The sequence below is a fragment of the Salvia splendens genome, chromosome 12 (assembly GCF_004379255.2).
Source record: "Salvia splendens isolate huo1 chromosome 12, SspV2, whole genome shotgun sequence".
In the NCBI taxonomy this organism is placed as follows: domain Eukaryota; kingdom Viridiplantae; phylum Streptophyta; class Magnoliopsida; order Lamiales; family Lamiaceae; genus Salvia; species Salvia splendens.
Window position 1 is genome coordinate 14,369,520 of NC_056043.1, and position 72,089 is coordinate 14,441,608.

At 40.1% G+C, this 72,089-nt stretch overlaps 1 protein-coding gene across 7 annotated transcripts; it reads left to right on the plus strand.

Annotated features, from left to right (window-relative positions):
* The first annotated feature begins 34,181 nt into the window (after positions 1 to 34,181).
* LOC121759247 (xanthoxin dehydrogenase-like) lies at positions 34,182 to 41,261 on the plus strand. Of its 7 annotated transcripts, none has more exons than XM_042154771.1 (4): positions 34,186 to 34,335; positions 38,324 to 38,399; positions 39,617 to 39,676; positions 40,233 to 41,261. In XM_042154771.1, exons 3-4 carry the CDS (start codon positions 39,627 to 39,629, stop codon positions 41,029 to 41,031), a joined length of 849 nt encoding a protein of 282 aa, XP_042010705.1. In that variant the 5' UTR covers positions 34,186 to 34,335; positions 38,324 to 38,399; positions 39,617 to 39,626; the 3' UTR covers positions 41,032 to 41,261. The 7 variants fall into 7 exon arrangements, with proteins under 7 accessions (XP_042010707.1, XP_042010705.1, XP_042010701.1 ...); XM_042154767.1 differs by lacking the exon at positions 34,186 to 34,335 and adding an exon at positions 37,080 to 37,486 and having other exon boundaries at positions 37,579 to 38,399; XM_042154770.1 differs by lacking the exon at positions 34,186 to 34,335 and adding an exon at positions 37,080 to 37,486 and having other exon boundaries at positions 38,318 to 38,399.
* Positions 41,262 to 72,089: the final 30,828 nt, after the last annotated feature.

Sequence of the window (72,089 nt, forward strand, 5' to 3'; positions counted from 1 at the left end):
AGATCTGGAGTTCCAAAACCTTGTTGCAGCGGTGCAACGTGAAGCCGACGAGGCGGAAGATGCGGCGGAGGCCGCGGCTGAGGCGCCGGCGGCAGTCCCTCGGCCATTCTATCATCGGCGATTTTTTGATCATGATCATACCGGGGCTGACCGCCGGTTGATGGAGGACTACTTCAACGAGAACGTCCGTTATCCGGCAGAAATTTTCCGTCGGCGATTCAGAATGTCGCAACGTCTCTTCGTCCATATAGCGACGTGTTTGGCGCAGCGGTTCAGGTGCTTCAACTTGCGATATGATGCCTCCGGCCGACCCGGCTTATCGACATACCAGAAGTGTACCATGGCAATTAGACAGCTTGCATATGCCGGGCCCGCTGACATGTTCGACGAATACCTACAGATGGGCGAAACGACTGCCCTACAGACGTTGAGGCAGTTTTGCAGGGGCATTAAGGATATCTTCAAAGGGGAGTATCTACGGAAGCCATCGGCTGATGATTGCCAACGTCTGATGGATATGCACGGGACTGTACATCATTTTCCAGGGATGTTGGGGAGCATCGATTGCATGCACTGGGAGTGGAGGAACTGCCCGGTGGCTTGGAAGGGGCAATTCACTTCTGGTTTCAAAGGCCGACATCCGACGATGATTCTTGAAGCAATTGCTGATTACCGCTTGCGAATCTGGCACGCGTATTTTGGGGTCGCTGGATCGAACAACGACATCAACGTTCTACGATCGTCCCACCTGTTCAATGACGAGAGCCGGGGTGAGGGTCCGCAAGTTAGGTTCATGGCCAACGGCACTCAGTACAACATGGGGTACTATTTGGCCGATGGGATATACCCTCGCTGGCCCGTGTTTGTGAAGACTATCCGACAACCCGTTGGACCGAAGCAAACATACTTCGCGAAAAAATAAGAGGGTGCTAGGAAGGATGTGGAGCGAGCTTTTGGTGTACTCCAAACGCGATGGGCAATTATACGGTGCCCGGCTCGACAATGGCACGAAAATGATGTCGCAGACATCATGACTGCATGTATCATATTGCACAATATGATAATAGATGACGAAGGATTTGCTGCAGAGCGGTGGACACCAGAAGATGGTGCTAGTTCGAGCTCGGGTACTGCCATGGAGCCCCTGCAGATGGGTGTACCACGTAGTAATGAATACTTGATCCAGCGGTACACCGACATGCGGAGCCAAATATCGCATTCATCACTGCAGGCTGATATGATTGAAGAGGTCTGGAACCGTAGAAGTAGCGCCGCAGAGTGATTTTAAACTAGATCACTTTCGTTGTATAATTTTCCTATTTCAATATAATAAAACGAAATTATTGTTACATTTTTTTTAGGTTGTGAATTTTTTTTGTTTACAATCCAAATTATTTTATTTTAATTAAATTTATAAATATCATAAATTTAAAGACTAATAAAATTTATTAGACATAAATTAAAAAATATTATAACAAAAGCAAACAAATTAATTTTATTTTTTGGAGAGGGCCACATTTCGTGGCCCTATTGTTTTTATACATTTCGTGGCATTTACCATTGTGAAGGCCACAAGAGAGCCACGAATGGTGGCCGGGCCACATTTGGTGGCCTTTGAAGGCCACCATTATGGACACTCTAAAATCTCCAAACGCCCAAAAATCAAAAAACGGGTTGTCGATTACACCTTATGCAACAAAAAAAGTGAATGTTAGGCACATAAGTTTTTAACTTTTAACTAAAGCAATATCAATGGCAGTAGGCTAGAGTGGAAATAAGAAATTCGTTGTGGTTTATTTTGGAGATGGTGGAAATAAGAAATTTGTCGTGGTTTATTTTAGAGCATCTCCAAAATGGTGGAAATAAGAATAGTTCAGCTATAATCTAGCCACAAACTCCTTCTGTCATATCATCAGCACTAAAACTCCATCTGACATATCATCAGGACAAGCAACTGGACAAGCAATAGCACAGCCATAGTCCAGCCACAATAAACAAAATTATTAAAAACAAATAATTAACAATCACACAAAATACGAAATTAAATTTACGGAAAATTCAATAATAATATTAAAATTTTAAAAAGTACATTAATTAAAAAAAGTACATTAACAAAAAAAATTACATTAATTTAAAAAAAACTCCTACTCCACGCACGACCCCCCCCTCCGCCTCACGCCTCGCCGTCGTCGCCGTCGTCGCCATCGTCGCCATTGTCGCCGCTATCCGGGACCCCCAAATCTGCGGCATCTGAGCCCGCGTCTGAGCCCCCCACCTGTGCCGCGGCGGCAGTCAAATCGGCTCGCATACTCACGAGCAGTGCGTGAAAAAAACTCTTCTCCTCGGGGTCAGTGGCATTCTTCCAGTCAGATATGACATTGTACATCTGAGCCCGCGTTTGTTGACGCGCCAAGAAGACGAGGTCGGCTGTCGGGCTGCCAACAGTGGGGGATGGCAACTGGACCTCCTTGGACCTCTGGCGAGCCCGTTGCGCCCGCCTTTGACCAACCGGGCGAGTGCGGCGAGTAAACGAGGGAGGGGACGGGGTCTCCTGAGCATCTTCGGGGAGGTCGTGGGAACCGTAGCTGCTACCACCGGCGTAATCACCGGTATAGTTCAGGCGCTGCTTCTTCGGCCAGCCAGCATCGACTCCTGCCCGAAACTTCTCGGAGTCCATTAGCACCAGGTAGAAGTTCCAGTAGGTGAACTCCTTGTAAAGCCCGGGCACGGGGAACTCTTTCTCCGCCATCCTCCTGCAGTTCTCGTCAGTTTGGCCACTGGACTGCATTCGGAGGGCGTTGGTGTACAAGCCCGAAAATCGGGAGACCCCTTGCCGGATTCGGTCCCACCCCTTCCGACACTCATCCCCACTGCGTGGCCTTCCCTCCGGGCAAAATGCCTTGTAGGCTGCTAATATCTTAGCCCACAAGTTGACGATCCTCTGATTGTTCGAGACGAGGGGATCATCACAAACACTCACCCACGCCTTGGGCAACACGACGTTCTCCATGTCCGTCCACTTCCTCCGTGCTGAGCTGTTGTCACCAGCTGGCTGCGACGACTCGCCGACCACCCTCTTCCCCTTCTTCTTCTTGGGCGCGCCCCGACCCCGCCCTACTCCCCTTGTTTGAACGGGAGTGTCCGTATCCCCGAGATCTATCCCCAACTCCTCTAGGGAGAAAGTCTCAATCCCAGTGAACTGCATCTCCGCTGGGGTCGATGTGTGCGAAGAAGCAGTAACAAAATCAAAACTGGGGCGATAGACGTTGTCCCCCCTCGGCATCCCCTGCATCCCCGGGTACCTTGGCGTCATCTGCATCCCGGGTGTCTACCTCGGCATCATCGGCATAGGGGGTTGCATCCCCGGTCCCCCCTGCCCGCCCGGACCCCCCGGCATCCCGGCATACCACCCCGGGCATCATCTGCTGCCAAGGGTAGTAGTACCCGGGCATCGGACCCCATCCACCTTCCGTGAGTACCGTCAGAGTTTGAGACCCGCTCGTCCCTGGAGTAGGCTCGTTGTTGTGCTCTATTTCGCGTTGTTGATCTTGTACAGAGATTAAGATAGAGAGAAAACTCGTAAAAACAAGTGGTGCAAATGAAAATGACGTGCAGATTGCGTATATATAGTGTTTCGAAAATTAAAAAAAAATCCCGCTCGCGATTGCTCGCCTGCAATGGCGGCCAGGAGATCGGCGAGCGCATCACCGAGCGCTCGGGAATCGATGTGCGCTCGCCGTTTTTCTCGCCGGCTGCAGTGGTTCGGCGAGCGCCAAGAATCGGCTAGATGGTGCGCTCGCCGTTATTGGAGATGCTCTTAAGAATTCCGAAAATTCAGAAGAAGAGAGTATGAGAAATTGTTGTGGATTTTACATCTTGCTGCAATTTTTGAGATTTCTGAAACATTAGGAGAAGAAAGAACTCAAATGCAGATGTGTTGTGTAATTTCAATTTGCAGAAAAAAAATACTTCTAATGAAGAGAGAACTGCTGGTAAGCAAGAAATCCAGAGATGAGATGGGCCGTGAAATCCAAATATGAGATGAGATGTGCCCCGTTAAATCCAAATATGAGATGAGATGTGCCGTGAAATTGTTGTAGCGAAAAAAAGTAGAGATAGTTGAGATAGAGGGAGAGAGGATTGTGATGGCTGAACAAGTGCTACAATATAGAAAAACGAAGAGGAAAAAATTGAGAATACGAGCATCCACGATGGAAAGGATGTCCCGGCAGACTAGCACTGGGACTAGCCAAAATTACCTCTTGTCACGTTACTAGGACATCCCAATGTACAATAGTGGACAAGCACTAGGACTAGCACTAGGACATCCCAACAAACAAAATCAAAAATTCACAAATACTGTACGGAATTCAAATTTCGACAAGAATATCAGGAAAATGCAACCATTTTATATAATTTTTAAAAAACATACATAATTAAAAAAAAATACATAGTTCACGAAAAAAATGAAGTGTAACGAACCATATATATAGAGTTTTGAAAATAAAAATTGACAAAACCGCTAGTCAGTCCGCTCGTCCGTCGGGAGCCCACAATAGCGGACTAGCAAACGGACTAGCGCGTTATCCAACAGACAAGAGGTTGTCCGTCGGGCTCGTCCGTCATCCGCTAGCCGATCGTAGTAGTGGACTAGCGGCTAGTCCGCACGCTAGTCCAATATGATGGATGATATAAAGAGAAAACATGAGAGGTGACTCATTTTTTGTCCCTCAGCATATCATTTCTATAATTATAATAACATAAATGCCATTGAAATTATTGTAAAATCAATTGTAATTTTAATGCATAAAGTGAAAGGTTTTTTTAGTTTTAAATTTAGGGAAGTTAAAAAAATTGTTTTTAATCCTATCATAAGTGGGGTACGTGAAAAGGTTTGAAATGTAACTATTAATATGACTATTGGAATCATTGCTTTTTACCAATTGATGCAAGTTCGCTTTGTCAAAAATAAAATAAACTAATTTTGTCAAAAATAAAATAAATTAATTTTATGGGATGTGCTAAAATGAAAAAGAGAAACTCTTCTTTAAAGATGGATAGAGCATAATTTAGGAGGGTTCAAAACTTTAGTTGCAACAGTAATGTACGAAAAATATTTCTATTTTATTAAATTAAGCAAGATAATTTGGTGTTGGTATTTCTTCGACAATTGATAATGATAAAAAAAAATACTTTGATTTATATAAACTTGTGTAGGAAGCGAGATTTTTCAGCGTGTTGCTATTTAATTCTATCCTCTCATTTTAAGTTTCTAGATCCACCACTATTTAATTATACCCTCACAATTGTTTAATTCTACCCTCTCATTGGTATTATGTTCTTATACTTTAATTTAGTTTAGATCATTCCTAGAATAATATGCAACAATTATCATTTATGAAGATATTTAAAATCATACCTATGAGATGGCTTAATCCATATGTAAAATTGGGAGGAGAAATTCGAACTATCAATAAAAAAAGTAATACTACTATTTCTTTTTTTTTTTCTTTTTTTTTTGCAAATGTTAGGGCATCCACAATGCTGCGGATGTCCCTCCGCCCTTCCCGACGGACTTCCCAAAAATCCCTCCTGGCACGTCATAAGGACCTCCCACTGCACTGCCACGTCATAAGGACAACCCACTGCACAATGACGGACACCACCAAGGACTTCCTGCGCGGACTTCCCGCAATAAAAAAAATTCACAAATTCACAAATATGCAATTTACGGAATTAAAATTTCGATACGAATACGGGAAAAATACAACAACTTCATTAAAAACAAAAAAAAACATACATAACCATCTAAAAAAAATACATAATTTTGAAACAAGAAAAATACAACCCCCTAGCTTCGACAACCTCCCGCGACGACCGCGCCCCTCCCGTGTCCGCAAGCGACGGGCGTGTCCGCCCCTCTCCGCCCCAATGTTGGACGTCCAGCGCGCCCTTCCCCGAAGCCTCTCCGACGTCCGCCGGGAAGGGCGGCATTGCGGATGCTCTTAGTACTACAGATTGGTCATACGATACATCCGTCCATGCATCAATATTTGTCTACAGTCATATAATGGGTAAATGGTCAATTAAATCTAATATTTTCAGATATTTATTTAAAAATATATTCATTTTTCAGAATAAAATGTTGTGCGAAATTTCGGCTATCAAAAATATTGGTGTGTCTGCTAAAATTATACGTCGGTTATTCAAATTAAATGTTGATTATACAAAATACATTGATTACTCAACTGATGTGTAATTTCGGCAGTCACGTCAATATTTGATTGTTGAAATGTTTTGCTTGACAATTTATTCCTAAAATAAAATGATTGATATTAAGTGATAATTATCTAAACGATATTGGACATCTTCGAGTGAACTTTCTAAACGATAAGACAAATTCAACTATATATTTACCCTATAATATTTACAATATACATAAATCTTAAGAGTGAACTTTCTAACAATAAGAAAAAATTAACTATTTACCCTATAATATTTATAAGGTATATAAATCTTAAGTCCCTGCAGGCCATGATAAAAATAATTCCGAATTTATTGTTCCCAAAAATAAATAGAGATCTACCTTACGGCAAAGAGTCAAATCAAAGGGACAATATGAGTCGGTATTTTAAGTTGGTTTGGGATGGAAGAAATAATTTGTTGTATTAATACACATAACATTGAATTTATACATGGGAGTATAAAATTTGGTAGGAAGGCAGTGTTTTAAAAACCGGACCGGACCGGATCGGCTGGTTCGACCGGTCCGACCGCGAACCGGTAAGTAGTCCGGTCCGGTTTACCTATTTAGACCAGTGTGAGGTTGAGCCACCGAGAACCGTTTGAACAGGCCGGTTGGACCGGTCAAGCCGGAAATCGGTTTTTGCTTTTTGTGTTCAAAATTTTAAAAACTTGTTGTTGGAAGGGCTTGAACTCATGACCTCCACTCCAATTAACAAGAGCTTAATCACTCCACCACAAGCCCAACATGGAAAAATAAGAACATTAAACAATGTTATACATAAAATATTATTATTTTTATTTAAACCAATTAATAATTCATTTATTTTATATTTTTTTATGTAATTATTTATTATGATACATATAAGTATCATCTTCTAAATTTTATCTATACTTTCCTAGTTACTATATTATTACTATCTTTATATTATACTCCCTCCGTCCCATGTTACTTGCACTGTTGTTTTTCGGCTCGTCACAAATCCTTACACTATTTATAGTTTAAGTTAGAATTAATGAATTCAATTAATATGTTAGTTTAAGTTAAGAGCTCCTTTATTAAGTGATGTCTCATTACACTTAAAATTCTAATTTAATTACACTAAAAAATCAATACCAAATTTACGGCCTAAAATGAAAAGTGCAAACAACATGGGACGGAGGGAGTAAGATTCGATTTTTTCAATATATTTATTTATTATAGTTTATTATTTACTAAATATATATTTTTATAGCATATATTTAATTTATGTAGCCTAACTATTGATATTAAAGTATTCTTTTGTTTAAACTAACTAATAATTTGTATTCGATTATTCCACCACATACATTTTTTTTGAATTAATATAAATTTTGTTTATTTTTATATGTAAAATATTTAATTTTTATTCACACTATCTAATAATTTGTATATTTTATTATATTCACTAAATTTTAATGTTTTATATTTGTATATATACTAATTATTTGTAAGATTGAATGTTTTTGTGATACATTATTGATCATATTTTATTATTTATTATATTGGACACTATATTTTACATTATAAATTGAATTATACATATTTGTAACAGTAAAACGGTTCGACCAGTGATTAAACCGGTCCGACCGGTTGAACCATGAACCAGTAGCTTCACCGGTTCACTTACCGGCCCGTTTTTTAAAACATTGGTAGGAAGTCTGATGCATTGAAATTTTAGGCCGGAAGTGAAAATAAAGGTAGCGCCAACATTGACAGCTCAGTATATTTGAAATTGCCGCAATCTCCATACTCAATAAATTTTCCATTTATTTATTTAATTCATTGTCAAGACTTATTTTGACCTTTAACTCCCTCACTCCTTAGTTTTTTTTATACTCAATAAATTTTCCATTTATTTAGAGTATCCACTATGGTGCGGACGCGGCGATAGCCGCGTGTGGGGGCGGTGGGCGAGCGGGTTATAGTGCGGAAGTTGTCCGCCCATGGGTCGGACGCGGATTGGGGGCGAGGAGACGGCGGACGACGGATAGGCGGGCTTGGGGCGAGGACGCGCCGGGGAGGAATTAGCCGCGCCTATAAGCGCGGCGACCATAGTGTTGGACATCCGCCGCGGCCAAGACATTTTCGTTTTTTATTTTTTATTTACCTCTATAAATATCACTCCCCACCACCTATTTTTCACCATTTTCACAAAATCCATCCATTCACTATCTACACAACCACTCTCTAAAAATGCACCGAGGAGACGAATATTTACCCGTTTGCAATACAACGAATATTCGGCCCTAATTACCTCGTTTTCTAATTATTTACACTACGATTATTTTAATTATACCTAAATGAAACTAAAATATTTTAAAATGAAAATTGATTATAAAATTTGAGGGCTATTGCAAGTGTCCACTATAGTGGAAGAAATAGAATTTTGGAGCTGTGGACAACTAAACTGGGGCTATGGACAAAAATTGGGGCGGGGCTATTGGGGGTGTCCGCCTGATAGTGGACACCCTTAGTTAATTCATTGTCAAGACTCATTTTGACCTTTAAATCCCTCACTCCTTAGTTTTTTTTAAGGAGGAAATTACAACTGATGTCAAAAGGCTCGAACTCGACACCTCATGTAATAATGTCTAAGCTCCTTGCCGCTAGGATAAAGCCTTTGGACTCCCTCACTCCTTAGGTTAACTACATGTTTTTTCGAAAACAAGTCTTGAAACAAATCTCAATAAAATACGGAGTATCAATTAATTCCGTTCTATACACATACAATAATAACAGAATGAAATATTCCATATTCATACGCAATCAATTCATTGACTTCTCAAGCAAAAGAACGACGGCTATATTATATACGAACTCACGTGAATTCACCATATTCAAAACCAACTTAAATTAATTATCCACTAATTATCCCAACTACACACGTTCACGATTCATCAAATTTGAAGTCATAATAATATGCTTGAAACATGTTTTAAAAACAGCCGATTAATACATAAAGTATAGTTTGATAAGTTTCTGTGGTTACTCATATATATATTCATAAAACTCGTAACATACAATTCAACAAATTTGAATTCATAATATATTTGACCATATTAAAACAATCGATTCAATTAACAGTAATTTATCAAAAAAATACATTCAAACAATATGATTTTCAATAATACGAAAATACATGAGTTCTCAACCATGCTCTGATACCACATGTTGGAAATTATTTAACATCATATATTCAATAATACATAATTGAATATAAATAAAGCAAGATCTTCGAACATCATGTATTTCACGTATTAACCATAAACATGATGGATCGAAAACTTACCTTGACGATCCATAGCGGAAGCGATTGGGGAAGACGGAGAGAACTTCCTCGGACTTTCTTTGGCTTAGTGGCGCAACTCCAACTCCAAGGATTTGTTTCTCTCTCTTTCCCTCGTTTATGTGTTCTCTGTAATGTGTGTGATTTGATGGGATCACTACACTTGTATTTATAGGCAGAGAGAGGACAAACCTTAATCGTAAAACATTAAAGCCCTTTCCATCAAAATGGCTATTTAATTAGGACGTCTCTTTTTGACCAAGTAATACCAAAATCATATTAAATAATTGAACATAATAATTTGATATGATTTTGTTAGCCAATAATATATCAAACCATAATTATATATATGCGTCCATTTCTTCCCTTAATAATCACAGGAATAATATACTATTCCTTTCACTTAATGACTATAATCAAACGCATACATATACTTATAATTATGTTAATATATTCTCCATTTTCCTTATTGGTATAGGAACATATATTTAGTCAAACTTAATGACTAATTAGGAAACGTCCTACTTAAATCAATATATTCAACTGATAGCTAATTAATTAGAGAAAAATGTGTCTAATACCAAGTTAATGCATTACATCAAAAATCCAATTCTATTTAGGATTCTATAAAATGTCACATATGTGAGACATAAACTTACATTCTCCCAATTGGCGAACATGTGGTACACAAAGTTTTCGATTCTCCCACTTGTCACACGTGACAGAGCCACAGTAAAATAGACATAATAAACATAAGGCGCGCATAATATTGGACTTTATAAATACTTTCATCATTGGCAAACATAAGTATTATATTAGAGAGACTACTAGCGCGGGTCATGGCGGGCGTATATCATTTAATCGACATAGTTCCTTCCATGTACCACATCACCAATAATCGCACTAATTTAATCTATAAGTGACACAACGTCCATAATTGTCTTATTTCAAGACTTCCTGCATTAATACTAAAAACGTATATATGCATATCAATAATAAGTTTGTGCAGGAAAAATAGAAACAACTTTATTGAATTCAAACTATCCATAATTTAAGTGTCTGAACCAACATGGAAACATAAAGATTAGACGTTTCCATACCCAAGACCCATTCTGTTAACTTATTCCACAAATGTCTTTAGGCGGTAACGCCTTAGTCAATGGATCAGCTACTATAAGCTGTGTGCTTATATATTTTATAGATATTCTTTGTTCCCAAAACTTTATCTTTCACGACAAGAAACTTTAATTTCATATGTTTAACTCCTTTGAATAATTGTCATTCTTACAGAAAGATACAATTGCACTATTATCACAATACAATTTCAAGGACGTGGATATTGAGGAGACACTACCAAGGCCTGAAGCAAAATTTTGCAATCACTAATTCTTCAAAGCAAGCCATAAATTCAGCTTTAATGGTGGATGTTGAATTAGAACTTTGCTTTACACTTTTCCATGATATGGCTCTTTCGGCCATAAGAAAAATGTAACCAAAAGTTGATTTTCTAAAGTCAAAACATAAATCATAATCTGAATCGAAATATCTAATCACTTCTAATTGATCAGATTTCCTAACTGTAAGCATATAATCTTTTGCGCCCTTTAAGTATCTCATTATCATTTTTGCAGCTCTCCAATGTTTAATGTCAGGGTTACTTTGGTAACGACCTAGCATTTCGAGCACAAAGCTAATGTCTGATAGTACAGACTTGTGCATACATCAAACTTCCCACAATAGATGCATAAGGAATATTTTCCATCTCTTTAGGTTCTAATTCAGGTTTTGGACATTGATTCAAACTGAATTTGTCACTTTACGAATTGGAACAACACTTGGAGAACATGCACTCATGCCATATCTCTCTAAAAGATTCGATCGCTTTTATGAGACAATCCAAAAGTCCACGTGATTGATCACAAGATATTTCTATCCTATGACGTAAGATGTCTCACACATATCTTTTATGTTGGAATTTTTAGAGAGATAATTTTAGTGTCATGTAGTAATCCAATGTCACTACTAGCAAGCAATATATCATCAACATACAGAACCAAAAATATGAACTTGCTCCCACTAACCTTGAGGTATATGCACCGATCAACGGTGTTTTCTTCAAAACCAAAAGCAGTAATAGTGTCATGGAATTTAAAATACCATCGTCGAGAAGTCTGTTTCAGTCCATAAATTGATGTCTTAAGTTTGTAGACTAAATTTTCATTCCCTTTCTTAGTGAAGTCTTCAGGTTGTTTCATGTAGACTTCTTCTTACAAATCGTCATTTAGAAAAACAGTTTTTCACATCCATTTGATGTAGTTCCAAGTCGAAATGGGCTACAAGTGCCAAAATGATTCTAAGTGAGTTCTTCTTTGGTACATTAGTGAAAGTCTCTTTATAATCAATGCTATCTTTCTGAGTATAACCTTTGGAAACAAGTCTGGCTTTAAATCGTTCGATTAAACCATTCATGTCGAATTTGGTCTCGAAGACCCATTTACACCTAATACATTTGTGTCTATCAGGTAATTCGACAAGGTTCCAAACTTTATTATAATCCATAGATTTTAACTCTTCTATCATGGCATCAGTCCATTTATTAGAATTATTACGCTTAATGGCTAGTGAAAATGAAACTGGATCGTTAGGCATACCTATATCGCATTTAGATTCTTCGAATATATCACATAGTCATCAGAAATGGCCAACCTTCATTTTCATAGAAAACGCCTTAATGGTACTTCTGTAGATGCTTCTTCCACACCTATGTTCAATGACTTTGGCATCATCATTAAGTGGTTGGTCATTCAAATATTGTTAGGCTGTTCAAAATATTTGGCACACTTAATTCTTGAGAAAATGAGGGAAGAAGGTTATACCCTTATTTCATTAATGACCGCATTACGAGTGTTAGAACTCCCACTGATCTCACCGTTCTCAAAGAATCATATATTCCCAGTTTCCAAAATTCTCATGCTATCATTAGGACAATAAAACCTATACCCTTTAGATTTATCTAGTAACCCATAAAATAACTACTAATGGTCTAAAATCAATTTTTCTTTTCTTGCGAAGAGTATACTCTAGTTTCCGCTGGACAACCCCAAACATGAAGGTGTTGCAAACTGGGTTTCTACCTGTCCAAAGTTCATAAGAAAGTCTTTGGTACAACCTTACTAAAAACTCAGTTTAATACATAAATAGCGGTTCTAAGATCATAAATTCACAACGTTATGGGTAAGTTAGAATTATCATACTTCTAACCATTTCCATGAGAGTTCGGTTTCGTCTCTCAGCAACATCATTCTGCTGAGGCGTACTTGGCATAGTATATTAAGCATAAATGCCATGCTTTTCTAAGTATTTGGCAAAAGGTTCATGTAATTGACTTATTTTAGTGGTACGACCATAAAATTCACCACCTATATCAGATCGAATAATTTTCACCTTTCTATTTAATTGCCTTTCAACCTCAGTCATAAAATGTTCAACTGTGCCTGAGATTTTTCTTGCAATAAATAAATCCATAACGCGAAAAAATCATTAATAAAGGTGATAAAATATTTTTCTCCACCAAAAGTCGAAACACCAAAAGGTCTGCAAATATCTGTATGTATAAATTTAAGGAGCTCATTGCTTCTTGTGGCATTTATAGTATTGTGTTTGGTTTGTTTACAATTAATACAATCCTCACAAACGGTAATGCTTGTAAAGTCTAAATTCGAATGAATATTATCCTTTATAAGCCTCTTAATTCTTTCACTAGAAATATGATCTAGTTCCTTTATGCCATAAGAATGATAAATTCGAGTGAATATTATCCTTTAGATGCTCCTTCGGTTGCAATGTGAGCATGAGATGCACGCTCAAAGAAGTTAGTTCCATTAAGTTGGGGAACGATTGAGGTAAACATACTAGTAGAAAAAAAATATGTTTTTACATTATAGGAGCAATTAAGAGAAGAATGCTCACATATAAAAGCTTTGAATAATAACACAAACATTAATTTGAAAACCCATATCATGAGGTAATTATGAAAACTCCTTTGGGTAGTCTTCATACAATGATAAAAAATCATGCTTTTAATATCCATATCTTAGTTCGACAATTGAGTAATAATAAATTGGCGTTACCTTTGGGTAATCGACACCAATTTAAATTATTAACTCCGTTAGTGTTCATTATGTCGCAAAGACTATTTCCTTTGGGAATCTAGACCTTTTATGACAAACAAACAATTTAGATAATGAATAGCCACAACAAGCATTATGATTAATTGCATACATAGATTTTCATATTAACTTGATTATAAACTTTTCTTATTTTACCTCACTTTGGTGATTGTAAAATAAACATTATATAATCAATAATGTATAATGATTAATTGTTTAAGCAGATTTTCAATTAATTTGATTATAAACTTCTATTATTTTACCTCACTTTGGTGATTGTAAAATAAACATAATATAATCATAAATGTATAGTGATTAATTGCTTAAACAAATTTTCATATGAATTTAATTATAGACTTTACTTATTTTGCCTCACTTTGGTGATTGCAAAATAAACATAATATAATCATGATTGTATACATTAAAACATAAATTGAATTATGTAATCATTTATTCCACCGTCTCGATAGATTCATAATCATGAAACATTTAATTAAAATCTAAATTCACCCATACATACATACATACAAACTCAATTTATATACAGTATATACATAGTCTATATACCCAAATTAATTCCATATACATAAATAGAATCAATTTGGAGACAATATATTTCAAACATGGAAATCATTAATTCTGGGTATAGAGCATACAAATATGTATTGACAATTCATCAATTAAAAATATCCATAATCAAAACTATGGAAACAAGATTACGGTTTATGGAATTAAATATAACATACTCCAAATCAATTCAATTCAATTCAATAGCAATTCTTAAAAATATATGCACAGTTATGTATACAAAATAAATTTATTAAAACATAAATTGAATCATGTAATCCTTCGTTCCATAAAATATATGCATAAATATGGAAACTACATGTTTTTTCGAAACAAGTCTTGAAACAAATCTCAATAAAATACGGAGTATCAATTAATTCCGTTCTATACACATACAATAATAACAGAATGAAATATTCCATATTCATACGCAATCAATTCATTGACTTCTCAAGCAAAAGAACGACGGCTATATTATATACGAACTCACGTGAATTCACCATATTCAAAACCAACTTAAATTAATTATCCACTAATTATCCCAACTACACACGTTCACGATTCATCAAATTTGAAGTCATAATAATATGCTTGAAACATGTTTTAAAAACAGCCGATTAATACATAAAGTATAGTTTGATAAGTTTCTGTGGTTACTCATATATATATTCATAAAACTCGTAACATACAATTCAACAAATTTGAATTCATAATATATTTGACCATATTAAAACAATCGATTCAATTAACAGTAATTTATCAAAAAAATACATTCAAACAATATGATTTTCAATAATACGAAAATATATGAGTTCTCAACCATGCTCTGATACCACATGTTGGAAATTATTTAACATCATATATTCAATAATACATAATTGAATATAAATAAAGCAAGATCTTCGAACATCATGTATTTCACGTATTAACCATAAACATGATGGATCGAAAACTTACCTTGACGATCCATAGCGGAAGCGATTGGGGAAGACAGAGAGAACTTCCTAGGACTTTCTTTGGCTTAGTGGCGCAACTCCAACTCCAAGGATTTGTTTCTCTCTCTTTCTCTCGTTTATGTGTTCTCTGTAATGTGTGTGATTTGATGAGATCACTACACTTGTATTTATAGGCAGAGAGAGGACAAACCCTAATCGTAAAACATTAAAGCCCTTTCCATCACAGTGGCTATTTAATTAGGACGTTTCTTTTTGACCAAGTAATACCAAAATCATATTAAATAATTGAACATAATAATTTGATTTGATTTTGTTAGCCAATAATATATCAAACCATAATTATATATATGCGTCCATTTCTTCCCTTAATAATCACAGGAATAAAATACTATTCCTTTCACTTAATGACTATAATCAAACGCATACATATACTTATAATTATGTTAATATATTCTCCATTTTCCTTATTAGTATAGGAACATATATTTAGTCAAACTTAATGACTAATTAGGAAACGTCCTACTTAAATCAATATATTCAATTGATAGCTAATTAATTAGAGAAAGATGTGTCTAATACCAAGTTAATGCATTACATCAAAAATCCAATTCTATTTAGGATTCTATCAAATGTCACATATGTGACACATAAACTTACAATTATATCAAGCGAGAAGGTTTGAGGATTTTGAAGAGATAAGTTATGGACATTTTTAAAAAGACTAAAGTCCCAAAATGGTCCCTAACATTTGGCGTTTTTTTTATTTTGGTCCAAAACATTATTTTTTGAATTATTCGGTCCCTCACATTTGAAATCGGACCACATTTAGTCCTAAATTGACGGAATGTAACCGTCAACGCCATTTTAATCAATTTTGACCTGATTAAGTTTTATAAAAATTTGATTTTTTTTCTTTTTGAAATAAATGCAAATTTGGTTAAAAATTGATTTAATAAAATAAATATTAAACACTCTTCGTCTCTCTCTCTCATTTCCGTTCATCTTCTTCGTCTCTCTCTCTCTCATTTCCATTCATCTTCTTCGTCTGAGGCAGGCAATAACCGCGAGAAACCCTAGTTCTCGGAAGAACATCAAGTAACCCCAACTCCCCAACCATGGACCGTTCGAACCGAAGCAGAGAGACCGGTGAGAGTGGCGGTGGACGTGACCTCCGATTCCAGTACGAATTTTGCCATTGCAAGAATCGGGCTTCGCTGAGAATCATCAACACCAATGGAAAACCAACAAGGGGGAAGCTATACTTTGTTTGTGAGAGAAAAGACTGTCGTTTTTTCAAGTGGTGTGAGCCAATCGACGAAGACGACGCCGTGACATCTGCAATGCCGCTGCCGAAGACCGAAAGTGAGAGTCTTAGTTTGATTTTGTCATCAATCGAGGAGAATAATAGGGCAATAGAGAAATTACGTAGTGTTGTGATGTATGGATTTTGTTTCTTTGTTGTGGTGTTTGTTTGTATATTAGGTTTCAAGTAATGAAATTCTGTTTCCAATGGTGAATCAAATCTGGAATCTTTATCAAATTGCGTTTCTTGGTGTATGTTGTACTCCAGAATTGTATGAATTACACTCCAAAATTGCGTTTCTTGGTGTTTGAAGGGCAAGAATGTCTCGGGTGCACGATGCTCCCTGAGGATTCCAGAACTAACACCCGGTAGGGTGATTTCGCTCCAATAAAACACCCGGCCGGGTGAAATTTGTAAAGCATGCGGAGTCCAGAAGCTTCGCCCGGTCGGGCGATTTCATGTTGCGAAACGCCCGGTCGGGTGTTATTCGTAAGGCATGCGGAGTCTAGAAGCTTCGCCCGGTCGGGCAATTTTCATTAAGATTTCGCCCGGTCGGGCGTTTAGAACTCCAACTACAAATTGGCAGTTACTGGAGCAGTTCGGCTGGAAAGAAGAAAAGATGGGAGACGGTTCAGAAGAGTTGGGAGAGTTTTGGAGGACGAAAATTGAGAGCAAAAGGTTGGATTTTGGAAAGAAAATTGAGGAGAGAAGGAGACGCAACTGGAGAACAAGGATTGTCACCAAATTGAGATATCATCAAACAATTCATCTTCTCCGAATTCGCTCCATGGTTTCAAGGATTTTCATCTCCATTATCTTTGTTCTTGGTTTGATCATGTTAGGCTAAGAATATTGTGTTGCTCCAAACATGTTGTAGCCAAATAAATTTCATGATTTATCCTATGTTCGTTTCTATTTCGTGATCGTCTTTGCTACTTGAACATTGAATGAAGTTATCTCTCAAGGTGCATCTTTTGTGAATAAGGCTGGGGATGCAGTGAGCAACGCCGGCAGAAGAAGCGCAGTCAACGCGGGAAAACTGTAAGTACAGTTCACCTAACTAAATGGCTGGAACATTTTCTCTAATTTATCATCCAATACATAATGAAATTTTAAGATTGGGATATAACAAGTATATTCAACATGAAGTTAGCAATTCAGAATGAAATTTTCAGATTGGGATATAACAAGTATCAACATACAATTCATTTCCCTTGCAATCTGTCCATATTCAATATACATTAACCAAAAGGAGAATCAGCAAAAGCAACCACCAGTTTATAAAGTGAAACCACCATAACCTACAACAAGTAGGGAATAAACCACCACAATGGGCACTGCCCAAACCAAAATCAACCAAGTCAGCCAAAATCTAAGAATTTCAGGTGGTAACAAAAGAGTGTTGAGGGGGTAACACAATTGTGGTTGTTACAAAAACACATTAGCATAGTTTCAGTTCTTCTTCAGCGTTGATGAAATAGCATGGTTGTCACCCGCGGCCGAGGAGGGCTGATCCATAAACATATCGGCAACAACAGTTTGGCATCGTAGCCTATTGTGACCGGGTTGATGACACAATGTGCATTTTTGTACTCCTTCACCTCGCTGCCGCTTCTTCCCTACAAAACAGGTTGTTAACAATCAATATTAGTAAGGTTTATGTATTTTTAGGGTGTATAACATGGAAGACAATTATACCTTTTGTGCGTTTTTGGCTGCTCGAAGCAGCTGGCTCACGGTGGGGACATTTTCTTTTGTTGTGACCGACAACTCCACAAAGCCGACATTTGTAATCCATCATCAACCCTTTCCGTGACATCTTTAGGCCTCCATTAATGTCATCTCTAACTTGCACTATGCGGGCTACCCGAGCCTTCTCTTTTGTCATTTCTCGAGCCTCTTGCACGCTCTTTTGTCTAGCTCCCTTCAGACGTCCCGGCAGCTTGGTCAGCTCGGGTGGAATAACGCTCGGATGGGCCGTCTTTGTCCATAGTTGCGGTCCTTGGACTGGATAGATAATGGCTTCATACACCATTTCGAAGGTTTCCTACTTTGAGACAAAGTCGTCAACATTCTCCGAAGTCATCTCAATCGCTGCAATGGCATGTTGACACGGTAATCCAGTTAACATCCAGCGCCTGCAGCTACAAGTGCGGTCCCGCTGGTCGACAACAAATTGGTTCTACAAGTAGCATATTGACTTGATAAATCCACTCCCCGGCCTCTCTCACCATGCATTCTCCAATCTTCTCCTTCGTCTTCTCAAGCTTCTTTCTGATTTTTGGGCCCAAAAGCATCCTCCAACCATGCCCCCATCTTCCTCCTTGTGGTAAACCTATCCATGAGATACATCCTAATACACTCGAGCATCCCATACAACGGCTTCTCCCGAGCAAATAGTAAGACCTTGTTGTAACATTCAGAAATGTTATTAACAAGGATGTCACATTTTGCTTCAAACCCAAAGAAGGCTCGACTCCAATTCTCCTTCGTTGTGTGATCTGCCAACGACTTGTATGCTTGCTCATTCTCTTCCTTCAATTCATTCATCTCCTTCTCGAAGCCATGAATATTAGTTGCTCGAGATGCCTCCCAAATCAAGTCCTTCAAAATAATTGAAGGAAACTATTTCTTGAAATTGTTGTGCATATGCCAAACACACATCCGGTGTTCGGCATGCGGGCAACACTTTCTCATGCCATTGATTAGCCCCTGCCATTAACAAAAAAGAATTGTTAGCACCTGATACTGATTATTTTCTGGTTCAATCACAGAAAACAACCTTATGCTTAAACTTAGGAACCTTTAAGCATACTATGTTAGCATAATGTACCTTTTGTCTGTCCGAGATGAACGTCCACTTGCTAGAGTCCGTAATTTCCAAATTGTGCACCAACAGCCCGAGGAACCAATTCCATGTGTCAGTATTTTCAATTTGAACCACGACAAAAGCTATGGGAAAAATCTGATCATTCGGATCCAATCCGATGGCTGTCAAAACAAGTCCCTTGGCTTGCCCCTTCAAATGACACCCGTCTAGGCCTATCAAGCGTCTGCAATGGCGTTTAAAAGAAGTTTTACATGCTTCGTATGCAATGTAAATGGCCTCAAACCTGTCATTTCCATCCTCAAGCCGCTGCGTTGCTAAGACAATCGTGCTCCCTGGATTAGTCCTCAGAATTTCAGCCTTGTAGTCATGTAGGCGCTTGTACTGCTTCACCAAGTCGACTTCTATCAGCCTCCGTGCATGTTGTATAGCTCTCTTGGCCTTTCCTGGAGAAATTGTGATCTTCATGTCACAGTGCACCTTTTCTATAAATTGACCAACAGTCATTCCAGGGATGACTCGAATATCTTCCTTGTATTTCTTAGCGAGATACCGTGCATTGGCACATCCATGGTTATATGAAGCCCCGCCACACTTATGTTTGTTGTGGAGACGGGAAACCTGCCAAAACCCATGGGCAGGCCTATGAGCCAGTGCCACGAGCCACGGGCATTCGCTATCCTTCTTGCTTCTTAGCACCCCTCGACAGTGAGCTATGCAACGAATGTTGTCATTTTTTTTCAACCTCAGCTTCTTCCCCAACAATACTCCTTGGTGACGAATTAAGTCTTTGAAGTCTGCCTTGGAATTAAAACGCAACCCGATTTCCCATCTCGGGTCGTTGAGATCAGTGTCAGCCTTATATTTTCTAGTCAAACGCCTTGTATCGTCATCATGCTCTTGCTCTTCTTCATCTTCGGATCCCAAACTTGGTGAGTCACTAGAAGTTGATCACTGTCACTAGTATCATCAGTATGGTGCCTTGACATTACATCCACGACCCTTTTCCACCCTTCCACTTGGGCAGCCATAATATTATCTTCATCCTTATCACTAAGGTCGTAGTCGCTGTCAACAAATGGAGGCACCTCCACATTGACCTCCTCAACAACATCAACCTTGCTCTTCCCCTTTCAGCCGCATTTAGCCTTTCATCTCCCTTGTCAGTGGACTTTCCATCATCAACATTAGCCTCTCCATGGTCTTGTGTGAGGTCGTAGTCACTGTCAACATATGGAGGCACCTCCACATTGACCTCCTCACCAACATCAACCTTGCTCTTCCCCTTATCAGCCGCATTTAGCCTTGCATTTCCCTTGTTAGTCGACTTTCCAAATCCTCCATGGTCTTGAGTTACTTGACTGACCACTACCCCAGTTGTTTCCACAACATAGAGGTCAACTATCCCTGCTTTTACTCCAATTTCAGCCATCTCCATGGAGGATTTATTGTAAAACAAGCAGACCAAGCCTTCTTTTAAATTCATCCCAGTCTTCAAGTAAAAGTACTCCAACACACTTACACCTAGACCAAGCTTCTTCTCAACAAACTCATCTACTTCAAGTTTCGACCATTTGTCTGGGTCACATCTGTGCATGTCCTCAGTCATCTCATCCACGTACTGTTTTCCACGGCTTTCACGGCTTTCATCCATATATCCGGAATAGTGCACTTTTGTTGTGAAGGTACCATCTTCAATAAGAAGAAAATGAGAATCATATCAGTCCTAAACATCTAATTTAAACAATCAAATATGTATGTTAACAAGTGTGGTCCCCACTACCTAGATTGTTCCCCAACACCAGACCATAAGCATTTAACATTCGAAGCAAAAAACACATCCCCAACCTTGGTCCCCACCAACACATCCCCCCACACACATATTTGGTCCCTACCAACACATTCCCCAACCTTGGTCTCCACATGCTCAGCACACTCAGTGTGAAAATCCTAATCGAGACAAAACCCTAATCGCGTAATAAGTGAAAATCGAGACAAATCAATTCATAATAAGACAAAATCGAGACAAATCAATTCCTAATAAGACAAAATCGAGACAAGTAGAGGAAAAATCGACACAAAAATTTGGGACTACTTTCGAAACGAGAATACACATGCAGTAACGCTTACCTTCTTGATTTTCACTCGGCGCTGGTTAACTATGCAACGCCTTCCTCCTCCTCTCAAACGTGTATTTATTATCACGAGGATCGCCGAAGCAACGGTGATACGATTCATACACGTACCAACTCATTGCGAACTACTTTGGAATCGCCGGTGAAAATCGGGTTGAACCGCCGGCGAAATATAGGGTTCCAAGTGTCGATTGGAATTTGTGCAGAAAGAACCCTAATCTGTTCGAATGTTGAGAAGAGTTTAGGGAAGGAAGAGTTGCGTCAAAATGGATGAAGGCTGCGTCGTTCGCATTTCAGTAGAACTATGTTTTATTTTTATTTTTTTATTTGCAGGTTGAATATTTTAACTTATTTTACATTTTACATTTTTAAGTTTTAGGTTAATTAGGTTAATTATGTATTAGCCCTAAATAAAACATAGTTATAAATCATAATCCGGTCAAAATTGATTTAAATTGCGTTGATCGTCAAATTTTAACCATTCCGTCAATTTAGGACTAAATGTGGTCCCATTTCAAATGTGAGGGACCGAATAATTCAAAAGATAATGTTTTGGACCAAAATAAAAAAAACGCCAAATGTTAGGGATCATTTTGGGACTTTAGTCTTTTAAAAATGGGGGCATAAACTAACCCAAATCTATAACATAAGAATACAATTTGGAGTAAATAAATTAATAAAATATTATGTCCCTTCACAATAAAAATTGTTTTATTTTTCTATTTTGAGTTTGTCTACTAAAATTAATTTCAATCTATTTTGGTATTTTTTTTACAGGTGCATTTAATTTTTCTATTTTGAGTCACTCTTTTCCTCAACTTCTTTTTCACTTACCAAATTTGCATTAACTCTTAACATTAACATGCACAACCAAGACTATTTTTTATAGACCGAAATAGTATTAGATTCTTCAGTTTATGCTTCATTTCCAACTAGATTGAATAAACAAAATCAAACATATATGTTAAATAAATACTAGTGATTAATTCTCGTTATGGTGTTTGGAACTTGAAAATAAATACTAGTAATTAATTTCGTGACCAAAAAGTTAAATAAACAAAATGTGTGTTCACTAGAAACTTCAGTATAAATTATTGGTAAATTTTACATCCTAGAAATAAATTGAAATTAATATAAAACAGATATTTGGCATTATTGATTTTGGTAGTTACAAAATTAAAAAAGTTTATTCATTCTTTTCTGATGAAAATTTGTCCCACTTGAGTTATTTCCATTTGAATTAACATCTACTTGTTGTCTTGACAAGAGATATAACCATCGCATCTATTTGTACCAATATTGACTTGGACTTTGACTTGGACTTGGACTTGGACTTGAATTAACAATTATTGTACATTTGCATAATAGGCATTGATGTGCTTAGAGCATCCGCAATAGGAGCATCGACCGATCGCTGTGTGGTCGGTGCCCCCATCGGCGGTTATTGCGGGTGGAAGGCCGACGGACGGCACTTGGCGGTCGCTGGAGGAGCAGGCATAGCCGGCCAGAGATGGGTTCTCTATTGTGGGTGCCGATCTAATTTTCAATTTTAGTTTCTAAAAGAACAAACATATTTTTGATGTTTTTTTCTCCGGTTTATTTCATTTTTGTTGTTTTCTCCTACAAATAAAATGAATTGTAGTATAGAGATGGGCTGAGATAAGATGGGAGGGCGGAAGATGGGCTGTGAGATAGGCTGATAATGTGGCCGGAGGAAACGGAATGTTAAAACGCAGCTAAAGCATGGAACGCTACCTTGTATGTATTATTTTTCTGTATTAGTGTTTTTATTCTTTCTCTTGTATTGATGTTTTTATTTGAAATTTAAAAATAATACTAAAAAATGTAATATAAAAAAATATTAGGCACTTTGTAATTAAATTTGAAAGGAATGGATTGATAAAATACGGGGGAGTGCTATATTGCTAACTCAATACTTAATTGCTAACTATAACTAAATAATAGCCATTAGATATTCAAATTAAGTGCCTAGATCATTAGCTACAGAATGTCAATACGATCAATAAAAAAACGTCAATAAGGGTATTAAGGTCAATTTACAACAAATTAGTTGTAACTAACTTTTGAAAAATATCTCATAACTTTAAAACGCATATAACTTTCTCGATTTAAATTATTTTTCGCACAACATATATCAAATTAAAGATAATTTCATATGCACTAGATATATCCTGAATTAAGTATCCCCATTTTGAGAGTTGAGTTGGTTTCCATGTTCATGAGTGTATCTCCACCTGTTTGTTGTGTTCTATTAGTGCATGGATACACTGATATTGCTTATGAAATGACCATCTAGATTTGTATCAATTTATTGCAGGTCATACGGATTCTAATGAGATCTCACTTGCATACGTTCCAATGTCAAAATTTGAAAAAAAATTCAAAAATTTCCAATTTTTTCATACAACAACAAATGTCAACATGATATATAAAATATATCAATATAATACATGAAAAATGTCAATATAAGCAATGTGTTAACATTCTCAAAGCATTGTGTTCATATTTTGAAACACTAGATTGACATTTTCATCCAAAATCCTAACTTAGTAGTTTTTTTAATCTTTTTCGATTTAATTAATAAAAATGAAAATTACACGTGGCAAATTCTAGACCACAAGTTTTCTAAAATCATATGGTCTTAAATTAGTTGTAGTTAGCAATTAAATGATGAGTTAGCAATTGATCACTCCCCTAAAATACGGAGTATAAAACACGTGTGAAATAATGGACTGCACATTTGGGCTTGCAAATTAAATCAGCTGTGCTGGTTTATTATTGATGGCCCGTTTACAATTAGTATTGACCCAATTCGGATTTGGCCCAATACTTAAATGGTTGTCCCGATGGCTGCCACGTGTGCCACCTCACGCGGATCATGGCGATGGACCGTCGGATTTAGGGTGTGTTTGTTTGGAGTCTATATACTCCCTGCGCCTCTTGACTCCCTCAGTTTGTTCATGTTGCTCTCTCTCTTTCTGTGATTTTTTCTCCAACCATCTTCTCTCTCTCTGAAATGTCTTCAGATCTTCTTCTCCGGTGGCTCCTTTCTCTGTTTTAGTGAGGATCGAGTGTAATCTCTCAACTTCTGTGTTGATTTGGAGATCTGTGTTAGATTTGTACGGTTGAGTTTGATTCTGTTTCTTTCTGGAGGATTCTTCGGTTGATTTCATAGATCCGTGGGTTTTGAGGGTTCTTGAGGCTTGAGGCAGTAGTTGTGAGTCGTTGAATGCGTGGGGTGGCTTTCGTGTTGTAGTAATCGAGAAACCCTAGCTCGGGGTCCGATTGTTTCACTGTGCTCCCTTGAGATTTGTTGGACAAGATAGAGGAGGTCCTTGGCTCTGTGTAGTTGTGTGTGCGACCTGAGCCATATCCTTATCTTTGTGTTTCAATATTTCGGTTCTTGTTTACTTTTGTTGCTTAGATCCGAGAGGATCTAGTTTCTTTTATTACTAACTTGGGTACTATTGTGCAGGTGATTTCCAGAGGTGTAATCCGGTGCTATTGCGGTCGGTTTTAGACTCGACAATAGATTAGGGTTTTCTGTAAATCTTGTACTTGTAACAAGTTTGTTTCGGTGTAATACTTGGTTTTGTAACTGGCTTGTTCTTACTGAGGTTAGCCATCTCAGTGGTGTTCCAACAACAAAAAGAGGTCCCGGTAATTAGTGAATCCTAAGTGATCTAATCCCTACAACACGCTTGCTATATATAGTTAAAAAAATAAGATATGTAATGGCGAATGAAAGAAAATTGAAAATATAAAACACATTGCCGGACATAGAAACTATTATAAATCCTTTGTCCGTCATTAGGATTCTCATTTTTTAGCGGTATGAATTTTAAGAAAGTTAGAAATGTTAAGAAAGTTGGTGAAAAAAATTTGTGGAATATGAGTCTCACTTGTATATATTAGTTTTAAATAAAAAATGTGAGTGAAATGAGTTTGTGGAATGTTAGACCCCCATTATCACTTACAGTAATAATTAATCTTATTCGTGGACGGACTAAAATGAAAAAATGAGAATTCTACTCATGGACAGAGGGAGTATTATTTATTACTATCTACTAATACTACTTTAGTAATAATTTCCAAATGATGTTGATAAAAAATGAAATCAATATAAGTATTTAAAAATATACATTATGTTCTTATTTAAGATTTTAGATAAATAAGAAAATTCCCATGATTATACTATATTAGTAAAATTTTAAGTTTATACTCCCTCTGTCCCACAAGAATATGCACTCTTTCCTTTTTAGTCTGTCCAACAAGAATATGCACTCTCTAATTTTAGAAATTCTTTTCTCTCTAATTAGGTTTTTTACTAACAATACTTTAATAGCTTTTTCTCTCTACATCTTTCTTACTTTGCCAATTTTACATTAAAACTCGTGCTAAATCCAAAATGCATATTCTTTTGGAACAGTTGGAGTACTATTTATAATCTCTCAATAAGCATTAACTGTGACGAAATGACCAGACTCGGATTTTAAAAGTGTAAATGAAAGTAGAAGAAAAAAGTCAGTCAAATGCGAGTTCTATTATTATATATTAACATTGTAGTAAAATGTGAGTTAAATAAGTTAGTGAAATGCAGCATGATCTATTACCACAATAGTAGTAAAACTAAGTGTGACAAGTAAAAACATACGGATTGAAAAGGAAATTAGTGAAAAACAATAATCCATCTATCCCTCAAAATTTGTCACTTATTTTCATTTTCATCCGTCCCTAAAAATTTATCACCCTTCACTTGGTAAATCCAGTTTCCAGCCTCTCACGCCATGCACTCGCATGTCTTCTATTTCAGTTTCTCAATTTTCTTCCTTTTCTTCGGACCAAAACAATCTTCATCTTCTATCCTTGCACCAAACTTCCTTCTAATTGTGAATCTATCCATCATGTACATCCTGATAAACTTCAGCATCCCAAGCAATGGTTTCTCACGAGCAAATAACAATACTATATTTAAGCATTCTGAAATGTTGTTCACTAGGATATCACATTTTCCGTGAAATCTAAAGAAAGCATGACTCTTGTTCTTCTTGTTGGTGTGTTCAATCAACCACTTATATGCTCCCTCATTTGTGTCCTTTAATTTCTTCCATTGCTTTCTCAAAGCTATGAATATTACTCAGATCTTGCTGCCTCCCAAATCATATCTTTTAATGTACTGTAAGGGAACTGCTTTTTAAAGTTGTTGATCATATGCCATACACACATTCGGTGTCCCCATCCACACAACAGTTCTTAATTGCATTGATAATTCCCTACGAAAGAAAAATTAGAATATTTGTCAATATATTCCTAATATAAAATGAACTATAAATAATACTAGTATCTTTTGCTTATCTGAGATAAAGGTCCACTTGCTGGAATCAGTAATCTCTAAATCTTTTATCAAAAGTTTCATAAACAAACTCCATGTATCTGTATTCTCAATTTGCACGACAGCAAATGCAATGGGAAATATTTGGTCATTTGGATCTAAACCAATGGCGATCAAAAGAATACCCCTTGCTTGTCGCTTGAGATGACACCCATCAAGGCCGATAATGCGTCTTCTTACAAGCTTCATATGCTATATGAATAGCCTTAAATTTCTGATTTCCGTCATCTAGTGGTCGGGTAGCCAACACTACAGTACTACCTGGGCTTGCCCTTAACAATTCTGCCTTGTAGTCATGCAATCTTTTGTATTGTTGTATCAAATCAGCCTTCAATGAAAGAATATGCTTGTCTGATAGCACGTTCCGCTTTTCCCGAACCGATTGTGATTTTCATGTCTTGATGCACCTTTTCAATGAATTGACCAATGCTCATCAATGCGAATGTCTTCCTTATATTTCCTACTAAGATATTTGGCATTAGCACATCTATGGTTCGAAGAAGAGCCACCACAAATGTGTTTGTTCTGGAGACGTGAGACCTGCCAGTAACCATATGCAATCCTATATCTTATTGATACATACAATGGACATGCAACTTTGTTCTTATGTTGAAGCACATATTTGCAAATGGCGATGCAATGAGCATTATCGTTTTTCTTAAAACGTAAATTTTTACCCATCTTCATACCTTGATGTCGGATCAGCTCAATGAAATCTTGCTTTGAAGTAAATCGCAAACCAATTTCCCACTTTAAATCATTGAGATCAGTCCTCGGCTTGTATGTTTGAGTTTTAACTCTTTCTTCACCTTCTAAATCTTCATCAGAACTCGGTGAATTACTAGGAATGTACTCACTTGAACTTGAATCGCCTACAAGTTCATCATCTTTCCTTGTTTCCATTTCACTTACAATCTTTTTCCAAGATTCTACCTGACCATTCATTACTTCATCTTCGTCATCATCAGTCAGATCATAATCACTATCCACAAATGAAGGTTTTCCACTAGTATCCTTCATCGTACTCGTAGATGGCATCTTCCCCTTCACTTGTTTTTCATACTCCTCTTCACCACTAGTCATACCCTCCTGATCATGATCCACTATTAGATCAATTTCCTCTTCAATATCAGGCACTTCGACTTCAGTTTCCTTATTAACATCAGCAACTTCCTCTTAGGTTACTTGGCTAACTAGCATGTTGCCTTCCACAACTTCTTCACTAGCATGGACTTGGTATTCAACATCAATGGCCGGTTCAAGTTCATTCACAGCTTATAAATCAATCACTCCTGTTTGTAGTCCTATTTCTGCCATCTCCATGGAAGATTGGTTGTTGAATAAGCGCGTCAACCCTTCAACCATATTCATTCCTGATTTTACAAAGTAATACTCCAACCAAGTAACATCAAGTCCTTCTTTTTAAAACATGACATCAACTTCCAACTTGGACCATTTATTTGGATCACAATTGCTCATATATTCAACTAAACCACCAATATACTTCTTCCTAGGTGATTTGCTTATCAAACCATCATAGTGTACTCTGATTGTGAATGTGCCATCTGCATAACACACTGAATCAGTCCCACACATTATTAAACATATTCAAATTAGTGCTAAGCATATAAGTGCAATGTTCAAATTAGTCCCTTTCAACCATTCACAAAAAAGGTCAGACCAACATATGTGGACCACACTCCTTTTTGACCCATCCCCCAAAATTCAACCATTATTCCACAAAAGAAAAATCAACTCTTGCTTCCCCAAAAATGCAATGACTTGTTTATAAGTTTCACTTTTACGATGGAAGAGAAACAAAAACTTATTAGACAGTAATATAAAAAGTCAATTTACAATACGAACAAAACCCTACTAAATTGAACCAACCTATGTTCAGCGGCTGTGGAGGATTTTCCGGTGGTGCAGGATTTAGTGGCAATGGCAGTGGCAGCGGAGGAGGCGGAGGTTTCAACGGTAGAGGAGGCGGAGGATTCAGCGATAGACGAGAAGGTTCGACACTGCCATCCTTCTTCTTTCGTCTATCATATCCTTTGATGTCTCGTTCACCGCCACTACCATGGTAGAAACAACTCTCCATAATCCTACTTCTCGCCGCTGCAGTAAGCGTAGGACCGCCACTGCTGCAATTTTTTTGGTGGAGAAGATTGTTAACTTGAATTACTTAGGGTAAAATTGGGGAAAATAGGATATTAGGTGAAGAAAGGATTCCCGTAAAACACATCTGTGAGCTGTCTTATATGCTTAGCACTAATTTGAATATGCTTAGCACTAATTTGAACATATTTAAATTAGAATAACAATTATTTATTTTAATTAAGTTAATAATTTAGGATTCCCGACATATCCAATTGTGGGATTTAATTTGTTTAACTAATAATTATATTTTTTTAAATTAGACAGCGTTGCGGGCTCCATCTCATCCCCAGCCCGTCCCCATCCCGTCCCGTAACTCGTCTCGGAGAGACACTCGGTGAGTTGTCTCGCCACGCGCGTTGGCGATGTGGCGAGCTGTGGTTCGTCCGTGACGCCCACTCGCTGGCCCGCGAGTGGGCGTCGTTTATTTCTGTTAGAAATGCATTTTTTATTGTTTTTTTAAAAAATTCAGAAAAAAATCGAAAAATAAAAAAAATCCCAAAATTATACTAGCCGTTCATAGCCGTTTTTACAAATTTTTTTATTTTTTATTTTATTTTTTTAAGCCCCCAATCACTTCTATAAATATCAACTCATTCCCACAAATTAATCCACCAAAAAAAACTCTCTATTCTCAGTCAAACACTCTCAAACACTCTACATTCTTCATCTCAAAACATTATTCTTCTCCCAAATTTAATCCATTCATGGATCCATTTGAGCAAATGCGTCGAATAATGGAAGAATCGCTAGAATAAGATCGACGTAGGGAGGCAGAGGAAGCCGTGCCGCCCCAAAGGTGATCCCGGACTTACATCCATCGTAACCAGGAGGAAGTCGCCGCAAGGTTGGTACGCGACTACTTCTGTGAGAACCGGGTATGGGGAGAGACCTACTTCCGTCGCCGTTTCCGCATGCGGAAACGGCTATTTACCCACATCGCAAATACGTTGGCAGCTCGGTAAGAGTTCTTCCAAGAAGGGTTCGACGTCGTTGGCCATCCCAGTCACACGACGCTGCAGAAATGTACTGCAGCAATCCGTTAGCTTGCTACTGGACAAACGGTGGATGTGTTCGACGAATATCTGCACATTGGGGAAAGCACAGGGAGAATGTCTCTGATAAACTTCTGTAAAGGCATCCGGGCAGCCTTCACCGACGAATTTCTCCGGAGGCCAAGCACGGCAGATTGTCAGTTTTTGCTCCGACTTCACGAAGAAGTGCACGGATTCCTCGGGATGCTTGGCAGCGTCGATTGCATGCATTGGCAATGGAAGAATTGCCCTGTGGCATGGAGGGGTCATACACGAGCGGCTACAAAGGCACCCACCCCACCGTTATACTCGAGGTCATTGCCGACTACCGGCTATAGATTTGGTATGCGTATTTCGGGGTCCCCCGATCGAACAACGACGTCAACGTGCTCAACCAATCCGACCTCTTCACCAAAGTTTTGAATGGTAAAGCGCCGGCCATCAACTTCATCGCTAACAACCGGCAGTATAAAATGGGGTACTATCTTGCCGACGACATCTACCCGAAGTGGCCAACCTTCGTGAAGACGTTCAACAGGCCGGTGAACGAAAAACACGCTCTTTTTGCGCAGAAGCAAGAGGCTGCTCGCAAGGATGTGGAGAGAGCGTTAGGGGTTCTCCAAGCTCGATTCAACATTATCAAAGCCCCAGCTCGTACGTGGTTTATGGAGAATATGGTAGACATCATGTATACGTGCATAATCTTGCACAACATGATTGTCACCGAAGAAGGACCTGAGGCGGGAAATTGGTTCGACCCTGAAACCCCGGGAAGCTCTACCGCAAGTAGTCCGCCTCGCAGTGGAGTGCATCCGTCTGTGCAAGATCGGTTGTCTATTCGGGCAAGGACACGTGATTCTACCGCCCACGCCCAACTCCAAGATGATCTAATGGAGCACATTTGGGCAAACTTTGGCAACCAGTAGAGTGCGCGGAAGAAATTAAATTATGTATTTTTAATATTTTTTTATGATTTTAATTATGTGTTTTTTTTATTTTTTGAATTTTAAGTTGTAATTTTATTTTATTTAATGAAGTGTGTATTTATTAATTAAATTTGTTGGAAATAAAAATAAAAAATGAAATTGAATGAATAGTTAAGGGATGAGATGGTTAAGAGACGGTTAAGAGATGGAGGGTTGCAGGTGCTGTCTCTTAGTTAAAAGATGGAGTGAAATGTACAGTGTGGCCCATGAATAGTTAAGAGATGAGACGGTTAAGAGACGGATAAGAGACAGCGTTGCAGATGGCCTAACAGACTTAATGTAAGGGACCAAAAAGTTTAAAGGAAAAAAAATGTGTTCATACATTAGTTATGAATATTAAAACCTATTCCCTCCGTCCCACTCAAGATGACCACATTCTTGAGTGGCACGAGATTTTAGGAAGTATTTTTAGGTAGAATAAAGTAGAGAAGAAAAACGAAGTTGAATATTTTAATGAGGAAAGATGAGAGAGGATGTTATTTCCAAAATTGGAAAGTGACCATCTTAATTGGGACAAATAAAAAAGGAACGATGATCATCTTAAATGGGACGGAGGGATTACATGTTTATAAGCAAAAAAAACTACAAATAAAGACTATATAGCATGCGTTTATTGTGCGTGACTTGATTACACACTTTTCCATGTTACCAATGCATGCATTTATTGAGTTTCCTTTTTTTTATCGCTTTCTACGTGCATTTAATTCCTTTATACATGCACATTTATATAACTTTGTAAATATCCAATCAAATTACAAATTGTAGTGTGTTTACAAATTGTAGTGTGTGTTACTGTGTATATGCATGTATGATTATTTGGCACACTTTATATCCATAACTGAAGCTATTTCACATTATTCCCTAATCAATAGCGTTTCTATAGCTACTGATCAACAATCGAATCATTGGACTACTACATTTCACATAACATTTATTAAAAATAAATACATTTTTACACTCTACGGAGGGGACGGATATGCTATTTTAAGTTCAATTCAAGGAAAAGTTTAGGCTTTCTGAACGGCCAGAGGGGGCAACCCCCAATCCGCCATTGGGATGAGATGCACAAAACTTTCTGCAGTTAGATGCATATGTTACACATATAGAGGAGAAGACAGTTTACAGAGAGGGGAAATGATATGGAGGGAAAAAATAAATTTGATCACTTTTTGTTGCCTTTTTCATATTGAGAAATGCATTGAGAAGTGGAAAATGAAGAAAGAGAAGTAGAATCATTGACGGATGGAGATGGCACGACCTCGGTGGTGCCGCGGCTCCCTACTGCTGTGGACGAGGGCGGCCGGGGCGGTGGGAGTTGGACGTCCATGTGCCGCGTTCGCGGCGAGGCAACGGTGGTGGGACGGCGCCGCTGCGCTGACCACGACGTCCTATTGCATGCCGAAGAAAGCCGCGGCAGTGTTCGGCGCCGAAATCATTATTTTCATTACATTCCATTCTATTAATTTTTATCCAATTAATTTTGTTCCAATCCAATTAAAATATACCTGGGTTTAGGGTGGGGTGGACTATTGCTCGGACTATGCATAGTTCGGGCTATAGTTCGCCAAATCTTCGCTCCATACACTCACTCTATGTATAGTCTGGACTATAGTCTGCTATTGTGGGAACCTAGACTATAGACCGGACTATAGTTTTCCAATTTTTTATTCATTTTTTTTGTTTTTATTCCTTTTTTCTACTCTATAAATATATCATATTTTATCTTCATTTATCACGCCTTCCAATCTCTTTCTCTAACTCACTTCCCATTGAAAAAATTTGGTCATGTAACTGTTGAAATCCTATTTTTTAGCATTGGGCGTTGTACTTTTTCAACTTTCTAATAAAATGAATTTTTTCATATTGTGATTTTAAATTTATGTATATTGGAATTCTTTTTTTTTGGATTATAACTAGAGGATCATTCTTCTTTTTAATTATATACTATATATATAATGATTTTTTTAAGTATTTACAATTTATATTCATCAGGCGAAAATTCTTTGGCCCGTGAATAGCACGGGTGCTAACACTTGGTGAGTTAAAATTTTTATTTACGGAGATTAAGAAATTGTATTAAAAATAGGAGAGAGCAATAAAGTACTCCATCTATCCTACAATAGGAGTCACTGTTATTATGGGCACGAGTTTTAAGAAATGTAAAGAATTGTGGTTTGGAAAAGTTCGTGGATATGAGACCCACTTTTTTATTTTAGTTTTATAATAAAATATGAGTGAAATGTGAGACCTACTTACCATTATGGTAAAAATGAAGGGTGACTGTTACTGTAGAGCTGACCAAATGGCAAAGTGTGACTCTTACTGTGTGACAGATGGAGTATGAAAGATAAAGAGATGTAGAATAGGTGATGAAATAAAGTAATAGTGATTGGATGTTTAATTTTTTGTCAAAAAAAGGAAATGACTCAACTTAGTTGGGACATCCCAAAATGGAATACGACTCAACTTAGTTGGAACTGAGGAAGTAATATTTTGAAATTTTTAACACCGACTTATTTATAATTCTGGATCCGTCACTAATAGTGGCTATAAATTCTCTCACTCCCTAAGTTGGTTTCATATTCTGCAGTCGTTACAAATTACAATAGTTTTTTCCTTAAGTATATTTCTCGAATTATAGTGTATGGTTTTATTGTTATGTGTGCTTGCAATTTTTTTGAGAATATTCAAAAGATTTTAATCACGGGCTAATTTTAATAAATATATTTTTTATTTACTCTGCATCATGCATTATAATTTGAAATATTATATACTCCATATTAAAGAAAATACAATGGGTAGTGAATCCCACAGATGAAATACTAATAGTTAGTAAAATATAAGTCTATTTTTATACTCCATTATAATAGAATAAGTTAGTTTAATATATAACGTATTTATAACATTTATTTTAAAAAGTAAAGTAAAGTAAAAGTCTATAGACGAGGGGTAATTTAATTGCGATTCATGACTAATAAAATAGAAAAAACGTTTAAATAAAATTGGCCACAATTATTAAAAGCGAATATGTACTAACTACTCTATGAAAGTGAAATAGCGATGGAATCCTACTGGACAGGATTGAAAATGGAAGGAAAAAACAAAAATGGTACTAACATTCCACAACACAGCTCAAATCAACTCTGGTAGTCTTAAAGGCTCGAAAAAATCATGCGTATTTATACATAATCGAATCACCTTACTATAAGCAAAGCAACAATAGTCTCATCTCTTAAGGTATGTCTCTTCTCCTCTTTCCGTTCAATCTATAGCTTGATTTATATTTTGGCGAAATGTTTGGAATTTTTATTTTGGCGAAATGGTTGGAGTTTTACGATGAAAGTGTGTGCATTAGGTTTCTCTAATGGGTGGTTGTAGCGTTTTTTGTGGCAAGGGCTGAATAGTAGAAGAGCGGCGGGATTGGAGGTGGCTGGTGCCACGGTGGAGCTAGGATTTCGTTAGATCTAGATTTGAATTCCCAAGTCAAATCATCGCTGAGACGACTGAGGAATTTTGTCGATTGGAATGAGACTGAATTTGGTGTTTGGGGATTTGGGGGAAAACTGGCTAATCACGACTTTAGTTTTTTGTGCAATTTTATTTGACTGAATCACTAATTTTCCTTTTAGAATTTACTTGTGGTATTAGATCACTTACAATACTTTATCATTTATAGTATCAATATTACTATTTTTTTTGCTTTTGGTTTTACAAAACCCGTATCTTTTTTTTTAAAAAAGAAAGAGATTAAAAAAAATTATTATATTTTTAGAATTTTTAAAAGTATTTTGAATATTTTTTTTTCAATTGCCATTTGATTAATTGTTATTGTTTATGAACCGGTGAGTTTGATTGCCAAATGTTTTACAGGTTGTCCTACATAGACCGAGGATGCGCCCTAGCAAAATAAATAAGGTCTAAGGCCATCCACAACGCTGTTCCTATACCGTTCCTTAAACCACTATTTGAGGGCCCCACTGTACTTTTTTACTCCATTCCTTAACTAAGGAACGGAACCTGCAACCCTTCGTTCCTTAACCGTTCCTTAACCGTTTCTTAAATTACTATTCATTCAATTTCATTTTTTTTATTTCCAACCCAATTCAATTTAAATAAACACACTTTAATAAAAAACAAACACACTTTATTAAAAAACACACAACATTAAAAAAAATTAAACTTAAACTTAAAAAAAATAAAAAAAGCACACAATTAAAATCCTAAAAACATAAAAAACACAAAAATAAAAAACACACAATTAAACGTGGGAAAATAAAAAAACTACTCCGCCGGCGAATCATCCTCCGGAGGCGGTCGAGGTTGAGGGGGAGTCAGAAGGCCAAGTTGTGCTGCCATATACACAATTCCGTTCCACCAGGCCGTGAATTGGGCGTACGAGAAGCGGGAAGTGTCCGCCATTGTGGCGGTCATGTACGCCACCGTAAGTGTGTCCGAGCCTCCCCGCGAGCCCGATCCCGAGGCCGACTGGCTTGATTCGCCTCGGCCCTTCCTCGCTCTAGCCGTCTTCGCCGCCTTCGTCCCTTGCGGCCGACGGCGCCCACGGCTGGATCCCCCGTATTCGTCGGGCGTTGGATCCCCAGTACCCCCAAACACCTGCGGTGTACCCTCGCTGGCCTCACCGGTGTCACCAGACGAGTAGTGGCCGCTCGCAGTGTGCTTCGTGCGCTTTGAGGTTGAGCCCGAGCTCGAGCGGACACCGCCGGCCCACCTTTCCTCGTCCTTGACGAGCTGCCAAATATCAACATATTTGAACTGTAGACCGGTGTCCTGGTAGAAGACGCGCAAAGCCGCCCTCAGAATGTCGGCGCCCGCAGCTCCGCTTTGGTAGTTCGCCGCTTCGGCCGAGTAGATGCCGCAAAATTTTTTGACCTGTGCGTCGACTCGGCCAAAGTGAGCACGGAGCATTGTATATTTGCGCTTCCGGGCCCCTTTCGGCTTAGTCTGGTGGTAGACATCACTGACCTTTTCCCAGAAGCACTTGGCGGCTTGTTGGTTCCCGACGATGGGATCGTACGAGACGGTGAGCCAGGCGGTGTACACCGCCTTAGTTTCTTCGTTGTTGTACGGATGCCGGTCCAGATCCTCCTCCTCCTCCTCCTCCTCGGGTGCCTCAGACGCAGCCCTAGAGCTTCCACCGCCTCGGCTTCCTCCCTGGGTGGGTTCTACGGGGATATCCTCCCGAATCTGGGACAAACCCTGAGAAAGCCGCGAGCCGGGTGGTCGAGCGTAGGCATCCACATCGAAAGTGGGTGGTTGGTACCCACCCGGCGTCGCCGACCCCTGGGTGCCCGGCGTCGACGACCCGGAACCACCTAGTGTGTTGTACATGGTCTCCCAATCGCCGAACGCGTTGAGATCCCACCCACCGGAGCCACCACCGCCGTAATTCCCGTCGCCGGACATTTTGTGAAGGAGATTGAAATAGAAAATTGGAGAGGAATTGATGTTGGTTTAGGAAGAGTAGATGTGTAGTTGTGTGTGAAATGTAATAAATTAGGTGTATTTATAGAATAAGAAAATAAAAATAAAAAAATTAAAAAAAGTTAAAAAAACGGTAATATGACCGTTTAAAAAAAAAAAATTTTATAAAAATATATTTAAAAAAAAAAATTAATTATTGCGTCATCGCTGACGTGTCCCACTCGCGGGCCGGCGAGTGGGAAGCACGCACGAAGCGGGGAGCGCCACGTCGCCCGAGCGCGTGGCGGCACAAGCCGTGCCGCGTTCCGTGCCGTCGGCACGCGGAACGGAATGGGAACGGAATGGGAGCGGAACGGTGCGCCGCAACGCGTTCCGCGGCGAAACCGTTCCGGCGGAACGGCACGCGGAACGCCGGCGGCACGCGTTGCGGGTGCCCTAAGTGCTCGTTTTTTATTTATCGGTGAAATTAGTAGTTTTAGAAACTTGAAGTGAAATTAGAAAATCTTAGGGCAATTGTTTAATGCTTTTTTTGTGTTGTTTTATGTGTGCTAATGTTAAAGTTAATTGATTAACTAGGATTAGAAAATAGATTTACATGTTAATGTGGTAAATTTATTTTTGTTGAATTATGTGCAGTTATAGGAAAAGAAAATATCTAGTTTACCTTTTCCTAGAACCCACCACACACACACACACACACACACACTTATGCTATACACTCTCTTAACACACTTTACACCTACTAAACACACACACATTCAAATTCCAAAACCTTCATGCGAACCCAACAACTGTCAGACCGCCGTCGACTACTCCTTCGGCAGCACCGTGGTCGCCGGTCGCGGCCCTCCCCTCCCTCTTCGTGACTTTCTCCTCTAGCCTCCATTAAAGTAGAAATTGAGCTTGAAGCTTTGTCCCCCCAAACCCAAATTACTTGGGATTTAAGGTAGTATAAACGAAATTTTCTCTTTAATAATTTAAACGAAATTTTCTCTTTAATAATTTGATATCCTAATTTAGCATTTATGGGTTTGGCAGGAAGAAAATTGTTACTGGTTGGAGATGTGATTTTCTTGCTATTTTGGTCATTTTTTATATCTAGATTTGGGAATTTATATTATTTCATTTGTTTCACCTATTAAATTGCTTGCTTTGAAGTTGAATTATATGAATTTTGTGCTTGATTTGGAACTTTCATTTACTTTAGTGTATGATTGAATCCCTAGAAATAAGTGGGTGCTTAAGTTTGAATTTAGTTGATGCAATTGACTTTATATTTTGGAGATTTGTATGTGTTGGATTTTTATTGGATGATTGATTACATGACTATGTTTAGAGATGTTTAATTAGCTAAATATATGAATTGATGTGTTTTTTTTCCAAGCATGTCTAGCATATTTTGTGAATTTATTAGATTTAAAATAGGCATACTGTGAATAGTTGCCGAGAATAGTGAAGGTGATTTTGTTATTTTCATTTGAGTAGTCTACTTTTGTAAGATGATTATGAACTTGAGATATGCTATAAAGAATGATGTAGGGAAGATGTACTAGTTTTCTTGGAATTGTTTAAAACCGTTTCGTATCGTTTTTCTGATTTATTTCAGTATATTGTATGAGTAGTAAGTGTGGTGGCTGTTGTACTTGATGATTTGAGTAGTTTGTTATGCTTTAACTGGTTTTATGATTAAGAATAGAAGCTTTAGATGTTCTAAAGTTAGAATGACAAGATTAAAGTTTAAGTTCGAAAGTTTATAAACTAAGTTAAAGTGCTTAAGTGCTAGGAGTGGCGCATCCAAGGCACAAGGATGGACAACCAAACCAAGTTTAAGGAGTTTATTTGGAATTGCGTCTTGCCAGGTGGGGTTTACTTTATCTGTAAGCGTAGTGGTTACATGGTTATAATCATTGTTGTGTCGTGCGTCATTCATATGAGTCATTCATATGAGCTTATGTGCCCACGAGGGGTCAGATCCACGAGGGATCATATGGGTCGCTGACTGCCCACCAATAGCCCACGAGGGGTCAGGTCCACGAGGGACCGAGACTAGTCTCATATAGATGTCAGCAAAGTTGAGATGGTTCATTATGTTATGATTCATTACACAATTGGTTATAACTGCTTGCACCGTATTCCCCACTGAGTGTGCTTGCATACTCACACCCCATTATTTAATGTTATTCAGGTTAAGTAGTCAGTGACGAGGCAGCGGTCAATGTGGTCCAGGGTCTCTTAACCCAATATTTGACTATTATCCATTTTGGGATTATTGGGTACATACGAACAGTTTTCGAAACTTGAACAACTCGAATAGTTTGACGTTATTATATTTTGAAAACGTGCGTCTGATGATGGTGATTTTGTATTGGTTGTGACCCAAAGATATGACTTTTGATTACATAAGCTGTATTTAGGGGATGTGACATGAATAGGAAGAATACTTTGATTTTAGTTGACTTATTCGTTGAAGAATATACTAATATGATGACATGGCCTTGTTGTAGAGTCAATGTTTTATTTTTTTAAAAAAATTGTCATTGATATTTTCTCCTTCCAAATTATTAAACTGCTTTTGCTTCCACTTGATTCTCATTAAATTTTTTTTATATATACTTTAAAGTAAAAGAAATTAGTATATTATTAGAATTTTAGAATTTTGGTAGCGTCCCCCGTTTTAAAGAGTTCGGGGCATTACAGGTTTGGTCCAAATAAAGTAATTTGGTTGATTTGGTAAAAAAGGTTCCAAGTGAACACTCAAGTTTTCAACCTACCAGTTATTTCATTCAACATTCAACTTACTAGGTGGATTTGCTTATGAGCATGGATATAGTCATTTTTGTTTGTGTTATTTGGATGAGCAAACCTATAGATGCTAGATCTATAGGGATTACTTCCCACAAGGGCTAAGAGTGGAGATTTAGACTAGTCTTGAATAAACATGCTGTGAGAGTGTGAGTTGTTGGTCTTGAAATTGAATGCGTTTATCTTGAATTATGCATTGATACTTTGGTTTATACTTGCATATAATGTTTTCCCGCCTGCTATGTTTTATATGTATACTCATTATTGTTTTCAGATTGGGGAGCATGGCTACAGGCACTGCAAATGTCGATTCACTGCAGTCTCTCCCTTCAAGGTTGGTGATAACATGTTTGTATCATATATTACTTATAACCACATTTTAAGTGATTCATTGCAAATTCCATTTCTTCTTTTTTCTGATAATGTCATGACAAATAAGTTATTATATACTGATGCCAAAGTGTTATGTATACTTGTTATTATTAGTTGTCATCGTATTATCTTATTTTAATAAAAGTAGTACTATGTTTTTTGTTACACTCCTAATATTTGGAGATATGACATTTAGATTGCTTACTGGTCTCTAGTGTAATTTAACTGATTTTTTAGAAGGATTCAATTGTATATTATTTGCCTTCTCAATTACTGCCTTTGCTTCTACTCCGTGAACACTTTTCTGATGCTATTTTCCAGAAATAGGAAGAAGAAAATTGGGAAAATGTTTAACATGAAATTTAAGGTCAATCTCTTTTTTGCCTATATGTTGTTCTTCTTCATTGTTTAATTCATTCAAGACAGTGTGCTAGAGTAATTATTATTATAGCAAGCCTAATATGTTTACTGATTTTGTAATCTTTGGAATTTGACAGTAAGTATACATATGATTTCAGATTACTAGGACGAGTTGCTCTTGTTACCGGAGGTTCTGCAGGAATCGGGGAGAGCATTGTGCTGCTGTTTCATAAACATGGTGCAAAAGTTTGTATAGCCGATCTTCAAGACGACCAAGGCCAGCGTCTCATTGAAACCCTAGGTGGCAGCTCAGATGTCGTCTTTATCCACTGTGATGTGACAAATGAAGATGATGTCAGGCGTGCTGTGGACTTCACTGTTGACAAGTTCGGTACCCTTGACATAATGGTGAACAATGCCGGGGTGTCAGGCGCGCCATGCCCAGATATCCGCGACTTTGAGCTCTCTGATTTTGACAAGGTGTTCGATGTGAATGTGAGAGGTGCTTTCATTGGAATGAAGCATGCAGCTCGCATAATGATTCCAGCGAAGAAAGGGTCAATAATATCGGTTGCCAGTGTGTCGAGCGCCTTGGGTGGCATCGGGCCCCACGCATACACAGGGTCCAAGCATGCTGTTTTGGGGCTCACCAAGAATGTGGCGGCGGAGCTGGGAAAACATGGCATACGCATAAACTGTGTGTCGCCATATGCTGTTGCGACGGGGTTGGCACTAGCTCACTTGCCTGAGGAGCTGAGGACTGAGGACACATTGGCTAATTTTCGTAGCTTTGTGGCGAGCAACGCAAACTTGCAAGGTTTGGAATTGACTGCGGAGGATGTGGCTAATGCTGTGGTTTTCTTGGCTAGTGATGAGGCAAGGTATGTGAGCGGCATCAATCTCATGGTCGATGGCGGCTTCACATCTACTAACCATGCCCTTCAAGTATTCCGCTGAATCTCATTTATACTCCCTCCGTCCAGCAATAGCAGTCCCATTTCTAATGAGCACGGATTTTAAGAAGGGTTGGAGTGTGTAATAAATGATGTATGATAGTGGAATTTGGGACCCACCTCAATTGTGTTGAATTTTTTCCTTCATCTTAAGTGTAAAACAACAAGCTGCCAACCTTTTTTTTTATGTTGCTCAAACGTTATTTATGTCATTAATTACAATGACATTTTTAATGTTCCTATTTTTAAAATGTTCAATCACATAAATAAAAACGGAAAAGAAAAAGATTGCTCAAAATGTAAAAAATGCCTTCCAAAACTAATTCAATAAGATTAGTTCAAAATATATGGAGGGATATGAATATTTCAACTCTCCATCTACAAATTTTTTGAGGGGAATTTGAACTTAAAAATGAGAGTTCCAAAATGCTATAAATACATCAACTTCCGGCATTTAAGAGTCCTTCTAGTACCAACCCCAAAACTCAAAATCTCCAAAATAAAAATCCAAAACAGCAGTAGTTACAAATCCCTCAGAAAAATTTCATCATAGGGATGGAAAATGGGCAGAGAACAACTCTATACTTGAGCAGCAACATTAAGAACAATGTGGTGCAGTTCTTACTCAAGCACAGCCATGATGGAGTGCTTGCATAGGGCTGACAAATCGTGCGGATTGGGTCGTTATCGGGTCAACCTGATAATGACCCAACCCAATAAGGCCTAACCTGAACCCGACCTGCTAAGGAAACTGTAAATCCGAACACGAACCCGACCTGCTACTTTCAAATCCGAACACGACCTGCACCCGACACGAACCCGTTATCGACACGATATAATATGGGTTGACACGACACGATAACAACCCGAACCTGATATTACACGATTAAAACCTAATATTACACGATTAAACCTTAATTTCTAACCTAATTTACATAATTAAAATTCGTTTTATACTATTTAAACCTAATTTATAAGAAATTAAAAAATTAAAGTAATATATATTTTTTTAAATAATAATAAAAATAATAATATTATTTCTTAATGGGTTACCCGTATCCGACCCGCATCCGACCCGAACCCAACCCGAAATTATCGGGTTCTTAATGGGTCAACCCGATAAGGACACGAATCCAATAAGACTTGACCCCAACCCAATAATTTCGTGCGGATTCGTGTCAGATTATCGTGTCGTGTCGAAAATTGCCAGCCCTATGCTTGCATAAGAGGCTGTAATGGAGGCAACAAATACATTTAGCATCAGTAGGGCAGAGCCACAAGCCTTCAAACCTGAAAAGGGGTGGCTAATACACATATGATACGCACCACAAACAATTTCCAACACCACATCAAACAACCAACACATCACCATGAAGGCCCTCAGAAAACTTTCATCATAGGATAGCAACACAAGCCTCCAAACCTGCATAGGGGTGGCTAATACACATAGGACATGCACCACAGACAATTTCCAACACCACATCAGCCAGCCAACAACACCAACAAGCAAAGATTGAACATTAGCCAACCAACAACACAAATCAACATCAATATCAACAATACAACATCTTGAAGGCCATCAGATAATAATATTAGCATAAGAAAGGACAAATTCTAGCAAGAAATTTCATTTAATCAGACAAAGAGCAAAAATTTCATCATAGGGCAGCAACACAAGCCTCCAAACCTGAATAGGGGTGGCTAATAAACATAGGACAAACATCAAAGACAATTTCCAACACCATATCAACCAACCAACAACACAAACCAGCATCAATATCAACAATGCAACATCAGAGTAGCTCTCAGATAATAATATCAGCATATGGCAGGACAAATTCAGCAAGAAATTCCATTTAATCGGACAAAGAACAAAAAATTCATCATAGGACAGTACATTAAGCCTCCTAACCCAAATTGGGGGTGGCTAAATCACAACACAAGCACCACAAACATTAGCAGGTGAAAATAAGCCAACCAGCAAAAAATGCCACAAATAAAATCGGCCAAAGAACACCAATTTCATCATAGGGCAGTAGAACACCAACCCTTAAACCTCCTAACCCAAATTGGGGGTGGCTAAATCACATAACATTTCAAACCCTCGAAAACCCCTAAATACCCAAAAACTAAGAACCTCCAAACCCTAAATAGAGGGTGGTTCTCAGAAAACTAAGTTCCTCCAAAGTGTCGAAGGTCCATTCCGGCATCGGATTAGAACGGGAAAGAGGGGGCGGCCGATTGGAGTTTCGGATTGCATCTCGACAAGAGATGGGGGTTAGGGTTTCTGAGTTGAAGATAACGTGAGGAGGAGGGGGGATGAGGTGGTTGGGACGCCTTTGGCCGGATGTGGCGGCGGATGAGAAATGGTAGGGTTCTCGAGAGGTAGAGAGAAAGTGAGAATGGAGAGAACGAGATTAATCGTCAAATGGTGTGAGAGGGAGGTGGGTGGGGTGATTTTTTTGATGGCAGACATGTAAATAAGTGAGAAAGGGGAGGGTAATTAAATTGTCCAAATATAGTAAGTAGAACCGGGACTCCTATTCCCGGACGGACAAAAACGGAAAAACGGGACTCCTATTGCTGGACGGAGGGAGTATCTACCTTTTCTTCACATCTACAAACATTTGATACATGATACTTCTTCCAATATTTTGATGTCATGATGCTTAGCATTTGAATTTTGGCACTTCAAATCAAATAAGTGTGTTTTCATTTTATATCTATTGATATTGATTGTTATACTTTTAAATTCTTTTTTTTTTAGAAGATTGCTATGCTTATTTTCCTAAATACCAATGCTAAAAATTGCGGAGATTATAGGGACTAAGAGAGAGAGGGAGATGGGGAGTGATCTATTTCGAATTTCAATTATCTATTTATGACATAAAATTCAAATTGTAGAATGGGAAGGAATTGAAATTGGAATTCATTTATAAATCCAAATATCATTTAATTTTAAATTGAAGGCTCCAATTCTAATTCTTGTTAGCTAATTTAATGATGTCGAATGAAGCCAAATTAAGGTGGACGGGAGGAGTAAATTGAAAAGGAAGAAAGAGGGGTTAATTCTTTGTTGTTCTAGACTACAATTAACATTTCATAAGTGTATTGGATTTTTTTTATTCCTGCTTTGCGGGAGACGCACGAGGAAATGAAACGCATCACGGAGATGCGTCTTACACAAAGAAGCAAGAGAGACATGCGTCGTTTGTTTTTTTTTTATTTTTTTTAAAGACGCATAAGCGTCATGCGTCATAGGGAGAGACACATCTCCATCATGCGTCGCCTTTTTTTAAAATTTTATTAGACGACGCATGACCGTCATGCGTCTTAGGGAGAGACACATGAAGCTCATGCGTCTCTAATTTGCATAAATCAGACCCGAGGGAGGCAGAAAGGGCAGGCGCGATGCGAGAAAGATAGCAGACGCGAAAGAGAAAGATACCAGACCTGATTTCGGCGATTTCTTGGCGATTTCCCATCATATTCCTGTAAGTTTCCTTCAATCTTTCAACATTCCTCCCTTATTTGTAGTTTATTTGCATATTTTGTGTAGGTTTCTCTCAATTTTGTAAATTAGGGGTTTATAACAAATTGTTCAAATTTGACCGATGTTTTGTTGTTTTGTTAGTTGTAATGGATTTTATTGGTGAAATTCATTCAATTGTATAGTTTTTTATATGTTTGAGATGTTTCGTGTTGCGATTTTGGTTGTTTTTGGAAAAGAGAGTAGGGGTTGAAATGTATCTTGTAATTTAACCTTCTAATTTAGTAGTTATATGTAAATTAGGCCTTATAAAGCATGAATTGTGATGAATTGGAGTTTCTAATATATAGTAGAACATGGATTAAGAGTGAATCATTTGGTTTATAATGTTTTGTTGTTTTGATGATAAATTTGAATGTATATGTTATTTGTATTTTAAATGTGAGTTTGTAATTGTTGTTTTGTGAATATGTTATTAGATTAGATGGAAACTTCAAGTTCAAGCGGACAATTATTATATGGACCTGAAAATCCGTCAGTGCTATATCTTCAGAAAAAACACCTTTCAAATAAACTACTGAAAGATGGCACAACACAAGTTTTCAAAGTCCGACGGACGGAAAGTAAGACATGGGACGTGGACATTCATGAGAATGTGAGGTATTGGCTTGACGCCTTTGGTTTCAAAGGCGTGATGGATTGTGGGAAGTCAATGAAGGTCGACAATGAGCAGATCACGACTTTGATTTAGCGTTGGAGGCCGGAGACGCACACTTTCCATCTACCGATTGGAGAGGCGACGGTGACATTGGAAGATATGCAAGCCATTTGGGGCTTGGGAGCGGACGGTCATGTTTTCACAGGCCGTGACCATCATGTCGGATATCCTGATTGGCCTAGCAAGTGCTGAGATTTGTTGGGATGGATACCGGATACAAACATAGAGACAAATCAAGGCGGTTTGCTGATGACCGCTCTGATCAACCAGACGAGGATACCTTTGGGTGATGACCTACCTACATATGTACACATCCAAAGGGCACGTATCCATACCCTAATTTTGTTAGAAGGTCTCATTCTACCAGACACCACGGGGTGTAAGGTTCCTTTTATGTGGTTGAATACATTTGAGGACCCGGACGAGGTGTAGAATATTAGTTGGGGAAGTGCGGCTTTGTCTTACCTGTATCATTACATGTGCGAGGCTTCCATGGATAAGAGGAAAGAGTTGGGCGGGCCTATGATGCTTCTGCAGCTATGGGCGTGGGAAAGAATACCCACATTGAGGCCGTCGTTCATAGGAGCACTCGTGCACGAGCCATATACGCCATGTGGCGCCAGGTATATATTTAAATATTTATTTGTTTAGGCATCTTGGGTTATTTTTTTACATCAATTTTATTTATAGGTGGAAAGGAACTACACAAATAGGAAATGCTCCTAGATATTCGGTTGAGCATTACCGTGATCAAATATCTCTGATTAGACATGACTAGGAGAATATTATTTTAATGTTGACTTAATTTATGAATTTATTATGAAGCTAATTTGGCGTTTGCATTGCTGGTTTGTAGTTTCTGTGGACGCCATATGCACGTTGCGTACTGCCTGACTACTGCAGTGATGTGAATGGATGCTCCTTGTGCGGCACTTACTTGGTGTGTTGGTCCTATGTCGAAGCACATGAGGCTGGACGAGTGCACCGACAGTTTAATCGGTACCAGGATATTCCTCAATATGTAGATAGGATGCTAAAAAATGCCGATCATTTGGACAAAAATGATCATCGTGGTAAGAAGGGTAACAATCGGGAAAAACACGTATCAGATCTACATTGGGGAGTGGGACATGAGGTACGAAAGGTTCCAGGCAACCGAAGACGCCGCAACGATGTCCATGAACATTCCTATAAGTCCGGGGTATATGGCGTGGTATAACAAGATTACAGTGACATACCTGACTCAACCTGGGGTACGGTCAACTGCTGGGATGAACGAGTCGACTTCTTCGATGAGATTGCTTGTAAGTTTGTTATATTAAACTATATGCTTTAATGTGTTATAGATTGTTTCGTATTGATATTTGTATGATTTTTTTATCTAGGTTGAGGGTTTTCAGCAAGTTTGGCATTTAACTACTGAAGAAGAAATGGACCCAAGAATGCGACAGATTCGTGAAATTGCTATGCATGCCCTTCAGTCTACGAACCACGCTGATGTCATGGAGTACCCGGCTTCCCAACACCAAGATGTGGTCATGCCTTATCAACCACAAGTAATTCCACCACGTCGTGGAGTGACTGGTGTTCGGACTGGTGGACACGGTTTCACAAAACAGTTCAGGATGTCGCAGCCGCATCCCGATTATGTAGTACTAGAGCCGATGAATCCAGAGCATGACCCACCTCAGTGGTCTTTATACCCGACGCATGAGTCTCAATCACAGTGGGACCGTCCCCTGTATTCTCCAAGCCAGCCTGAGCCTGATTGGAATCGTCGCCCCTATTCACAAAGTCAAGATGTGCCGCAATGGAGTGGAGCCCGAGCATCAGTCGATACATTCTTCCAAAATTATCAGTTTGTGCCTCCTGTACAAGTTGAAGAAGAAGATGATGATGAAGGAGAAGAAGAAAATGATGAAAGAGAAGAGGAAAATGAGGAAGAAGAGGTTGTTCAGAACATCCATGTCCAACCTCGACCAGTTGCGGAGGGTTCATCACGCGGCGGGGTTGAGAAGATCATGAGCAAAGTGTACAAGAGGTTGTCAACCATGAAGAATAAGGGGATTGAACCGTCGAAATACACTCCATCGTCGTATAAGTAGCACATATTTCAGGGTTTAGTGATGTTTTGATACTTGATTGACAGGTTTATGGTGACTTATTTTAAGATGAATTCATGCAAAATAATTTCTTGGGAAGATAGTAAAGTATTAATTGAGTTAACTAGATAGATTAAAGTGTGTACTATTCTATAAGACATTATAAGTTTTATGTATAATCAATATTAATTGATGCTATAAACTATCTACACATCTAGAAAAATAGTTTAATTTAAAGAATAAGTTGAGCAACTCCAATTGGCAATATGGGAAAGTCTGTAAAAACTTGCAAACTTTGAGAATATGACATCCGATTTCAACAAAAAACAAAATAATGACATCTAGCTGTGAGCCGAGCTTCTCCAGAGCAACCTTCTTAGCATCAACATCAACATCAACCTTCTCCAAGTCTCTTCATACAACATCAACATCAATATGCTCTTGCGCATTCACTTGATTATTCATTCCAACATCAGCAGCATCTGCAATATCTACTTGCTCATTCATACCACAATCAAAGCTCATATGTTCAGCCCTCGCAGATGATCAACACCATAATCAACAACTGGTGGGATTTCTAAATTTTCAACAGACGAATACTCAACAAATAATTCAATATGACGAGTAGAATTTAGAGTCTCATTGAACATAAACATCACACTTTCATCACTGTTAACCCAATACATATATAACTCGTACCGGTACCGAAGAGACAATGCCTCCATGATATTTCGTTAGAGTGTTGATATGGATCTATTCTTATCTTAGCACATATCATTGCAACTAATTCAGAGAATGAAATACACGAATTCAATACGATGGAGGCTCTCGCACGAGGATATCATAACAAATACCCACTGGAGGAAGTTGAACTATTATACCACCCCAATATAAACTCACAAATACTTGCATGATATCTGCAAAAATATATAAAAACCAATTTAGAGACAATTTTTTTTCTATAAACCCTAATTTAGTAAGTTTAAGATAAATTTATTAGAAACCCTAATAATATGCAAATAAACAACAAATAAGGGAGGAATGTTGAAAGATTGAAGGAAACTTACCGAAATATGACGGGAAATCACCGGAATCGCTAAGAAATCGCCTGAGTTCGCGGCTGCCTCTTTCTCTCGCGCAAAATGTGAGCTACTGACTCGCCTCACGTCTGTTTTGTTTAACATAAAGACGCATGAGGCTCATGCGTCTCTCCCTAAGACGCATGACGGTCAAGCGTCGTCTATAAAATAAAAAAATAGCGACGCATGATGGAGATGCGTCTCTCCCTAAGACGCATGACCTTCATGCGTCTTAAAAAAACGAAAAATTGAAAGACGCATGAGAGTCATGCGTCTTTCTGTAAAACGCATCTCCGTCATGCGTTTCATTAAAGGGAGACACACCTCATGCGTCTCTCCCAAAGCAGGAACAAAACAAAAGTCCAGTACACTTATGGAACGTTAATTATACTCTAGAACAACAAAAGAATTACCCCGAAGAGAGAGTAATGCGAAAAGTGAAATTCCCAATTTGAACCAATTTATTGCACCCCCGCCGCCGCTCACCGCCTCTGCTGATCGTAATCTGTAACCCTTGGCAGCTTCTCTCAGCTCCAGATTTCAGGTACATTCATTATTCTCAATTTGAACATTGTCTTTCAGCAGGTCTTCGCTCATAGCACAGATAATGGTATTGGATCAATTTAGGATTCCTTGACATTGTTAATCTGTGATGAGATTTGGGATTTTTATCAAAAAAATTCAGTCAATTCGTTTCCAGTTGAAAAGTGTAGTGTTATTGGGTCTGAAAGCCGAGCACCTCCATAGTCATCTTTCCTTTCGAATTGGGAATTTCACTTCCTTCCTAGATCTATCGGCTCAAATTGAACTATGTAGATGTGTTTCTGTTGTTTGAAAAAGGCATGTTTATGACAGAAACTAATCCATGAAAGGGATTCTGAACTGTGTAGGAATGGGATTGTGGACACTTCTAGAAGGCTTTCTGCTTCTTGCAAATGCTCTGGCCATACTAAATGAAGATCGTTTCCTTGCCCCTAGGGGATGGAGCTTCCTGGAGTATTCTGGAATTAAGAGAAACTCATTGAAAGGGCAGATACTTGGTCTTATTTACGCAACTCAGTACTTAATTAAGAGTGCCTCTCATACTTCTATGCATTATTGTGAAAATGGTATCAGGGTGATGCTTGCCTCCCTTAATTTAAAGGGATTGTTTCACTTTTCATGTATGCATCGAACTGCTTTGCTTTGTTTAAGGGGGTTTCCTTGTCCTTGGCCACATATATGTTTGATAAAAATAGAGATATTGAACTAGAATGTATTTTAATAAGTTGCTATACTTATCATGATCTTTTTGGGTAGTCAGAGTATTTCCTTCCAAACTTGGTGATTCCAACTCTCTATTGCGTATGCATACACAGATTAGTAGTGGAGGGTATGCACTTTCATACTCCAAATTCTTTAGAGAACTGAACCTCATGATTAGGATTGAAATTTTTATATAGTCTAAGAGATGCACTAGTTTGATTCTAGACTCTTTAGGTGATCTATTCTGGTTGATCATAAATTTTTTTAACGTTTTAGAGAATAAATAGAGCAACTTCTTTAATATTTACATGTCTTTGTTCAGTTTGAAAGATCTAAATCCGTGAATTTGTCTACTAAAATACAGTTATGATCTTCAGCTCAACAACAAGGATGGTAGTGGGCATGCATGCTGTATATGTAAACTCGCATGTAACAATGATATATGATGTTGTTTATGTGGGATGATACGATATTGACAGTTGTTCTGTTTATATTTGAAGAAGATACATAATATACCCTATGTGATGATTATGTTATTGGAAAAATGGTAAAGTAAGAGAGAGAATAATATTGAGAAGAGTTTTTAAATTAAAGTATTATGAATTTATTACTTCATTTGTCTACCATTATTTTTCACTTATTTTCTTTTCAATGTGTGTGTTATTACTTGTCACCCGTAGTTTTTACTTTTTGGGTAATAGATCCTGTTGCATTCCACTAACTCATTTAAGTCGCATTTTATTACTCTCTTCCTCCCGTCTAAGATGACACATTTTTTAGTCGGCATACGATCATATTGTGTACACAATAGTGGAACAAGCACACCTCAGCCACAAAAAAAACTTGTCCGCCCTGTCATCACAGTCATGCCTCATTCACAAAAAACTTGTCCAGCCATGCCTCAACCACATATCACATTATTGTACTCCCTCCGTCCCAAGATAAGTGAGCAAAAACTTTTTGGCACGGGATTTAAGGAAATGAGGTTTTGTTAGTAAAGTGGAAAGTGAATAAAGTAAGAGAGTTAATAAAGTAGAGAGAAAAAGTAAGAGAGAGAATACCAAAAAAGAAAATCGCTCACTTATCTTGGGACGTCCCAAAAAGGAATGTGAGTCGCTTATTTTGGGACGGAGGGAGTATCAATTATTGATATATTTTAATTGAACCAAAACAAAATTAATTGGACAAAAACAATTAGAAATAAAAAACATAATTCATTCATAAATAAATAGTCAACGAGAATCACAAACGAAAGTAATCACGATGTGCTCGCTCCCCTGCGTGCCCATATCTTTTCAACCATATCGGCATGGAGCTGGAGATGTTCACTTTCCTTGCGTATACCAAGGAAAACGCGAAGCAAGTCTTCATCAGTACGCGGTACACCCATCTGTAGGGGGCGGTGACAACACCGAAACTTGGTCCAGCACCAGCGTATGTTGTCCAACGCTCCACAGATATACCTTCATCATCTACTATCATGTTGTACGATATGATACATGCATACATGATATCAGCGACGTCGTCTGCGTGCCAAACTCGCGTCGGACACCATATAATGCCCCATCGTGCTTGGAGCATACCAAATGCTCGCTCAACATCCTCCCTCGCACCATCTTGACGTTGCGCGAACTAAGATTTCTTCCGACCAATTGGATGTCTGATCGTCTTAAAAAATACAGGCCACCGAGGATATATCCCATCTGCCAAATGTAGCCCCTATTTTACTGCCAGCCATTTGGCTACGATGTTGATTTTCGGACCCTCACCCCGGCACTGCTCATTGAAGAGGCTACAATTGCAAAATGTTTATGTCTTTGTTAGACCCTGCAACCCCGAAATACGCATGCCAGATCCACAGTCGGTAGTCAGCAACCAACTTCCAGGATCATCGTCGGGTGTTTGCATTTGAACCCGGTAGTGAACTGCCCTTTCCAAGCCATCGGGCAGTTTCTCCATTCCCAATGCATGCAACCTATGCTGCTCATTGATAGGTCTCGTTACAAACATGGTTTTATAGGGGTTTATTACGTTAACAAGGTTGATAATGTGCTAAAAAGTGGTGAATTTGAGTGTGCAGGAGCTGAAAAAATGTTGAAGCGGCAGAGTGCAGGAACAACTTGATCAACTCGGAAAGAAGGGAAAAATTGCCAGGACCGAAGATAAGTTGATCAGTCGCGGACAAGCAATGGAGCCTGCCTAGCCAGCAAGTTAATCAAGTGGAGTTCACCACATGAGATGATGAGTCATAGGAGAGAGAAAAGAAGATGCCATCTCAAGGGCATTAATGTCAAGACAGGATGAGCTTACCCTAGGGATTTGGGTCCAATGCCGTCCTATAAATAGTGGAGAGAATGCACACATAAAAGGGAGTTCGACACATCATCATCTTCAGTCACCACATTTCAACTTCACACACTTAAGTTCGTAGCATGGAGCAAGGTATCTAGGAGTCACTGGAGCCGACGTTCTACCGCTACTTCCTTTTCTTCTTCCTCATCAAGGAAGGAGGGACCTAGATCTGCAAGCCTTTTTCATCGTTTGTGTTTCCTTACACCCCGAGGGGTCAAAAAAATTGCTACTCTATTTTTAGTTTATCTTTTCCGAAGCTTAGTTGTTTTTGATGTTTTTCTCTTACTTGCTACTCTAGTTACTTTCCGTTTATTGACCGATCTTTAAATTTGTGTTTGGAATTCTGTTTTAGATGTGTTTATTGAAGATCGTTTATGAAATGAAGTTTTTAATGCAAGTTATTTTGGATCTGATGTTCTCTGATTTAATTTCTTTCGTTTAGATTTAGTTCTATTCTGATTTGAAGTTAGATCCGCATAATTTAGTTGTTTAAGTTGCGATGCATGTTGGTTTGGATTTGTTGATTTCTGAGTTAGATTATGTTCTGATGATTGCTTGTTGTTCTATTTCTGATTTCTCGTAGTTAAATCTGAGTTATAGTCCGTCAACTTGCATGAGATTAGGATAGATGTTATAGATATACTTTAGTTCTGTTCGGTTTGCATGTATCTATGTTTAATTTGTCTATTTTCCGTTTTTCGTTTTCATGATAGCTGCTCTGTTTAGATTTAACATAGTTGCTTTCATTTAGTTGCTTAGCAAAGAAGAAGGTCATAGTTCGTTAGAGTAGCAGTCTTTGTCACATTTTCATTGTTTTCAGTTTTTGGTAGTGCATTATTTTTGTCAGTGGTCCCACAAGTTACTTTTACAGAAGTACTTTTCCATCTTTAGTTTAGTTGATCAAGCCGGTACGTTACTTAGTTTTAACTACGCCTAGTCTAGTTGATCAGTTTAGATTAGTGAGTTGATCAGGTTAGAATTTAGTCCAATTGTTAACCCACTGGAAAGCGTGGCCGCAGCCGAAAACTCCCAATGTCCCAAACACAACTCAACACGCCTCTGTCCCTAAGGGATTCGACCATTACTTCCCTTTATTAGTCTATATTATTGTGGGTTAAGGTCTTGAAAGCCCTAAGTCTCTGCGTTTGCATAACCAACGACCAGATAGTAGCCTGTTTGATCCATTGACTGTTTAACTTGATCAAGTGCTTGAACTCTATGTGTTTTATTTAATCTGCGTGTGAACTCTAACTCTTAAGAGCAGCTTTCAAATGGCGCCGTTGTTGGGGATGTATGGCGTTATATGTGCATGTGTTTGAGATACTTGGTGTACATATTTTAATTCTTTTATTTTCCTTTTCAGTTTATGCACCGAGGCCTGAACTTTGGGCGCTGGAATAAAATGACCAACTAGAGATATATAGAGTCCAATTGGAGAATCAGAGAAGTAGCCAGCCCGGTCGTCACTAGATCTGGATTGAACACAGGGGGACCATCGAATACAAGCTCTGAAGGAGAGGAGGATCAAAACCCATTTGCTGAACCGAAGGAGAAGATTATAGTAGAGGAGACACCAGTCAGAATGGCTGCGCTAATAGATGACGATCCTGAGATAGGTTCTCTCAACGCTCACTTGCCTGTTGAGCCAGCTCGGGCCATAGTGGTGATTCAAGGGCAAGCGAATATAGAGGTGAAAAACAACATACTAGCAGTTATGCCTCACTACTATGGAAGGAAAATCGAGAGCCCATATGAATTCCTACACGATTTCTGCAAAATCTGCGGAATTCAGAGACGACTACAGACTCAGGGTAATCCCTTTCCCTTTAAAAGGAGAAGTCGGTACTTGGTTCATGAGGCTGCCTCCAAATTCCATCAAGACGTGGGCTGATTTCAGATCCCAGTTTTTGGATTATTTTTTCCCTTCCACGAGGACTAATGCTCTGAAAAAGGAGATTCAAGGAGCCCATCAGGATTGCGATGAGACTCTGAGTCAGTACTGGAGTAGGTTTAAAGGAATGTTGGATGCCTGCCCAAACAACCACATGGTGGAGGTGGAAATCTTTAACAATTTTTATGAAGGGATGACACCTGAGAGCAAGGATTTGATGAATTACTCGAGTGGTGGTGACTTCTCTAAATTGAAGGTGAGTGTAGCGAAAAGGGTGCTTGATAGGCTGGTCAACGCCAAGAAGGCTTATTATTCTCCTAGAGCTCTGATAATGAGACGAGTAGCAACAAATACAACTGTAGAAACAACTGAAGACAAGATGGAAGCTCGAATGGATAGGTTGGAGAAGGCGATACTGACTGCCATGGAGAAAAACAACCCATCTGCTCCTGGGGAGAAAGTGAAGACTGCATCGAGTCAGGAGGAGGTGTATCCTAGTTATGGACCTCCAGAAGAACAGGAATTTCAAGGACAGGTGGTCGGATCCGAACACAGCCCAACAACCGCCACCGACAATTATCTACCAACAATATCCAGGAGTGAGTTTATCAGCAGCCACCGGCCATTAGTTATCCACCACAGTCAGAAGGGAAACCCAGTGGCAAAACCGTAACCATGACGAGCAGAACAACTCGAATAATAACAAGGGACAAGGGAACCAACCTAATTGACCGAACCGGAATCAAAATAATCATATTATTTCCTACGTTCCGCCGCATCAGAGAGGATACCAGAACAGTAGTCAGAACACCCAGTCACTATAGCACAACAATCAAGGGCCACATGGGAATTTCCACCATGGACAGGGGTCTACGTCCAATCACCCACAGGGAGTAAATCCTGGCCAGCCAAATTCCTAATAGCCTAAGCACATAGATGACTTAGTGGGGGATTTGATGAATTCTCAATAGCACATACAAGGAAATATGCAAGCCAATAACGATTTGGTGCATAGGATACAAGATGCCCAACAAGAGCAGAAGACGACTCTGGATATGCTTACCAAATAGCTCTCCCAAATGGCCACAACGCTACATGAGATACGCGGACATGATGGTCGGATCCCTGCTACTGTCAAAATGCCTGACAGAGCCAACATTAGCAAAATCACTCTAAGGTCAGGTAAAGGTTATGCTGAACTCTTGGGAAGAACAGAGGAGGGGGACAGTGGAGAGAACAATGGGGATACTCTTTTAAAGGAGGCAAGAAGGTCGTTTCCTCAGTTGGCTGAACCACAACCTCCAGATCAAGAACCAGAGGAGTTGAGCGAGGAAGTAAAAAAACATGAGAGGGATGACCCGAATGAATGAACAAGCAATGCAGTCAAGCGCACGAAGTCGTACCCATACAGGAGAGAGCCCAAGAGGCAGAAAGAGGACCCGACCGATTTCATGGAGATTTTTGGAAAGCTTGAGATCAACCTGCCTTTTCTACAAGCACTGAAACTACCCCCGTTCAGCAGGTTTATCAAAGACTTCATAGCTGGAAAAGCAAAGGCTGATGGGAAGATTGTGATTGGAGAAAGTGTATCGGCGGTAATGCAGAAGAAGAGACTTCATTCAAAGAGGACGTATCCCGGGATGTTCACTCTACCCATCATTGTTGGAGATGTTAAAATTGAGCATGGTATGTGTGATCTGGGGGCTTCTATTAACGTGTTGCCTTTCTCAGTTTATAAGAGATTGACTAGAGTCAGCCTAATGGATACAAAGGTGGTCATCCAGCTTGTGGATAGATCATGCATTAGTCCTGAAGGAGTACTGGAAAATGTGATAGTGAGGGTACATGACTTCCTCTACCCTGCAGATTTTCATGTGATTTGTATGAATGAGTCTAAAGCTGGTGTGTCAAGCGGAGTTTTATTGGGAAAATCATTCTTGCGGACTGCAAAGACTATAATTGATGTAAGCGATGGTACAATTTGCTTGGACTATCATGGGGACAAAATTCACTTTCAATATTGATGAAGCTATGAAAAATTCCATGGATACTGAAAAATCTGCATTACTTGGATGTGATTTACCCATTAGTCCAGGAATTTCTTGAGACTGAACTTTTGCAGGAGCAGCTTGCAGCTGCTGAACCGAGCGACTCAATTTAAGGGAAGGTCGCTGAGTGGTGTGAGACACTGATGACACAAAACTAGACTGATGAGGAGATAAATGATGCAATAATGGGGTTTTGTCAGAAGCCAGAGTCGACTGGAGCAAGTGATCTGGCTCAACTGAGCAGTCTGGAGAAATTGTCTGATTTTGGAGAACTTGCAACAAAGAACATGGAAAAGAACCTGCTACCTAAGAGGCAATCTCACTGAAAGAGCAGGTTTGCGTAGGTGTCGTTCAATCAAGGATGTATCCTACTGATCAGGATGAAACAATCCCCTGCTAAGCCTAAAACCTGGTATCAATAATTCCTCAACCCTCTTCTATTGGGTAGTATAGTGAAGGTAGGGGTCGAATCCCACAGAGATGGTGACGATTGGAGTGATTGCGGTGATATTCTGGAAAGGTTTGATTAGCTACCACGCTTTGGGTTGAGACTTATCTAGACTGGAATTTAAGGTGGTACTCTACTGACTAGGAGGTGGGAAAGGTATTGGACAGGCGGCTGTGTACGTGGAAAGTGGGGAACATGGTTTTCAGGAAGTATATGGAAAGTACTAGTTTACTATAAAAGGTTAAACAGAATATCAGAGGAAAAAAAGGTAGTTAGGTGACTAGGCTGACAGATCTGTAGGGTACCAGCTGAAAAGGTAGAAAAAGTAAAGGACAAAAGCAAAAGTAACTAAAAAGTAAAAGTGGTCACAAACTTGGAAGTGGATGTTATCTTCTTCAACATGAATAAACTCAGATCAACAATCTCAGATTTCATGAACGAGAAACACAGATTAACAAACTTCACAGCTCAGATCTACAATTAAAACTTTGAATCAAAAGATCAAACACTGAAACTGCAATTATGCTTACTGGTCAACATGCAGGGTGTCAGAAATCACATAAACTGGGTTTTCACACTTAACTAATTCAGATCTAAAATCTAACAGCTATCTAGACTTGCAAATTCAGAGAGATCAACTACAGAAGTTAAAACATGCGATTCCACACTGGAAATTACCGTAACAGCTAGATCTAAGTTATCTAGGCAGAAAGAAGCGAAAACAAACATGAACCGATGCCGGAAAACAACTTCATAGCATTTAGAAAACGTTTGGATCACAACCAAGGCTTCAAAATAAGCAAAATACTGGAAATGCGAAAGATCCAACATAGAGAAAACAAACAAGATTAACTAGAAAGAAAATATAGATTGTTTTTGCCACTCCGGGCGATGGAACTGCTAACTACGATCGTGCTGTTTGGAACGAGAGAATGGAACTCCGGCGAACTGATGATCTTCAAGTGACCATGGCTATGGCGAGGAACGAGACTCTGGACTGGGCTGAAAGACGGAACTACCGAGAGAATTCTACCTAAGAGTGATGATGATGAATGAGTGCTCCTCTTTCTCTCCAAGTGGCTTCTTTTTATAGGGAGGCTTACCCTTGATTTTAGGGAAAAACCTCGTGGCGAGATGACTTCTTTGCCCTTAATTGTGGTTGATCAGTCCCAGCTATCCTTCTTCTCCATCTCGAGCCATTTTTGCATGCATACTGGTCAGTATGTAATCGTTCTGACGCCCTTTTCACCTGAAGTATCTGAAGCTTTGCCTACTGGCTAGAACACTCAACCTGCACACTTTGAGCAACTGTTTTGCAGATATAATCAATTATGCACATCTTACTGACCAGTAACCAAGGCTTAGAATACGACTTATCAAACTGCTCACACTTACTACATGCTTGTCCTCAAGCGTGAAGAACAAACAAAAAGAAGTAAGTCGAATTATAGCCTGGTTACTCCCCTAACCGACTCTATCCTACCCTAGACTCTAACTATGACGCAAAGAAAAACACATAACAAAGACAAACACATAAAAGAAAACTAAAACACTTAGACACATTAACACAGTAATTGGGCTATATTTTCAACCATCCCTCCCCTCGGGATCAGGTGCAATCCTGCCTTAGACAGCCTTGAACTTCCGCCGCCCCCCCTTTTCTCTTCCAGTCAGTATATCCGCTCTTCAAGATCGCCCAAACTCTCGGCCAAACACTAGGTTCACTCAGTCACTCATACCTTCACCGGGAATGTTAGGACTGCATTCTGTCATATTGCTCGACCACAATTGCTTCGGACTTAGATTTCACGTGCAGCTACTGAAGGGCTTAAAGGCTTGAAACGGGGATATTGGTTTATAGTGTTTCGGGTGGATGTTCCTAAGGCTCTAAGGTTCAAAAACTTCTATTTTATTTGATGTGGGGGAACTGTGTGCATTTAGGCTCTTGGTTGTTGCTTCTCTTGGCTGGCGCTTCTGGCTTTGATCTCCAACTGGTCAGTAGCTTCTTGTGGCTTCGCCACCCTTATTCCTTCTCTTTCTTTTTTTGTGGTCAAGTTTTTCTGACCATTTTTCTTCATATTCTTCTCTTTCTTTTTTTTTCTTTGTGGCTTCGCCACCCTTATTCCTTCTTTTTTGGGACCTGAGATGACTCCCTGGTCGATTTTCTTCCTTAGGCCTTCAATCACTCTTGCCCAGTTGGATTCTGCTTTATTGTACACCTTCTGGCCAGTTGCCTTCTTGCCTTATGCCTTGCACACACAATTCCAGGGGCTAGGGGTTATATCTGGGTATGTGTATGGCTAGAAAGTGGGGTTCTAAGGGTTGGAAAATAATTTTTTTTGGAGGGGGGGTTTCCTACTGCCTTCAGTGTTGCTACACGCAGTCACTTCACTCTAGGCACCTTGTGGCAGCCACTCTTATTTCTTTCTGAATTAGTGGAAAGTGGTTCCACTTTAGGCTTTTAACTCACATTTAAAGAGGGCTTTTGTGTTTTGGCTCTAAGTGTGGGCTTTTCTCTCATACTCGCATCATCCATACTGACTAGGAGATACTAAGGGGGGTGGTTTCCATTTTCCAGCATGTCTTATCTCCCTCAATTCCTCTCACCGTCAGCTCAAGACAGTTGAGTTTTAAGCCCAATCAAATAAAAACTAGACCTAGACACTACGCAAACACTTAAAACACAGATAACACATATGTACAAATGTCATACTGGCCAGTGCATTCCCCCTCCCACTTCACAATATCTGTCCTCAGATGGGGCTGTGAAGTGGAAAAAGGTAATGGCCAGTATGGTTGACGCACAAAAATACCAAAACTCAACAAAACATACTTATACTAAAAGCTTCTCACACTTAGACTATATAATAGGCTAAGTGGGAGAGTGTAAAAATCTAAACAGAAACCAACAAAACGAAACATGTATGTACAACAAACTCCTCACACTTAGACTATAAATAGGCTAAGTGTGAGTTGGCCTGCATACAAGAAAGGAAAACAGAAAAAAAACACAAACACATGCGCCAAAAACAGCAAACCCTTTACTTCTCACACTTAGACTATTGCGTAGGCTAAGTGTTATGAAAGGGGTTTGCGCACGTACTACACATATTATACTACCTAAAAAAAACAAAACACAATTAAAATACAAAAAACTAAAAACTGTAAATAAAAAAGAAAACTAACTGGTCAGGTGCGGTGGTGGTCACTTGTTCCTCCTGCTCCTTCGCGGGGCAGGTTGTGGTGCAGGTGGTTCTTCCGGTTGCTCCTCCTCATTCTCGGACTGCTTGTTCCAAGATTCTGCCGACTCTTCGGCATCTCCTTCCTCTTGTTCCGCCTCTTCTTTCTGCTCTGCTTCTTTTGTCTCGGTTAATACCTCCTCTGATACTCGTGGTTCATTATTTCGGCCTCCATGGCCACTCGGTCCAGATTCACGGACCAACTTCCCCGTTCCCAATTCTTTCAAGATTCCTTCCATCACAGTTGCCAAACGGCTTAACTCCGCTCTTGCTCTTCGATTCTCTTCCGCCAACTCTTCCACTGCCTTCTCTAGCCTTTCCTGTCTCTGCTCCTGATCTTGTGTTCCCGGATGTGCTGCAGATCTCCCAGTCGGTATAGTTTCTTCTCCCATTGCGTAGAAACGTGGTACGCCCTACCTCATGTAAACGGTGTTCGTCCGGATGAACAAAGGTGTATCAAAGAGACCAGGTGGATCCACCAAGATATGGCAGAGAGTGAGGTTTCTCACTGGGTGGGTGGCAATTAGATGGCATTGGTAGGCGGTCCAAAAACCCAGATGTAACTTCCTTCCGTCCTTGGCACACCAGAGAAGGTATAACTCCGTCATCGATGTCCTAACAGCGGAGTTTGACTGCCCCAACAAATTGAAGTCCAAGTGAAGCTGGACTAGGCGTAGGATTGGGTTATTGAAATAGGTTGAGCGAGAGAGAGTGGATGCAAATTCTCCAAAGGCTGGGTGAGTTAACTCCTCCCATGCCGCCTGGGGCTCAAATTCCACATGTCTGCGGGGAATTCCCCGCTCCCTACTTCTCCACTCAGGCTATATGGCCTCCTCCAAACTGCACATTCGCAGACGCACGGTCCACTCAATCAGATTCATCTGTATCTCTCCGCCAAACAGCCTAAAACTGATACATTCCTCATCTAGATCAGTGGTGACCTTAAACCTAAAGGTCGTGAAAATCTCCTTTGCTAATCTAACCGGGACACTCGGATCTCCATTCTCCAACAACCATTCGAATCCTAACGCGTGCAAATAAGAGAGAAACTGCTCGCGGGCACCCAACTCATCTAAAGAAGTAATATGAAGTACCTTTATGCTCTTCACTTGCTTACTCCCTTCATCCTTGCTATCGAAAACTTTTTGTAGCTCCTTCGAATCGAAAAGCTTCATCTCCTCCGCTATCTCGTCAGTGAAGTCCACTGTCCACCTCCGGTACCTTAATCTCTCTACCGGTGGGTGGACTAACTCCCGATGATCATCCAGAAGCTGTTGTTCGGCGTACTCCTCATCCTCCAAAGAGATATCACTGTCGGAGGCTGATTCCTCGCTGGCAGCGTATTCGCTATCACTTTGTTCCCTCCGGTGTTCCTGGACTCGCTGAACTGACTCAGTAATGACTATGCCAATGTTCACTGTACGTGGCTTCTTGTTGATGGGCTTCTTCTTCATAATGGCCTTCCCTTTTCGTTTTCTCTCTTCACAGTATCTAACTTCCTTTCCGTCATCCTTGTCTTTCTCTTCTTCGGGTTCCTTCTCATCTTGTGTCGAAAGTGGATCATGGGTAGTAGGACTGGTCTCCTTGTGGCCTACTGACCCTGGATGCGAGGTCCAGACCCTCAGCCATCCCGTCAGCCTCTTCACCTTGGCCACTCAGTGTTGGAGAGACCGCTTTGGTTTCCATTGCAGTATCCTCTAGGTCAGCAACAGGTAAAGACTCCTCCCCAGGTTTTGTGGGAGTGGTCCTCTCCTCTTCGCTCAAGATTTCCACGAGATCTGCCTCTGTGTTCGGCTTCGCCCTACTAGCTGCCCACTTTCCCAAGCATCTCTGCGAAACCCTCTACGGTTTAGGCCGGTCTGCCTTAGGATCAACCTTCAATATTAAGCTCCGCTTTATGGGCTTGGGCTTCACTACTGGAGGCGCCTCTGGTTCTGGCTCTGGGATTTCTGCAGCTGGTTCCTCCTCTCCTACCTGCAGTCTACCACCCCCTACTTCCACTCGGGGATCTACTGGCTCTGGCTCTTTCTCTTCTTCGTGTACTTCCTCCTTCCCTTCTACTGACTGGGAAGTATGACCTTTCGGTGTGGTTCCTGTAACGGCTTTCTCAACCCCTCCTACTGGCCTTGATGCGAGGTCTAGACCCTCGGCCATCAAAGCAGTATCTTCTCTGCGGTTTACCTCTTCCACGATTGACTCAAACTCCGTATCGGTCATAAGGCTGCGCTTCTATGCCGATTCGTTCAGATCTATTTCTTCCCTAACCCTTTCTTGACGGACGGTCTCCACAGTAGGTGTTCTCTCCGTTTCGCCACTCCCATCATGGGTTGTCTCTTCTTGGCTGGTCCTTTTCTTACTCTCCTCAGGGTCGGAGTCGTAATAGGCGGCGACAGCGTCGAGCTCCGCCGAATCTGGCACCGAGGTCTCCGACGGCGCGGTCGCTGATGATGATCCCTCCTCTGATTGTTCCTCTGCGTGACTGACCGGTGCAGGTGGAATTTCACTGGGTGCGGTTATATTCCCCTGCCCTCTGATTTGGCTGAAATTCGCCAACTCCACCGCCCAGTTCCTAGTGGGGTCTTGTAAACGGAGAAACTCCGCCATTGCGTCTAGAGATATCATCTGTGGGGCTTGCTGAGTTGGTGCCGAAGGTTGAGGGTTCGGTGGTGGTTGCATTCCAGGGTTTTCTTCACGGCGAGACGAAGGTGGTTTAATCTTAGTAGCGAACGCCTTTTTCCCCATGGTTTCAGTGGTGATTTGTTGGTGGGGTCTTGGGTTTTGATTTCTGGGAGAGAGTTGGGTTTGAGAATTTCTTGAAAGGGAAATTGAAAATGAGGGTTTGTGAGGGAGAAGGGTTAAGAATTTCTTGAAAGCGAATTTGAAAATGAGGGTTTGTGAGGGAAAAGTGTTGGGACGGTGAGTTTAATTTGGGTGAGAGAGAGCAGTTGCAGGTGGTTGTAACCGGCTATCAGGGGTTGCCGGTCGCGACGCTTCAGAAGGGAGGCGGTTGAGATTGCTGGCCTCTGATTGGTCAGTGTGTCCCTTCTCTCTGCTCACGCGCCACTCTTAGCAGCTGTCACCCTGCAAAAGCTGCACAAGCCTTAATTCAAATTATCGTCCCCTCCATAATTTCCCCTATACTTACCTAAAAAAGAAACTAAATCAAACGGGCACCTAAATAAAAATTGAAATAGCACCAGATAAGTAATCCCTTGTGTAATCCAAATTAAAATTAAGGCCCGAAAATATTTTTTGGATTTTGAGAGATTATCTTGCATACAAAGATTAACTACGTATTTACAATATTTACATCTTCCTTAGGCAATTTGGAATTCTACTCGGCCAGTATATGCAAACTATTTTAAAAAAGAACTAGCCACGTGAAACTCCAAATTCCTATCTTACTGATCAGTAGACCACCGTAGTAAGTGGTTGCAGTGGAATTTCGTCCACTACACCCACCTCACTATTTTTCCTAAAATTTTTTAGCCTATGTCCGTTTACTATGAAAGGTTCAGAGTTAGGAAAACTCCCTGAAATTTCTACAGCTCCATTAGATCGGAGTGCAGTGATGGTATAAGGTCCTGTCTATTTGGACTTGAGTTTCCCTGGCATAAGCTTCAATCTTGACTGGAAGAGTAGTACTTTCTGGCCAACATGGAGTTCCTTAGTTCTCAGATTTCGATCATGCCACAATTTAGTTCGCTCTTTGTACCACATGGCTGAGTCGAATGACTCCAATCTAAGTTCCTCAAGCTCCTGCAGTTGCAGCTTTCTTTCCTCTTCATAGGCTGTAGCATCCATATTCACTTTCTGTACTGCCCAGTATGCTCAATGCTCGATCCCAACCGGTAAGTGGCACATCTTCCCAAAAACAATCCGGTAAGGGGACATGCCTGTGGGAGTTTTGTAGGCTGTTCGATACGCCCAGAGAGCATCCTCTAACCTTACACTCCAATCCTTCCTAGAAGTGTTCACAGTCTTCTCCAGAATTTTCTTTATCTCGCGGTTAGAAATCTCCGCTTGACCATTTGCTTGCGGATGGTAAGGGCTGGATAGTCTATGGTGCACGCCGTATTTCTTCATTAAGGCTTCAATTGTGCGATTACAGAAGTGTGTACCTTGATCGGATATGATCGCCCTGGGCACACCGAATCGGTTGAAGATATGACTCTTTAAGAACTTGGCCACCTCCTTGGCTTCACACGTGCTTGTGGCCTTGGCTTCTACCCATTTGGAGACGTAGTCTACGGCAACTAGGATATACAGATTCCCATAGGATGAAGGAAACAGACCCATGAAGTCCATTCCCCATATGTCGAATAGCTCGCAAACTATTATAGGTACCTGCGACATTTCACCCCGGGCAGATATTCCACCGGTCAGTTGGCAACGCTCACAGCTCCTGCAGAACTCGTACGCATCCTTGTTGAGAGTTGGCCAGTAAAAGCCGCTATCCAGAATCTTCCTGGCCGTCTTCTTGGACCCGAAGTGCCCTCCACATGCTAACGAATGGCAGTGTGTTAAAACATCCCGCTGCTCCCAGTCCGGAATGCACCTCCTTATCACTTGATCGGACCCCACTCTCCACAGATAGGGGTCGTCCCAAAAGTAGTATTTTGCTTCACTCTTGACCTTCATTCTTTAGGCTTTGGTAACACTCGGTATTTCTGGAAGCTCTCCAGTTACTAGGTAGTTGGCCAGGTCCGCATACCATGGCTCTTGCCCTACCTTCTCTTTTCCTTTTGTTGTATCATTCTGACCAGTAAGGTTGAAAACTTCTTCCCAATCAATTTTTCTGGGCGCAAAAATCACCTCACACAAATGTTCCTCCGGAAACTTGTCATGTACTTCCTCACCGTTTCCATCTTGCATTATTCTGCTCAAATGGTCCGCCACCTTGTTCTCGACTCCTCTTTTATCTTCCACCTCCCAATCAAATTCTTGTAACAAGAGTACCCATCGGATCAAGCGTGGTTTGGATTCCTTCTTGGCAATCAGATACTTAATCGCTGCATGGTCAGTATACACTATGACTTTGGATCCCAGCAAATATGGCCGGAACTTCTCGAAAGAATACACTACTGCCAACATCTCTTTTTCAGTGGTATCGTAATTCCGCTGGGCTTGATTTAGAGTCTTGGACGCATAAAAAATTACGTACCTCTTGCCATCGATCTTCTGACCCAGCACGGCTCCTACCGCAAAATCGCTGGCGTCGCACATTACTTCGAAAGGATGGTTCCAGTCAGGAGCCCTTATGATAGGTGCGGATATCAGCTTTTCCTTGAGAAGATTGAAAGCAACCTTGCATTGCTCATCAAAAACGAACTCCACGTCATTCTGAAGTAATCTGGTAAGGGGCTGGGCGATCTTGGAGAAATCCTTGATAAATCTTCGATAAAATCCGGCGTGCCCCAGAAAACCCCTTATTCCCTTCTGATCAGTAGGGAATGGCAATTTTGATATAACATCCACCTTGGCTCGATCCACTTGGATACCTCTTTCTGAGACCACGTGTCCTAGAACTATCCATTCGGTGACCATAAAATGGCACTTCTCAAAGTTGAAAACCAAACTCTTTGCTTGACACCTTTCCAAAACTATATCCAAATGGCGAAGGCAAGAGTCGAACGAGTCTCCGTAAACTGTGAAGTCATCCATGAATATCTTTATGCAATCCTCAATCAAATCGGAAAATATGCTCATCATACATCGTTGAAACATCCCTGGAGCGTTGCATAGGCCGAAAGGCATGCGACGGTATGCATAGGTTCCAAACGGGCAAGTGAAAGTGGTCTTGTCCTGGTCCTCAGGATCTACGTAAATTTGGAAATACCCGCTGTACCCATCTAGAAAGCAGAAAAACTTCTTCCCAGCTAATCTTTCCAACATTTGGTCGATGAAAGGTAGGGGAAAATGGTCCTTTCTGGTTGCATTGTTCAACTTACGGTAATCGATGCACATTCGCCAGCCCGTGACTAGCCTCGTTGGGATCAGCTCATTCCTCTCATTTTGAACTACTTGGATGCCCGACTTCTTTGGGACCATGTGGATCGGGCTGACCCACTCACTATCCGGTACTGAATAGATAATCCCTAGCGACAACTGCTTCAAGATTTCCTTCAATATCTCCTCTCGCATGTTAGGGTTTACCTTCCTTTGAGCATCTCGATGTGCCTTCGCTCCTTCCTCCAACCTAATGTGGTGCATGCAGACGTCGGGGCTAATTCCAACTAAATCTGTAAGACTCCATCCAATCGCCTTCTTGTTCTTGCTCAGCACGGTCAGTAGCCTAGCCTCTTGTTCCTTCGTAAGGCTGCTACTGATGATCACTGGATATGAGTTCTCCTCTCCAAGGAAGGCATACTTCAAATTCGGTGGCAACTTCTTCAGCTCAACTTGGGGTGGAAGTGTGTCTTCGGGTAGAGGGTTTTTCTCAGTCTCTACTTCTTTTTCTAAATCTCCCTCTGATGGTTCTTCTATACTGACTGGTAGCTGAGCCCCTGCGGCTCCAGTGAACTCCGATTTCTGACAGAATTCCTTGATCGCTACTTCTATTTCTTCATCAGTCAACCCTTGGCTACTGATCAGATCACACCATGCAGCAGCTTCTATGTCAGCCTGTTCATAAACATCTAAAGCCTGGAGTTTCTCCTGCAATAGTTCGGTCTCAAGAAAATCTTGGACTAGGGGGTCAATCACATCAACATAGCATAGATTTTCAGAATCGATGGGTTTCTTCATGGCATCATTTATATCGAAGGTAAACTTCTCCCCATGAAAATCAATGCAAATAGTCCCCTCAGCCATATCCACTATTGTCTTAGCCGTTCTCAGAAAAGGTCTTCCTAACAAGACTCCACTAGACTCCCTCGCTTCATGCTCACTCATTTTGATCACATAAAAATCAGCAGGGTATGTAAAATCATGCACTCTTACTAACACATTTTCTAAAACTCCCTCAGGACTTATGCATGACCTATCAGCCAGTTGGATCAACACCCTAGTATTTGACAGCCTCACTCCTTTCAACCGGTTATAGATAGACAATGGCATGACATTTATAGATGCCCCCAAATCACACATTGCATGTTCGACCTTCACATCTCCTACAGTTATGGGTAGGGTGAACATACCTGGGTCGGCTCTCTTGGGTGGTAACTTCTCTTGCACTATTGCTGACGCTATCCCTTCCACCATAATCTTGCCATCCTTTTGGGCTCTTCCGGCTATGAAGTCCTTTATGAATTTCCCGAGAGGGGGTAGCTTCACGGCTTGGAGGAATGGTATGGTGACATCCAACTTCCCAAAAATCGACAAGTAGTCAACCGGGTTCTCTTTCTTTCTCTTTGTAACAAATCGGAATGGGAATGATTTCTCCCCTTTTTTCTCCTCTCCTGGTCCCTCAGCAACCTTCTTGGAGTCTTTCTTGGGTAGTTCCTGGGTCTGGGCCTCCATTCTGGGCTCTTCCTCTTGAGGAGGTTTCTTCCTGGTCAGTAGGGTGTCGGGTTCACCTCTTACACTTGGTGTATCATCCAAGAAGAATGGATCCTGCATCCGAGGCATAGGTCTCCCTAATTCTTCCGCTGAAATGGTATCGCCTCTTATCTTCGTTCCATTGGATCCTCCACTAGGTCGTTTCGGTTGAGGCGCGTCATAAGTAGTTCCTGACCTCAACGTAACCTTACTCACATTTGCCTTTTCGGGCACTTGGACTGTAGATGAGAGCTTCCCCGCATTTCCCTTCAAATCACCCACCGAACTGGCCAGTTGAGCTAACTGCCTATTCATCATATCCATGTTCGCCTTATGTTCCTTCTGGGCATTTTGCATCCCCTGCACGACCTCATTATGGGATTGCAATTCTCCTTTGATGCTCTGTTGTGACGCTAGCATTTCACCCATCATGTCCTCAACGGATCTCCTTGGCCTGTTCGAATTTTGGAAATGACTCGGCCCTTGGTGTTGATAGTTCTGGGAGTTTTGTTGGCCTTGATTAGGCGGGTATTGGTTATACTGGGCAGGAGGGGTGTACTGATCTTGAGGATATTGATTCTGGTGCTGGCCTTGGAATTGATTTTGGTTCTGATGGTGTTGGGGTCCTGGGTTCGGCTGATTTTGGAAATTTTGAAAGTTTCTCTGGTGGGGCGGCACATAGACAGGGTTCGGGTTCGGGTTCTGGTTTTGTGGGTTTTGGTTTTGGGATTGTTGGTTTCTTCCTGACCAGTTGGGCTGGTAGTCTGGGTTTGCTGTTCCAAGGTTAGGGTTTTGGTTCGGATGGGGGTTGTACTGGTTCTGACCTTGGTTCTGATTTTGGCTTCCGTCACCCCATCGGAAGTTTGGATGATCCCTCCATGGTGCATCCCGTTGTCTAACTTGAATCCAATGCCCACTAGAATTGAAGTACCCCGCAGCATTAACTTACTCCATATTCCCGAAGTCATTAGGCTGATCGTAGTTCGGTCCTTGATTTCCCTGCTCTGCACCCTTGTAACTCCCAGCTGGGGGAGGTGATGGAGTGCTCTTCTCGATCGCACTCAGAAGTGGCTTCTTCAGCTCCTCCATTTTCAAATCCATTTTCTGCTCCAGCTTATTTTCCTGATCAGTAGACGAGGCAACAACAGTCCGCTCTCGGTTGTATCCTTCCCTTGAATGGTCATATTCTTTCTTTGCATTCAGTAGCTTCCTTAGGACTCTCTTCGCTTCGCTGACCCGTAGCTGCGTGAAGCTTCCTCCTGACGATGAATTTGCCAGGTCCTTGGTTACCGCGTTCATACCTTCGTAGAAAGTATGATGTACTTCAATGTCCGCCATGCGATGGTTGGGACATGATTCCAAAAGACCCATGTATCTTGCCCAATAATCACTCAAGGGTTCATCATACCCTTGCTTCACATTAGTTATTTCTCTCTTCAGCGCGCTTGTCTTGGATGACGGAAAAAACTCGCCCAGGAATGCTTGCTTGAAATCGGCCCAAGTTTCAATAGAGTTGGGGGCAGGCGCATGAACCAGGTGTTAGCTTCTCCCTTGAGCACAAATGGCAAAGCCTTCAGCCTATAATCATCCTCTGTCGCTCCAGCTGGTCTCCTCTGCGCCCTACAAATTTTACAAAACTCATGAAGAAACTCATACGGCCCTTCATAGCTCTTCCCACAGTATGTAGGTAGGATCGCGATCACATGAGGTTTCACATCGCAGGCGGTTTGCCCTGGAGTAACGACTATGGCTTGCGGGGGCTCTCCTTCAGTATGCGCGTTCAGCATCCCGATCTCCGGGTCTTCATCTCCCTGGTTGGCCATTTCCCTTGGGATGCCTTCCAACAGTGGTTTCTCTTCTGGTATTGGTCCCTCTATGGTGCCCTTCTCTTCGTCACTACTCGTGCCTAGGTCAGACAAGGTGGTCGACAGGCCAAAACGAGTGGTTACGAGTATAGTTCCTCGCTTGAGTATTTTCGGCCTCCACTGATCAGGAGGCGAGCTACTGCTCATAAACTGAAATGAAAAGAAAAAAGAAAATTATACACAATATATACACCAAAGTATCACACACAATAGCAACTCAAAAACTCCATCCATCCCCGGCAACGGCGCCAATTGAAAGGTCTTCAGGGTGCGTAGGTGTCGTTCAAGCAAGGATATATCCTAATGGTCAGGATAGAGATCCTAACTAAGCCTAGACCCTGGTTTCAAAGATTCCTCAACCCACTCCTACTGATCAGTATAGTGGTGATAAGGGTCGAATCCCACAGAGATGGTGCGTTTAAACTACCGCGGTGATAATTTGGAAGGTTTGGTTAGCTACCACGCTTGGGTTGAGTCTCTACCTAGACTGGAAATTAAGATGGTGTCCTACTGACTAGGAAGGGTGAACGGTGGTCGACATGTAGTAGTGTACGTGGAATTATGGTGGATACGGTGTAACAGAAAATATGCGGAAAGTACTAGGTTACTATAAAAGGCTAAACAGAAAAAAACAGAGAATCAGTGGTAGTTGTGGTGACTAGGCTGACAGATCTGCAGGGTGTATTAAAGGTGAAGGACAAAAACAAAAAGCTTCTAAAAAAGCAAAAGTGGTCCCAAACTTGGATATGGACATCATCTTCTTCAACAACCACAAACTAAAATCAGAAAACAAATCCAGATTCAACACGTAAAACACAGATTATCAACTCGCGAACACAGATCTAAAACAATGAAATCAGATTTGAAATCAAACACTGGAGCTGGACTTCTGCATACTGGTCAACATGGACAAACGATTCGGAAATTAAAACTAACCTTTGTATGCGACGATTCACAATCAAACAGTGCCAGATTATACTATCCTAGAGAAACTTGCTACGTAAAACAGAAATTATAAATTCAGCACTTAAAAACACCAAGAAACTTTAGATCTAAGCTAACTAGGCAAGGAAGAAAAAGAAAACAACACCATAAACGAAACGGAAATTAACTTCATAGCATAAACACCTTCGGATCTTCATCAAGCACTTCAAAAGCAGAAAATATTCCAAAAGCAACAAAGATCCAACGTAAGGAAAATGCAAGTAAATTAAACTATGAAAGCGAAATAAAAGTGTTTTGCCACTCCGGGGGATGGAATCTCTAAACTATGATCTTGCTGGCTGGAACAAAGATGACTGGTACTCCGGGAACATCTGGGAACATCTGGACGTCAGGTGATCATGGTTGCGGCGAGGCAAGAAGTGGGACACGGCTGAAAGACTGGTATTACCGAGAGCTCTCTACCTAAAGATGGTGGTGAATGAGTGAATGTGTATCTTTCTTCTCTCTCCAAGTGGCTTCCTTTTATAGGGAGGCTTACCCTTGATTTTAGGGTAAAACCTTGCGGTGAGATGACTTCTTTGCCCTCAATTATGGGTAATCCGTCCCAGCTATCCGTCTTCTCCATCTCAAGCCGTTTCAGCACGAATACTGATCAGTATGAGATCATGCTGGCGCCCTTTTTCACCTGAACATTCCGAAACTTCCCTACTGGCTAGAACACTTAACCTGCACACTTTGAGCAACTGTTTTGCAGATATAATCAATTTTGCACAACATACTGACCAGTAACCAAGGCCTAGAATACGACTTATCACCCATTCACAATAAAAGGTTCAGAGTTAGGAAGACTCCCTGAAATTTCTACTGCTCCATTGGAATGGAGTGAGGTGATGACATAAGGCCCTGTCCATTTAGATTTGAGTTTCCCAGGCATGAGCTTCAGTCTCGACTGGAAGAGTAGTACTTTCTGCCCAACATGGAGATCCTTGGTCCTCAGATTCTTGTCATGCCATAGTTTGGTTCGCTCCTTGTACCACATGGCTGAGTCAAACGACTCCAATCTAAGTTCCTCAAGCTCCTGCAACTGCAGCTTCCTTTCCTCTTCACAGGCTGTAGCATCCATATTCACTTGTTGTACTGCCCAGTATGCCCGGTGTTCAATTCCCACCGGTAAGTGGCACATCTTTCCAAAAACAATCCGGTACGGGGACATCCCTATGGGGGTCTTGTAGGCTGTCTGATATGCCCATAAAGCATCATCTAACCTTACACTTTAGTCCTTCCTAGAAGGATTGACAGTCTTCTCCAAAATCTTCTTTATCTCGCGGTTAGAAATCTCCGCTTGACCGTTTGCTTGTGGATGGTAGGGGCTTGATAGTCTGTGGTGCACACCGTATTTTTTCATTAAGGCTTCAATTGTGCGATTACAGAAGTGTGTACCTTGATCCGATATGATCGCCCTCGGAACTCCGAATCGACTGAAAATGTTACATTTGAGGAACTTGGCCACCTCCCTTGCTTCACACGTGCTTGTGGCCTTGGCTTCTACCCACTTGGAGACGTAATCCACTGCAACTAGGATATACAAATTGCCATAGGACGAAGGAAAAGGACCCATGAAGTCCATTCCCCATATGTCGAATAACTCATAGACAATTACCGGAACTTGGGGCATCTCATCTTTTGCAGATATCCCACCGGTCAGTTGACAGCGTTCACAACTTCTGCAGAACTCGTACGCATCCTTGTTGAGGGTTGGCCAATAAAAGCCGCTATCCAGAATCTTCCTTGCCGTTTTCTTGGATCCGAAATGTCCTCCACATGCTAACCAGTGGCAATGGATCAGAACGTCCCTTTGCTCACAGTCAGGAACGCACCTCCTTATCACTTGATCGGATCCCACTCTCCACAGATATGGGTCGTCCCAAAAGTAGTATTTTGCTTCACTCTTGATCTTCATTCTTTGGGCCTTGGTAATACTCGGTACTTCTGGAAGCTCTCCAGTCACTAGGTAGTTGGCTAGGTCTGCATACCATGGTTTTTGCCCTACTTTTTCTTTTCCTTTTCCTGCATCGTACTGGCCAGTAAGATTCATCACTTCTTCCCAGTCAATCTTCCTGACCTCAAAAATTACCTCACATAAATGCTCTTCTGGAAACTT

Bases quoted from the DNA above. Each gene is read 5' to 3' on its own strand.
- LOC121759247 (XM_042154773.1), top strand. From the start codon at position 39,627: ATGGCTACAGGCACTGCAAATGTCGATTCACTGCAGTCTCTCCCTTCA. The intron at 39,677-40,232 runs GTTGGTGATAAC...ATATGATTTCAG, and splicing joins CTGCAGTCTCTCCCTTCAAG to ATTACTAGGACGAGTTGCTC.